Source organism: Cajanus cajan, chromosome 5, assembly GCF_000230855.2.
Source record: "Cajanus cajan strain Asha chromosome 5, NIPB_CcT2T_4, whole genome shotgun sequence".
Taxonomy (NCBI): domain Eukaryota; kingdom Viridiplantae; phylum Streptophyta; class Magnoliopsida; order Fabales; family Fabaceae; genus Cajanus; species Cajanus cajan.
The window spans coordinates 56,926,730-56,998,818 of record NC_138521.1 but is presented as its reverse complement, the minus strand read 5'-3'; the positions used below and the strand labels follow the sequence as shown (position 1 = coordinate 56,998,818).

General features: G+C 29.8%; 5 protein-coding genes across 8 annotated transcripts in view; 3 read left to right on the top strand and 2 right to left on the bottom strand.

Annotated features, from left to right (window-relative positions):
* The first annotated feature begins 4,195 nt into the window (after positions 1-4,195).
* LOC109801466 (Transducin/WD40 repeat-like superfamily protein) lies at positions 4,196-6,868 on the top strand. Its single transcript, XM_020362540.3, has 5 exons — positions 4,196-4,290; positions 4,426-4,611; positions 4,839-5,020; positions 5,122-5,317; positions 5,626-6,868. Exons 2-5 carry the CDS (start codon positions 4,468-4,470, stop codon positions 6,646-6,648), a joined length of 1,545 nt encoding a protein of 514 aa, XP_020218129.1. The 5' UTR covers positions 4,196-4,290; positions 4,426-4,467; the 3' UTR covers positions 6,649-6,868.
* Positions 6,869-14,760: 7,892 nt separating this feature from the next.
* On the top strand, positions 14,761-16,994 carry LOC109800287 (vignain). The gene is made up of 4 exons (XM_020361071.3): positions 14,761-15,258; positions 15,687-15,919; positions 16,011-16,151; positions 16,568-16,994. The coding sequence occupies exons 1-4, from the start codon at positions 14,811-14,813 to the stop codon at positions 16,829-16,831; spliced, it is 1,086 nt and encodes a 361-aa protein (XP_020216660.1). The 5' UTR covers positions 14,761-14,810; the 3' UTR covers positions 16,832-16,994.
* A 5,676-nt stretch (positions 16,995-22,670) lies between these two features.
* On the bottom strand, positions 22,671-25,878 carry LOC109801622 (BTB/POZ and TAZ domain-containing protein 1). Its single transcript, XM_020362734.3, has 4 exons — positions 25,675-25,878; positions 25,168-25,605; positions 24,758-25,068; positions 22,671-23,180 (listed from the first exon to the last, which is right to left on the bottom strand). The coding sequence occupies exons 1-4, from the start codon at positions 25,795-25,797 to the stop codon at positions 23,000-23,002; spliced, it is 1,053 nt and encodes a 350-aa protein (XP_020218323.1). The 5' UTR covers positions 25,798-25,878; the 3' UTR covers positions 22,671-22,999.
* Positions 25,879-44,736: 18,858 nt separating this feature from the next.
* Positions 44,737-46,732, bottom strand: LOC109801445 (putative pectate lyase 18). The gene is made up of 4 exons (XM_020362519.3): positions 46,582-46,732; positions 45,669-46,415; positions 45,446-45,584; positions 44,737-45,363 (listed from the first exon to the last, which is right to left on the bottom strand). The coding sequence occupies exons 1-4, from the start codon at positions 46,692-46,694 to the stop codon at positions 45,142-45,144; spliced, it is 1,221 nt and encodes a 406-aa protein (XP_020218108.1). The 5' UTR covers positions 46,695-46,732; the 3' UTR covers positions 44,737-45,141.
* A 23,207-nt stretch (positions 46,733-69,939) lies between these two features.
* The window catches only part of LOC109799968 (protein STICHEL-like 2), a 6,138-nt gene continuing 3,988 nt past the window's right edge, over positions 69,940-72,089 (top strand). For 2 of the 4 annotated variants that reach the window (XR_002239917.3, XM_020360637.3), the window contains exons 1-2: positions 69,943-70,360; positions 70,929-72,089. The exon at positions 70,929-72,089 is cut by the window's right edge and continues 466 nt beyond it. Coding sequence is in view for 3 of the 4 variants with exons in the window: in XM_020360637.3 (XP_020216226.1) it covers positions 70,251-70,360; positions 70,929-72,089 (1,271 nt within the window). In the remaining variant the exon portion in view is untranslated. Of the gene's footprint in view, positions 70,361-70,386; positions 70,627-70,928 lie in introns of those variants that run through there. The other 2 variants (XM_029271572.2, XM_020360638.3) reach the window with 2 other exon arrangements.

The window sequence follows — 72,089 nt, the reverse complement described above, 5'->3', positions numbered from 1 at the left end:
TACAATATAATTCAATAAAAGAGTAATAATATACCATAAATTAAATTCCTTACTTATAAGAATCAATTAAGAGTACTAATAAAATTGAGTAAAACAGATAATTCGAACACATAAGAGACACAAATTAAGATTTTTAATGTAAAAAACTCCGCAATGTAAAAGTACAAATTGTAAGTCATCTAGACCAAAGAAAAATTTCAATATGATCAACAAAGGGTATAAGAAAGTCTCTAATGAACACACCAAGCAATACTTACAATTAGTTAAAGCAAATCAAACACAATTGCTTATAAATGAGAAATAAGATGAGAACCTCCAAAAATTGAATTGTTATTATGCGACGTGTTTCTCCCACTCTAGACTTTCTTTGAAGGTCCAACCATCGAAAACTAAGCACCATATATACGAACTTGTTATCTGAAAATCAGACTCGTACTAGTACAAAAGAGACATTTTACATTTGTTATTTTGGACTTTTTACGTCGAAAAAAATTTCAACGTCAATGTGGGAGATGTAAATTTACGTCGGGTGTTTTAGCCGACGTAAAATTACGTCGGACATCCTCCACGTCCGACGTAAAATGGTTGACAAATAAACAAAAAAAAATAACCTCAATCCGTGAACGAAAAAGGCCCAAAGGTCTCGCACCACTGTCGCCGGAAATCGTTGGAGAGGAAAACAGTGTCAAAACACTTGCGTGCAGGAATAACATAACATTTTTACATAGAAAGATCAATACACGCATGAAAGCACTAACCTCAATCCATGAAAACGCCTAAATGCTTCAACCCAATCAGAGAGATAGATTCAGAATCAAAAATGGGTTTTGTCGCCATTGTCGTTGCCGCTCACCGTGACCAAAAAACACCCAAAGGTCTCATACCATCGTTGCCGAAAATCGCTAGAGGAAAACCCTAGAGGAAAACAATGGAAAAACACTTGTGCGCACGAAAAAGACGAAAGTACTGGGGAATAAAATAACCTTTTTACGTCAGGCCAAAAGGGGTCTGACGAAAAAATTGAAATCTACATCGAACTGTACTCTATATCTGACGTAGATTTTAGTTTTTACGTTGGACCCCCTTTGGTCCGACGTAAAAAAAGTTTAGATTAATTTCAAAAATATCACTGCGTATTTTTTATGTTGGATATTTGTATACCGACGAGAAAACGCTGACGTAAAAGACCGATTTTTCACTAGTGTCGTCCAATGATGAACAAATCTCCATATGCAAACCAAAAACTAGTGTCCAGTGGATATGAGAACTCAACCACGGAACTTTCTCTCTAATCTTCTCTCTATTTTTTGCTATTGTTTTCTCTCAAAATGAGTCACTCTATCTACCCTAACTTGATCCCTCTCTACTTAGTTAAGTGAGACATAATGGGCTTATATTTTGGGTTTATTCTCCACATAAGAAGGGAGCCTAGAATCCAACAAATCTTTCCCTCATAACTATATGGAGGGATAACCACCAAACCGAAAATCTTACAACAAACTTCAAACTTCCCTTTTGATAATGTCTTAGTCATCATATCAATATCATTATCATCAGTATAAATTCTTACTAGTTCTAATAACTTAGCATCCAAAGCACTATGTATCCAATGTTACCTCACTTTAATGTGCATAGACTTTGAATGAAAAGTTAAATTCTTAACAAGATGAATAACATTGTGACTATCCACAAATAATAAATGTTTATCCTAAATAAAACCAAGCTCTTGCAAGAATTTCTTCACTCATAACAACTCCTTGCATGCTTCAGTAATTTCAATAAATTCTGCCTCTATAATAGACAAAGCTACACACCTTTATAGTCTTAGATTACCAAGTCACAACCCCCTGCAGATTTAATCAAATAGTCTGAAGTGAACTTCTTGGAATTAATGTCTCTAACCATATCAGAGTCTAAGAACCCCACCAAAGTAGGCTTAATCACTAAAACAAAGCCTCATATTTTCAATACTATGAAAATACCTCAAAATCCATTCATACCATTCAAATGCTCTCTAATTAGGTTTGACAGAAATCTACTAATTGTACCAACAACATGTGTTATATCTTATCTTTCGGACACCATTGCATACATCAAAGTACCCATGAATTTATTTAGTAGCTCACATGTCTTTCATGGCAAATGACTTGCCCAATTGCTTCTTCAACTTAACAATTTTGGAAACATATATTTTCTCCAACAATAAGTATGTCATCGACATATAATAATAAGATAATGAAGTTACTATCAAAAAAATTTCTAATAAAAACACCATGGTCAGAAGTAATCTTCTTGTAGCCATGCTCACACATAACGAACTCAAACTTCTTATACCATTGTCTCAAAACCTACTTCAGACTATATAGGTTCTTTCTCAACCCACACACATAGTCTTTCTTTTCTTCAACAAGAAAACCATCAAGTTGCTTCATATAGATATCTTCCTCCAAATCAACATGAAAGAAAACAGTTTTCACATCCATTTGCTCTACTTCTAAATCAAGAGTAGCATTCAAACACAACACAATTCTAATAAATGTCATTTATTATAGGTGAGAAAATCTCATTAAAATCAACACATTTTCTTTGACTAAAGTCTTTCACCACTAATTCGACTTTATACCTCAAACGTAGAGTTACTCTCATATTTCACTTTATAGATCCACTTATTATCCAAAACACTATTACACAACTTCACCAAATCAAAAGTGTGATTATCACTTTTATTTGTCATAATAAATGTGATAACAAAAATATTTTTCTCTTGACACATTATTATTTACACTAACTTTAATTGGAGCTACGTTTTAATTGCATGCCCAATAATCATGTTAGTTTTAAACTATACATTTACGATGTTCCCAAATATTTTTATTTGGATTGTTCTTACAAGAAATCTGAGGAGTCTCTTATCTATCTCTCGGTCTATCCCTAATAGTATAGTAAGCATCGCATGATTTTTTACTTTCAATAGAATAAATATTTCTTAGCAAATGATGAAGATGAAAATAATGACAAAAAAAATAACAAAATTAAATCATTCCTGTCTAATGCAGGAGCTGCTTGCTAACATCTAAGAAGAAGAAAAACATGGCTAAACCAAAAAAGTCAAGAAATCTTACAAAAGATTCGAAAAAGCTAGCTTCCTAGCGCTACTGCTGAAAACTTAGCACCCATATAAAAGAGGACCAACGAGCAAGATATGATGCCACAACAACAAATAGTTTTTCCTTTTTTTTTTTTTTTTCTTTTATGAAGAAAACAATATGTAATGTTACTCAAAATCAAGGTCGGATTATAAAAATTTGGAAATAATTACGTGTTGCTTTATTTTCAACTTAAAAAAATTGAGTGCATGTTTTGTATTTTTAAGCTAATATTTTTAAATTCACATTAACTTGATTAACTCGATTTTAGGTAAATTTTCACATGCTTAATTCTACATTGAGCAAATAATTCTATGTCTAGAATTGGTTACGATTTGAAACAATTTTAGGTCTCTTGAGTTTGAAGAAAAACTTATACTAAAATTTTATTTCTAACTTGTTTTTTTTTATAATATAAATGTTTAAATTTTAAACACAAATCATATTACTTTAAAATTATTTTAAACTAACATTAATGAGAGAAGATCCTCTCTCTTTTTTTTTTTTTTTCCCTTTCTATTTCTTTTATAGTTTTATTACTAAGGTTTTGGAAAAGTAAATGACATTATTTTTTATTTGATAAAAATGACACTCTCTATTATATGTGAGTTATATCCATTTCATATATTTTTCTAAACTCATCAACGAGAAGGATCTTGACCCTGAATTAATTTTGGCAAAAATAAAAGCAAAATTTGACATGCTAAAAATGGAAGTTCGAATATGGGCTTAAATGGAATAAAAAGGACGTGCCTGATCTGCCCAAGGGCTGAGAGTAAAAAGTCCAGTTCGGATAATTGCTCTGACTGTTATAAATATAGAAAAACTATACTCTATTTATTATTATTGTTATTGTCCTATTTTAAAATTATTTATACATTAAATTTAATTAGGATTACAAACAATGTAAAAGTTGATGTTTACACGTGTCTGTTAAAAATTCAGTCAACAATTAAAAATATAAAAAGAAAATGAAAGAAAAAGGGAAGTTACTTTAATGAATCAAGGTATCAAATTATTGGTTAATTATTTTCAAATGTTTGCTTAAACTTATGACCCTGGGCCCATTTCCCAAGCTCGAGGCCCTGTTCATGCATTGTGGGCCTGGAGCCCCAAGATTAGGGAAAACGCCCCTGCCTTCTTGGTATCGTATTTTCAATTTTTCAATCCATCTGAAACAAGGAACGCTATTCCATTCGATCTTCTCTTTCTTTGCGGATCCTGAATTGTAATTTTTTTTTTTTTTTTGTAAATTTTCTCTTAATTTTTATAATTCCAGAAAACCGCAAGTTTGTTGATAGGATTGTGCGTTTTGGGAGTAATGGCGAAAGCTTCGAAGACGCAAGAGGAGATTGCGAATGAAGCTATCAAACACGCTTTGAAGGCTCTGCGGAAGCGCCATTTGCTCGAAGAAGCCGCTCATGCTCCCGCTGTTCTAGCTCTTTCCAAACCCATCGCTTCTCAGGTCCTCTCTCTCTATAATTACTATTAATATTTATATTATTCGTGCGTTTTAGGGATTACTCAATTTGTGGAACAATTACCTAATTTGTTTAATCATTGCTTCCAATAGAATAGTGCGTGCCAACAATTTTACTAATATCCGATTCTGCATATTGTTGCTTGGATGATGTCTAGCAATTGGAATGTTTTTTGTCGAGTTTAATTTTGTGTATGTGTATGTCTTTGAAGAGCTCTGAGTGGAAAGAGAAAGCAGAAAATCTTCAAGTGGAGCTTCAGCAATGCTACAAAGCTCAATCTCGCTTGTCTGAGCAGCTTGTTGTGGAAGTAGCTGAGTCCAGGGCTTCGAAAGCGTTGGTTCAAGAGAAGGAAAACGCAGTGGCTGATCTGCAAAAGGAGTTGACCGAATTGAGGTTGTGAAATGTTTTTTATGTGTTGTAATGGTCTTCACTCTTCAACACTTCGTGATTTTTATGTTTGTGACAAATGGTTGTCACTTGAATTAATGTTGCAGGGACGAGTGCTCTCAATTGAAGGCTGACTTGGAAGAGAAGATTAAATCCCTAGAACTGGTTGTCAGTGAAAATTCTGAACTCAAAGCACATCTGGAGGAGATGACTGCTAAGGCCAATAAAGCTGAATCTGAAAATAAGATGTTGATTGACCGATGGATGTTGGAAAAGATGAAAGATGCTGAACGCCTAAATGAGGTATACTATCTTCTGATTTTCCATTTGAACTTTCGGGATGAGATATTTGTATGTATTCTCTGTATTATTAGAACCAAGTTCTGCTGAACTGTTTCTTACCTACTTGCTGCTTCAGATGCTACCTAGCTAACTTTGTGATAAATGTCATTTTACCTGATTTGGCAATGTTACTGCCACTGTCGCATATACTTCTTAACTTACTTTGTGATAGTTTGAAATCTGAACCTTGTTTGTTAGTGGTAGTGATTTATCTATTTAAAAGTCAGTACTTGATAAAATCAAGTCACTGATAGTTCCTATCACTTTAGGCCAATGCACTGTATGAAGACATGGTCCAGAAACTAAAGGCCAGTGGTTTAGAACAACTTGCAAGGCAGCAGGTGGATGGTATAGTTCGCCGAAGTGAAGAAGGTGCTGAGTTTTTTTTAGAGTCAAACATCCCTTCCACATGCAAATACAGGCTACGTGCACACGAAGGTGGTTGTGCTGCTATGTTGTTTGAATACAATTCCGGTAAATTGATTACTGGGGGACAGGATCGGTCAGTTAAAATGTGGGATACAAATACAGGATCCTTAAGCTCTACTCTTCATGGCTGCCTTGGCTCAGTATTGGATCTCTCAATCACCCATGATAATAGATCTGTCATTGCTGCAAGCAGCTCAAACAACTTGTTTGTATGGGATGTCAGCTCAGGCCGGGTCCGTCACACCCTTACAGGCCACACAGATAAAGTTTGTGCTGTTGATGTCAGCAAGGTTTCAAGTCGTCATGTTGTCAGTGCTGCTTATGATCGTACCATAAAAGTTTGGGATTTGATGAAAGGTTACTGCACAAACACAATCATTTTTCACAGTAACTGCAATGCTCTTTCCTTTAGCATGGATGGTCAGACCATATTTTCAGGACATGTTGATGGTAATCTTCGGCTATGGGACATTCAGAGTGGAAAGTTACTCAGTGAGGTTGCTGCACATTCACTTGCGGTCACATCAATATCTCTCTCTCGAAATGGAAATGTTGTAGTGACCAGTGGAAGGGACAATTTGCACAATTTGTTTGATGTGCGATCTCTGGAAGTTTGCGGCACGTTAAGAGCCTCGGGAAACAGAGTGGCTTCCAATTGGAGTCGCTCCTGTATTAGCCCAGATGACAATCACGTTGCTGCTGGGTCTGCTGATGGATCTGTCTATATTTGGTCAATATCTAAAGGTGATATAGTCAGTACTTTGAAGGAACATAGTTCTTCTGTTCTGTGTTGTAGGTGGAGCGGGATTGGAAAACCCCTAGCTTCAGCTGACAAGAATGGGATTGTTTGCGTTTGGACATAATGGGCTTTCATTTCTTTGAATACACTCAGAGGTTTGACCCCTCTAAAATAGAAGAAGGTTTGCATATATACAAGGGGGTGTGGTACAGCTCAATTGTACAGTTTTCAGATTTGGCTAAATTTTTTATTAAACTGTTTTATGTCCATACAAGGTATGAAGTACCACTCAAATCAGGAATGATGTATATATTGTTTTTTTACGAAGTTTCATTTACACACTAGTCTCGTTTTCAACTTTCAAGTGAAATATCAGTACACTAATATGTGATGAAAGCATGAAGCTCTTCTGCTAGATACTACTAATGTTGAATTGGCAAAATTTTGAGACATGTCATCCGCAGGCTGTCATTAAGGTAAAGGTAGCGGCCACTTAAACGAGTAATAACTAACAGGTAAGTTGTCATATAACCTGCGATCGCAAGTTGCCATATTTTTAACGAGTAATGTTTCCTACATGGCTACATATACACTCCAGTACTGTTATAGTGTTATTATTGGAACTTTATGGCATTATGTGAAGAAAAGTTATAATCATGTATTTACTTTCTTTTCCATCTTACTCCTATGCTGTATATCTCTTTCTTTCTACCTATCTCCTTTATACACCCCAAAACGGGGTGGACATTAATCAGGACTCCTATGTGAAAGTGTAAACTTTTCTTTTGCACGCTCTGCAAATGTCCATACAGAACTAAAACATAGCTATCATGGAAAGTGTCATTAATTGGGAGAAGTGCAAAAACAGGTGAAGACGCATTTTTTGGGCCGGGGTTGTGTGCAATTACTATGCATGGAAAATCTGGAAGTGAAATTGGAGTCCTGGCCCGTCAAAAGAGATAGCGAGGGATGAATGGAAAAGAAGGAGAATTGTTGAAGGCTGCCCCTTGCAGAATGGAACAGTAGTTTCCATTTCCTAGACTGACCCACTTCCGTTGAGCTATAAGGTGCTTGGTTGCTCTATTGTCTCCCTGTACTCGATCCAACACGAATGAAGTAAACATAATAATTTATAAAAATAACATACGATTTGATCTTGTTTTGATTTATTTAGATATATAATCTAAACTGCACTTAATTATAGATTACTTTCTATTAATTTTTGAAGTATCTTTAAGTTTATTAATTTACTATTTATTAAAAAAAAACTTGTTCTAGAAGATAATGATAAATTAGAGCATGAGAATAGATACCTTTCAATAAGAAATTTAGGCAAATATAGTTTTTAGAAAAATTATAATTTATTATATGCTTTTATATTTAAAATTAAAATTTTAATTATTATTCACACAATTAGTATAAAAAAAATTATACACACATAATATCAAATTATTTGTAAATTTTAAATGTCAAGCTCATTAGGTTTTTAAATATTATTTACGACTTTCTTATAATGTTTTTAAGTTCAACTCATTTAATTTTTTTTTACTGAAACTCATTTAAACTTATTACAAGAAAAGTTTGATTAAATATGTAACAAGCTAAGTTTGAAAATTTCACAAATAGCTCAAATATAACTAGGCATGGCACCCACCCCCGCCCTCGCAAATTTAAACCGCTCGCGCTCCTGCCCTCGATACCCGTCAGGGATAAAATTTGGGTCCTCATTCCCGCCCCCAGCGGGGTTCGGGTTTCCTCGCCCTGCCCCCGCCCCCGCCCTTATTTTTTTTTCTTTTTTTCTTTTAAATAAATATGAATAATTTAAAAATAAAAAATAAAAAAAAGAAATAATATAAATTTTTACATATAAATATTTATAATTTTGGTTTATATATATATACAAATAATTTTTTAATTATATTATTAAGCGAGGCGGGGGACGGGGGCGGGTATGGAGGTGGGGGCGGGGTGAGTATTAACATCCCCGTCCCGCCCACACCCACGCCCCTAATTTTATCAATCGAGAAAAACCTGAACCCAATAAACACAAGTTTTTCCCATTCAAATTGTGATGGGTTCGAGCAAGTACCCACGAGGGCGGGTTAGATTGGCTGCCTAAATATAACACCCCACACAATTCAAATTTGGTCTTTCTACAAAACTTATAGTAATTTATAAACAGAATGTGGTTATAATATACAAATAACATGTCTAATCAGTAATATTTATTTAGAAATATACGCTTTCATGTCTTACGAGGCATGCGTGTATATATGCGGCTGTTAAAACATGACAAATGGCCTTAATTATGCACAATTTGCATATGATTTAGGCATCTCGGATGGTTGAACATACTTATGGATTTTAATCTATTTTGTTTTTTTGGGTCTATCAACATCATTTAGGATTTAACAACTGTTTCTATTTTTGTTCCAATAAAAAAAAACAATTTAATTTTTTAGTAAGTTGATGGATTTCCCTTTTAAATCATTTAAGTGAAAATAATACAAATATTTTTTTATTGATAAGTAACTATTCTTGAAAATTTTTATATAAAAACGATTTTTACAAATATAATTCACGTCAAAATATTCTAATAATAAAAGTTTTAAGAATTCATATAAGAACTTGGATTTAGCCTTACGAAAGAGAAATTCGAATATTATCCGAGAAGAGAGAGAAAAACACATGAAATAAATGGATGACACATGTAAGAGTGAGTGGCAGGAGAAAAATATGAGAAGAAAGAAAAATTATTTCAGGGCAATTAAGGCACGCAACTGATCTCTTGCCATTTCATAAAATGGAGGATCACAGAGTTGACCAACTTGGACCACAAGGCAATAAAATTGTTCATTAGGAAATTATTATATTTTGATTTTTGAAGTGATTTTGTAGAACCCAATGGATTACGTTAATCTAACTCTTTGCTACAAGCAATTATCAAGCGCGTCAGATTGGAGTCAAATGATGATCACTTGAAACTACAAAATTCTTTTTGTAGTTGCTGTATGGGGAATGGGACATTTTCAACTATATTATTATTATTATTATTATTATTATTATTATTATTATTATTATTATTATTATTATTATTATTATTATTATTATTATTATTATTATTATTATTATTATTATTATTATTATTATTATTATTATTATTATTATTATTATTATTATTATTATTATTATTATTATTATTATTATTATTATTATTATTATTATTATTATTATTATTATTATTATTATTATTATTATTATTATTATTATTATTATTATTATTATTATTATTATTATTATTATTATTATTATTATTATTATTATTATTATTATTATTATTATTATTATTATTATTATTATTATTATTATTATTATTATTATTATTATTATTATTATTATTATTATTATTATTATTATTATTATTATTATTATTATTATTATTATTATTATTATTATTATTATTATTATTATTATTATTATTATTATTATTATTATTATTATTATTATTATTATTATTATTATTATTATTATTATTATTATTATTATTATTATTATTATTATTATTATTATTATTATTATTATTATTATTATTATTATTATTATTATTATTATTATTATTATTATTATTATTATTATTATTATTATTATTATTATTATTATTATTATTATTATTATTATTATTATTATTATTATTATTATTATTATTATTATTATTATTATTATTATTATTATTATTATTATTATTATTATTATTATTATTATTATTATTATTATTATTATTATTATTATTATTATTATTATTATTATTATTATTATTATTATTATTATTATTATTATTATTATTATTATTATTATTATTATTATTATTATTATTATTATTATTATTATTATTATTATTATTATTATTATTATTATTATTATTATTATTATTATTATTATTATTATTATTATTATTATTATTATTATTATTATTATTATTATTATTATTATTATTATTATTATTATTATTATTATTATTATTATTATTATTATTATTATTATTATTATTATTATTATTATTATTATTATTATTATTATTATTATTATTATTATTATTATTATTATTATTATTATTATTATTATTATTATTATTATTATTATTATTATTATTATTATTATTATTATTATTATTATTATTATTATTATTATTATTATTATTATTATTATTATTATTATTATTATTATTATTATTATTATTATTATTATTATTATTATTATTATTATTATTATTATTATTATTATTATTATTATTATTATTATTATTATTATTATTATTATTATTATTATTATTATTATTATTATTATTATTATTATTATTATTATTATTATTATTATTATTATTATTATTATTATTATTATTATTATTATTATTATTATTATTATTATTATTATTATTATTATTATTATTATTATTATTATTATTATTATTATTATTATTATTATTATTATTATTATTATTATTATTATTATTATTATTATTATTATTATTATTATTATTATTATTATTATTATTATTATTATTATTATTATTATTATTATTATTATTATTATTATTATTATTATTATTATTATTATTATTATTATTATTATTATTATTATTATTATTATTATTATTATTATTATTATTATTATTATTATTATTATTATTATTATTATTATTATTATTATTATTATTATTATTATTATTATTATTATTATTATTATTATTATTATTATTATTATTATTATTATTATTATTATTATTATTATTATTATTATTATTATTATTATTATTATTATTATTATTATTATTATTATTATTATTATTATTATTATTATTATTATTATTATTATTATTATTATTATTATTATTATTATTATTATTATTATTATTATTATTATTATTATTATTATTATTATTATTATTATTATTATTATTATTATTATTATTATTATTATTATTATTATTATTATTATTATTATTATTATTATTATTATTATTATTATTATTGTTATTATTATTATTATTATTATTATTATTATTATTATTATTATTATTATTATTATTATTATTATTATTATTATTATTGTTATTATTATTATTATTATTGTTATTATTATTATTATTATTATTATTATTATTATTATTATTATTATTATTATTATTATTATTATTATTATTATTATTATTATTATTATTATTATTATTATTATTATTATTATTATTATTATTATTATTATTATTATTATTATTATTATTATTATTATTATTATTATTATTATTATTATTATTATTATTATTATTATTATTATTATTATTATTATTATTATTATTATTATTGTTATTATTATTATTATTATTATTATTATTATTATTATTATTATTATTATTATTATTATTATTATTATTATTATTATTATTATTATTATTATTATTATTATTATTATTATTATTATTATTATTATTATTATTATTATTATTATTATTATTATTATTATTATTATTATTATTATTATTATTATTATTATTATTATTATTATTATTATTATTATTATTATTATTATTATTATTATTATTATTATTATTATTATTATTATTATTATTATTATTATTATTATTATTATTATTATTATTATTATTATTATTATTATTATTATTATTATTATTATTATTATTATTATTATTATTATTATTATTATTATTATTATTATTATTATTATTATTATTATTATTATTATTATTATTATTATTATTATTATTATTATTATTATTATTATTATTATTATTATTATTATTATTATTATTATTATTATTATTATTATTATTATTATTATTATTATTATTATTATTATTATTATTATTATTATTATTATTATTATTATTATTATTATTATTATTATTATTATTATTATTATTATTATTATTATTATTATTATTATTATTATTATTATTATTATTATTATTATTATTATTATTATTATTATTATTATTATTATTATTATTATTATTATTATTATTATTATTATTATTATTATTATTATTATTATTATTATTATTATTATTATTATTATTATTATTATTATTATTATTATTATTATTATTATATAGTTTAAATATGTTTTAATTATCTACAAAAATTAATCACTATATAGTTTTAGTCGTTCCATTTTTTTTTGTTACTTTTAGATTTCTAACAATTTTTTAATGTTCAATTTCAGTCTTTTCTGTTAATCCTAATCAATTTAGTATTAACTGACCAACAAAATAAATAATATGAACCTAAGATAATTAAGATAATAAAATAATTTAAATTAGAAAAAAAAAAGAGATTATTTTTGGTAGATATTCAACTAAAAATGTATTTATTATTTTATATAAATAAAACAATTACATATAATTTAATTTTATAATATTATTTTAATTTGAATATCTTATGATGAACAAATATTTTTATTACTTTTAATATTGTTCTTACTTTTTAATTCAATAACTTAGTCTTAACATTTTACTTTTTTAAAAATGTACAATTATTACGTAGATGCTTATAATTTACTTTTAATATATTATTTTTTCTTTTAGAGATTAAATCATTATATTTGATATATTAAGAAAATTATAATACAATTGGTCAAAACCAATGAATTAAATATAAAAAAATAAAAGTAACATATTAAAATTTTTATAAGTGTCTAAATAAATTATAATATTTAAAAAAGTACAATGTTAAAAATAAATTAACAAACTAAAAAGTAAAAATAATACTAATAACAATAAACTAATTAGAGTTAATAATAAGAACTAAAAAGTAATATTAAGAAAATGCTTAGAATCTAAAAGATAACAATCTTTTTTTTACAATAACTAAATAAGGCAGAACGATATTTATATGAATTTAAAACATATTTAAACATATTTTTTCTTCATATTTATCCATGTGGAAAATACTATTCAAAAGAGACAATAAAAGTTGTCCTAATTTAAATTGTGCTCAAAAACATTTTCTTTTACCTAAAAAAATATCTAGAAAGCCTTTGGCAAATTAGCTAACCAACTCGTGACCAAGTAACCTCCAAATATTAAATAACGGTTAACTAGAATAGAAGCTGAAAATTTAAAGTTCTAGACTTACCTACCAATTAATTACAATATATTCTCATAAGAACAGAATTTTAGCACATCTTAAAAGCAGCAACGAAGCTCCTCCAACTCAATCTTGTGTTTATTATCATCTTTTAACAAACCACCTATAGAAGTTATCACGATGGTAGTACTGCTATAATTGTACAGAAACTGTACGTGTATGAAAAGCTGATGATGAGCAAATTTCAAATATCATTTGGTATTGAGAAAACAAGCAAGGAAAAGGAAATGATACAAGCTAGTGCGCTAGGTGAGATTGTGAGAGATTTTTATTTTACTTTTAATTCTATTAAAATAATCAGAAGAATTTAATATCTATACACTTTTAATGTGATTTTTACACTTAGAAATCATACTATATATGACTTTTATAAGATAGTTAACGTAAAAATCTATACACTCATTGACTCACACATAAACTACTTTAATCAAAATTTAAAATCTCTTTATTATCTTTCCTATGCAATGTCAATGTTACCAAATCGCAAGTCATGATAATCACTTTCTAGTTTTACCATGTTCTCCACATACGCTGTAAATATCCGTTATTCATGCAGTTAGGAAGTATTATTGATTGCACTTCTGTTGTTTAATTTTGTACATGGAACTATACTACTTTCACAAGCGATCATGTAGGCTACGGATAAAAACGGTTATCATAACGTTGCACTCCACTTGTTGTTACTCTCATAGTGGCTCAAAACCAGAAGCAACCATGCTCCTCACCCTTCTTCAACCATCACTCTCCATCGTTATAAGGCAATAGCGTGATCTGCATGCAACCCAAAAATGATCCTTCAAACTCACGTACAAACATATAGCATGCATGTTTACACAAAGTTTTAAATTAGGAACCAATCTGCCAAATTATATTTCCACAATAAGAAAAATCTTGAGTTTGCTTCTAGTATCTGAAATCTCCAAAACAATGATTAAATTAATGTATAGCCTTGCATCAGTTGCATGTTCATCATTATTGATTGTTGATGCCCATAAGTTACATTTAACTTCATTTATTTTCTAATTTTTTCTTTGAGCCTAATTGGTTTTCATTTCTCTATATAAAGCATCTCCATGCTCTCTCTATTCCCATCTTACATTGAACTGATATTAAGCAAAGCAACAACATGGAAGTAAAGAAAGTTCTATGGGTTGCTCTATCGTTTGCTTTGGTTCTTGGAGTGGCCAAGAGCCTTGATTTCAGTGAAAATGAGTTAGAATCCGAGGAAGGGTTGTGGGATTTGTACGAGAGATGGAGGAGCCACCACACGGTTTCTCGAAGTCTCAGTGAGAAGAAAAACCGGTTCAACGTGTTCAAAGCCAACGTGATGCATGTCCACAATACCAATAAAATGGACAAGCCTTACAAGCTGAAGTTGAACAGGTTTGCTGACATGACCAACCATGAATTCAGGAGCATCTATGCTGGCTCCAGGGTTGATCATCACAGAAGGTTCCGAGGCACGCCACGTGAGAATGGTACTTTCATGTATCACAACTTTGATAGGGTTCCTTCTTCTGTGGATTGGAGGAAGAAAGGTGCTGTCACTAGTGTAAAGGATCAAGGCCAATGTGGTAATAAGCAAAAAATATTAACATTTTTTTCTGCCTAGTCACTAGGATTATATTTAACTTATGAGGATATGTAAAGTTAGAAAGTACATGTGAAGAGTCAAATTCTAGTCACTTTTTATCTGTTAAGTGGTCATTATCTTTTTAACTCACTTTTTATATTGTTGTGCATATTTCTTTAATATGACATAGTTCCCATGATATTCCTAACATTATTCTTGTTTGTTTACCAACATATTTCTTGATCATGCATGTCTATAAAAAAGGTTTTGTTTTGGAAGAGGTATAATGTTTATTTCAATGATATTACTCCTCAATATATATAAAGAGATTAATTTCTCTAACTATTAGCTTCTGCATGTCCTTTATACACACCATACATTTTATTTGTTTTGATCAACGTTTCCTTGTTTTCTAATGTCATGTTATAGGTAGTTGTTGGGCGTTTTCAACTATTGTAGCTGTTGAAGGTATTAACCAAATCAAGACACATAAGCTAGTGTCCTTGTCTGAGCAAGAACTTGTAGATTGTGACACTACAGGGAATCAAGGATGCAACGGTGGGTTAATGGAATATGCGTTCGATTTTATCAAGCAAAATGGTATAACAACGGAAAACAATTACCCTTATGAAGCAAAAGATGGTATTTGTGATTTATCAAAGGTGCACACTCATCTTTATCGAGCTTAATAGTAATCAAATTTAGTTGATTGATTATGAATTTTAAGATGCAAAGAGACCATTCATATTGCAGGAGAGTGAACCTAAAGTGTCAATTGATGGCCATGAGACTGTGCCCGTGAACAACGAGGCTGCATTGCTCAAAGCTGTTGCAAATCAACCTGTATCGGTAGCCATTGAAGCTGCGGGATATAACTTTCAGTTCTACTCAGAGGTGAAATTTTAGTTCTAATTAATCTCTCTTTCACAGGATTTTTTTGTGAATACTTTTTAAAATCAAAGTGTAATAACACCAATAAACATTCGTCTTTTCTAGTTTTCTAAACAAAATAGTTTGCTAGAGATCTTAACTTGGTTTGTTTTGAGGAAATTATATAGACACTCGAGATTTTGTGAAGTTACATGCACACACTTTACTCTGTTTATTCTTGCACTAACTCTTTAATTATTTGATAAACATTTCACTGACACTCTTTAACCATTATATTAATCTTCCTTAATTGTTTAAAAAAATTATACTAAAACTTCTTATGAAGAAATTTGTTGTAAGTGTTAAAAAGACAGAAAAGTTTTGTGCAATTTCATGAAATATGAGTGTAATAGTTTAATTTACTTAATAATTAATTACAGGGAGTATTTACGGGAGAGTGTGGCACTAATCTGGATCATGGAGTAGCAATTGTGGGGTATGGAACAACTAAAGATGGAACCAAATATTGGATTGTGAAAAACTCATGGGGATCTGAGTGGGGAGAAAAGGGCTACATTAGAATGCAAAGAAGCATATCTGATAAGAAAGGTCTATGTGGCATAGCAATGGAGGCTTCTTATCCAATCAAAAAGTCCTCTAGCAATCCAAGGGACCATTCATCATTTCCTAAAGATGAACTTTAAATATTTCCCATGAAGATTCACCCAACTTTGGTTGTTGTTTAATTTGTTTGTGCGCAAGGGATTTCCTCGTAGCAAAAATAATATTTGTGTGCCTAATTATCCTTTCAAATTGTTAGGTTTGTGTCACAAAAATAAATAAATCTGTTTAATTTGATTGCTCGCATTCTACTGTAACCTATTTGCTTCCAGGACTCTTCACTTTCCCTTTTGAACCAGCGTTAGCGTAGCATCCATTGTTTCAGCTTTCATCATCAACACCAACAATATATTTTCATGGTTGAATAAAAAAGAAAATCATCATCTTTCCTTTTATTTTTGAAATGGAAATTACTCCTTTTGGGCCAGCTATAGTCAACATCCCTTTAATCATGTGGTTTAACTTAGTTAATTAATTAGTTGAATAGAATACATAAATTATTATAAATCTCTTCTTACAAAGATCAATTTTATAGATTATAAAAAATCTCTTGGACTTACAAACCGCATACGGTATTTCTATATTAAGCATATAACATTTGTTTAATTATCATGATATATCTTCATATTCTAAATTTTTCGTTCAATAATTCAATCACTATCCACTGAAATCAATTTAGTAACCAAAGACTAACCATCTAGTATTTTTTTTTTTGTAAAATTATTCATAAAATCTAAAACAAAACTCGATAGCACGATCTATATTTCACAATTGTTTATCTTTTAAATTTATTGTTATTAATAGCTTTAACAAATTAAGAAAAAATTGAAAATACAACCGAAAATACTACTTTATTTTTATGATGAATCAATTTAGTGGGCGAGTCATATCTTACACCACACGTGTGTGTCATTTAATTTTATTTTAAAAATATTAGTTCATAAAATTATTTTAAAATAAATATAATTGATATATATATCCAGATGCATATATTAAAAAAGTGATAAAAAAATAGACTTATTGTTTGTATATTCAATATATATATATATATATATATATATATATTAATTTATACCCTTTAATTGTTATTTTAAATAAAATTTATGAATTTTTCTACTTCTTGCTTATAAAAAAAGATCGGGAGAAACACCATAAAAGGAGAAAATTTAGCCATATTGCTTGATATTCATTCATATTTTATTCAATTTAGGTAATTATTAATATATATATATATATATATATATATATATATATATATTTAAATTTGTTGTTTTCTACAAAATATTTAGTCAAAAGTTAATTTCAATTTTAGTTTAATTTTGTGAATATTAGGTATTTTTTTATATTTTTCTTTGTTGAAATGGAACACGATAAAATAATTAGGAAATCTACAAAGCTTCAAAGGAAAATTAAGCATCATTCTAGACTGTACATAATCGTTGCTTCAAGCTATGAAAATTCGCTCAGAATTATCACAAATTCACTTTGAATAAGCCAAGACAGAGAACAACACTGAAAGACTACATTAGCTCGTTTAAAGCGAATAACATGGACGTTCTAAGTGACCCCAATTTTCTCAAAGTTACCATAAATTTGCTTTGAGCAAGTCAAGACAAAAAGTAACACTGAAAAACAACATTTGGTTGCTAAAAGCGCTCACCCTAAGTGCTTAAGCGAGTAAAATTCGCTCAGAGCTTCCATAAATTCGCTTTAAGCGAGTCAAGGTAGAAGACACCTCTAGACATATTTACTTGGTCACTCAGAATGAGTAACATAGATGCTCTAAGCAATTAGACTCAACCCGAAAGCCCATTAGAAATTATTATAAAATTAGGGTTTCAAAAATTTGTTTAGATTGTAAAACATTCTTTTTAGTACAATTTTAGAGGATTAAAGAGAGTTTTGTGAGATCAACACCGTAATCATCGATCATTCAAAGATTCATCTAGAGTTGTAATTCTTAATCATGAGTGGTTAAGTTTTCCATTGTTGAAGATTGAAGTAGCTAATGGAACTATGTAAATTCTTCTTCTATTTTTTCATTCAATAAAAGTATTATTCAGTTAATTGTTTTTCTTTTATTCTTAATTTTTATTTTGGTTTGATCACCCAATGCATGATTTTTATTAGAATTAATTAAGGTTGGAAAATCTTTTTGAAACCATGATCAGGAGAAAACACTGATGACATTTATATTACCAAGGAATTGGGATAAATCTCAGCCATCAACATTTAGTCATCCCTGACCTTAATGAAGGATTGTTTAACAAAACTTAGTAAGAAATTAAAGTTTTCCTTAAACAACTTAAAATGTTTCACCTAAGAAATTTGAGTTTAAATACAAGTGTACGTTGTTAAATTAAATATTTAATTACAAATTAAATGAAAAATTTATACAATTTTACATAGAAAAATTTAGTGAATCAATCTTTCAATACTTTTATATATATTAATTTCACCCAAATTATTGTTTTTTTTTTAATTTTGTAATTAAATATTTCTTTACGTAATTTAATTTAATCACCTTTTAATTTACCTATTTAATTTCATAATTATATTAAATAATTATAAACATAAATCTATATAGATAGATAACTTGAATTTTTTTTATTACGTCAGTTGATATACTTATAAAATGTAAATCACCATGCCAAATGATCTTGACAAATTGTTGTACTATAATTATTTTTTTTATATTTTGTTTCTGTTGTGTTGTAAATTAAAATAAATGGGAAGATTCAAATACAATTTGAAGTTGATATTTCAGGAGATATTTAGAATTATTGATTGATACCAACCTCACTAAGAAAAAGTGATTAACCAAGCAAATTGTCAATCATATACATCAAATCGTCAGCATTTTGGCCACACAAAGATATTATCGTGGTCCTCAGACTTGAAAAGCTTCGTTATTGCAGTTTAACTGGCACTAGGAATTGCTTCTTCTTCTTCTTTTTTTCAAAGATATCACTGTTAAACAATCTTGTTTTGAAATCTCTTAATAAGATATAAAGCTTTACTTTTACTAAACCTTAATTAATTCCTTTCATTACATTTAAAGCTTAATTAATATATATCCCATTCCAACTTAATATTAATTTGATTCACATTTTTCATTTTGCCGCAAATATGATTATTATTAGACTATGCTGGTATTGGTTAGGAAATTAATATATATAATGATTTTATTATTGATAAAAGATACGTTGAAAATATAATACAAAAAAAAGGTATATTAATAATATTTTCTAATATTTTTTTTTTAATTTCATAAAAACACCACACTTGTTAGCATTTACCATATTTACATTTTGATTATATTAAATCAAAGGTGACCCATGTCATGACGTAAACAGTAGCGAGAACGAAATCGACTATGTTCACCCTATTATTATTGTATTTTGATAATATTGAATCAATGGTGACCCATGCCATGATGTAAGCAGTAGAGAGAATGGAATTGACTTGCAATAATACATCCATTATATATTTTGTAAAATGAAAATAAATGGGCTGCTTCCCCTTCTTGTGAGAAAAATAGAAGAAAAAATGAAATTTAAATTTGAAAATATTAAAATCAAAGAAAAACTTAAATTTTATTGTTAGAAAATACGTTTACCTTTTTCCTTATTTCTTTCCTTTCATTATGACAATATTTGTTAAATTTCCAACTATCATAAAATAGAGATTAAATTACTTATATAATTAATTGATTTATATACACATATTTTTATAATATTTATTTTTATATCTTTAAATCAAGGTAATTATTTTAAACAATTTTGTGTCATTCTCTGGGTAGCATGTAATGTAAAAAAAATTACAAAAATTAAAATGATTAATTTTTTAAGAGAAAATCCACTTATTTCAAGAATAACTTTTAGTAATATTATTATATTTAATAAATCATAATTTATATTAAATTTTAATGATATTTTAATTAATAAATTAAAGTTATGAATTATTATAAAATTTGAATATTATATGATACTTTGTCATATATATTCAAATTAATGTATAATATGTTTTAATATATGTTAACTTGACTTAATTTAATAAAATATTAAATAATTTTTAAATTAAACTTTTTAAAATTTATAAATTTAATTAATTTATTAAAAAATTAATTTAATGGCTGGACTATTAAAATTTAATGTAAAATGAGTAGAATAATTTTATACCAAAAGTTACTAAATGAATCTCTTCCACCATATATATATATATATATATATATATATATATATATATATATATATATATATATATATATATATATATATATATAATATGAAATTAATTTCATGTTCTGAATCAGTAAAGAAATTCATAATTATCTCAAAATGGACAACAATGATGTTTTACAAAATTAATATTAATACAAATTTAAAGTTTCTTTTTACGGTAATTGAAACCTAAAAGTCCAAATAATTTAAAATAAAATAAAATAAAAGGACGAAAGTGAATGCATGAATACTTCCGGAGTTTGTGCTCGCGTGATCTGCATCTGAGTGAAATTTCCTACAAAAGTAACATGAAACAACTAATAATTATTTGGAGAGACACAAGTTACACATAGCTGCCGCGTATTCAAACTTGGGTAAATGAAAGTTCAGAACGCATCACTGAAATTTTATGTTTACATGTTCTTACTAGTTAGTAATAATTCCGGTTCATCCAAGTGTGACAATTGGACTTTAATGTAGTTGCTTTTCAAAGCAAGTAGTAAAGCGTAAAAGTGATATGACGTATTTAATATGAGAATATCACAATCTGTTTGAACAAATAATATCTCTGCAATGATGAAGCTAGTGGAAGCCAACAGCCAAGGCTAATGCTTTGCTTCATATTGACCACATTACCACAACGATGGAGTTCCAAATAGTCAAATGGTGTTGCAATGTTCTTTCGGCGGTGCCTCTCAATTTAAATTTATGCACTTAACTTTGTCTAGGACTACACAGCCAGTGGTAGTTTTGCTTTGGTTAATGGGTTGCTATAGGACATCAATAACGCCTCAATGCCTTTGCTTTGGTTATTTCATAGGACCAATGTCTGTCACTCTGTGCCATTGTGGGACTAACGTGTAGGCCATTTCCTATTGTTTTGACTTCAAAATTAGGGACTGTAATCATCATTCACTCTATTCTCTTCTCTTCTCTTCTCTTCTCTTCTCTTCTCTTCTCTTACACCAATGATAATGTCCCAACATTTATCTATATCTATGTTGCCCCGAGACTTGTCATAGTTAATCATGTCGAAATCTTTAACGTCTCTAGCTTCTAATTTTAACAAATATCAATCCAGGGAAGACATGAGATGACATAATAAAACTAAGGTTCAAATTCACTTTTGTTCCGTGCAATGTCGCGAATATTTAATTTTGATCTTTCCAATTTTTTATTGAAAACTTATTTCTTTTAATTTTTAAAATCAAATAATGTTAATTTATTCAAAATTAAACAACAAAAAAAAAATATATTGACTTAGTTTTTAAAATTAAATAATTTTTTAATCAACCACTAATATATTATTCAAAATTAAACAAAAAAATATCAAACAAAAAAATATCAATAAATATCTATGAGTGGTACTATTTACTGTTATTAGTAATGTAGGAAAATAATAATATTAAAAATTAAAATACTTACTAAATTATAAACTTTAGTTAAAAAAAAAAAAAGAAACATGATATATAACTATAATAAAAATAATATTATTCTTTACATAAAAACTAACGTGACTAAATAATTATATAAAAAAAATATTCACAAATATGTCAATATATTTTATTAATTTTATAAATTTAAAAAGAACAAATTTGTAATAAAAAAAAATTGGCACCAAAATTGCAAGTTCACAAAATTATAGACAAAAAGTTGATTTAACCTTAAAACTTTATAATGACTCACCGTTGCTATGCAATTCAAAATATAAATTAATAAAAAAAAACATTTTAAACGAATATTTGAATATTCTACACATAATTTATCAAATTGAACACTAGCTTACAATGTTCTCAAAATCTCATGACAACACATAATGAGGTTCAATTTGTTCATATCTACAACAAACAAAATTTACAGTTATAAGCTAATACTCGATTTGTCATTTCCTCTGGTAAAGAGCCAGTACAAGAAGTTCACACTATTCAAAAACCTGCTTTCACACAGAACTAAAAGCAGAATATTCTCTCCAAGGAAACTGCCCTATCAACAAGAAGCACACTGTCCTCCTGTACATCATTACAATATTCATAGTAATTTATAGCTTCTAATCCCGGGATTGTTTATTGTCACTCTCATTTCCTCATCTCGCTTCCTCTTTGGCAAAGACAAGGAAGACATGACTTTGGCTGAGGCCAACTTCCTCGCTAGTAGTTTCCACCTAGAATCATCTTTCCTTTTATTTTGCTGCATTTTCAATTGAAATTGCCTGTCACATTCACCAAAACAGCGTATGTTAGGTGTTAGCTGCGACTGACATGCTGAGCAATTTTAAAATACACCGACAGCTAATAGGTAAGACAATACAATCATCACAATATTAGAAGGAAGCAAGGACAGCTACATGGATTTTGGGCGCACCACCAACTGAAATTGGACGTTATATTAGGCCAATTGGTAATTTAAGTGCAATACCATTTGGCTAAAAATGTTTTTACACATAAAAAAAATGATTTTTTTAGATAAGTACGAGAATATTAATATTATTTGTTGATGTTTTGATTTGCAGAGGAAGTAGGGATCGTTTGCCTTTAGTTAAAGGTACAATTAATTAGATGTGTGATTGATAGAAAACCCAGGCCCAATTATGTCACTAGCTTAGTACGCTTTTTTCCTTCTTTTTTTTCATAAAAAGCAAAGTAGATGTATATCACCAACCATGGATATTTTATTTTGTAGGGGGTCCCATCATTAATTCATTTTTGGACCCTTGCTCTATCTAATAAGTATACACCACGTTGGTTCTATGAAATGTAAAAAAAAAGCCTGACTAGGACATGACTAAGCACTAGTTATGGTGGTGATGAAGATAAGTAGGGTGATAATTGATAAGTTGATAACAACTACGAGACCAACTGCATAAGGATGCCAGCCGGCCAACTGCATATGGCCCTGAAAAATATCTGGAACGAGCTAGAAAACGCGAAAAGTAATCCATCGATGAACATACAAATCATGATGGGACCCCTAATCTAACAATGAAGAAACCGGACATAGGAATCAGATTTAATATCACAAACAGGTTAAATTATTTCTCAAATGAAAACGATTGATGATTGATTCCCTTTGCTAAACAATCAAAATCCGTGAAACAGCAATTTGCTAACTCATCATGGACTAATTCCTTATCAAAATAATAAGTGAACTTTCTGCGATGGCGAAGCTCAAAACACAAATTCATCGCAAAAATAAAAAATAAAAAAAAGCGCTAATTCACAAGTTCTGGTTGATCTCTTGCTCCTTCTATATTAGTCTCAGCCCCTATTCTCTTCTCTGGTCTATTAATCAAATAAAACTAATCCTGCAAATCTACTTTTGTGTGCATGGAACTGGTTTAACTTTTACCAAAATGAAAGATGGGAAGTGGGAAGTTTTTACTGTGAGCACAACTGAGAAGATGAATTAATTAAGGAAAAAAATAACTCTCAACCATCCGTCTCAATCGTAGGTTCTAATCTCTAATTTTAAAAAATAAAACAATACTGGTCTATTAATTTATTTGCAAGAAACTGCTTTTCTACCCTTTTAATTTTAAAGTTAAAAAACATGGAAAAAGGCAAAGAAAAGTCATGACCAATACTTTTTCCTTAATATAGTCTAGCCGTCAATGATATATATATATTTGACAGATCTGAAGATTCTAAAGTGATAAAGACCAGAATTAGTCATAATAATATAGCACCTCACGGCAATTTTCATTTTAAAAATTTATTAATACTATACTCGAAGGAAAAAAAAAAAAAAAGGTTGGACCGAGTAGGATTTGAATTTAGAATTCGAAAATACCTGCAAAAAGGAACCCTGCAGGAATCGGTGTGGTGACAAACATAGGAATGAAGCCGAAAGAGTTGCCACATTCGCTTGCAGCGCACGCAGCCACCGTTCACCCTCTTCTGGCACGTGGCAAAGTGGCGGATGAGAACCTGAAGACCTTGGCACGTGGCGAATCTGGCGCACGGTGTCCTCTCTCTCTCCGCGTCGTAGGGTCCAACGTCGGTGCACCCCTCCGTGCATATGTGCTCCAAACACTCCATCGCCTCGCTCAGCTGCGCGTACAGCCCCTGCTCCTCCCTGTGCCTCCTCGACTTCTTCTTCCTCTGTAAACAATAAATAATCAATCACAACTAATTCGACAATTTCAATTCGAATTGAAAAAAAAAATGATAAATGAGTTAGTTAGTTAGTTAGTTAGTTACGATTTCGTGTTCGTCGATGAAACGGAGAATGTGGAGCTCGAGCCAGGGATCGTGGTTGACGAGGAACTTCCATCCCTCGGTGGCCTCGACGGCCTTGAAGTTATTGGCGAGGAGCTTCATGCAGCGGAGGTGGAGATCCGGTGCGTCGCAGAGGCGCGCCAGTTGCAGGACGTCCACGACGTTCTCCGTGGTCAAGCGCTGCGTTAAACCCTTGATGCACCTCTGCTTCAGCTGCGGCACCATGTACACGTGCGACAATGCCAGAAGGTGCATCCCGAACCTCTCCATCTCGTCCTCGCTGCACGTGGAGGAGTAGAGGAAGCCGACGAAGGCGGTGACGGCGGCGCCGGGGACCCCCTGGATTTGGATTATTGTCTCGGAGCTCCGATGCTTACGTGGGCGGTCTATCAAGTTCTCCAAAACCGGCGACACCGAAGCCTTTTGGATGGGAAAAATAATTAATTAATTTGAAGAAAAAAATGCTCCGAAAGTAAGTAAGTAACTAACCAGAAGTGCAGAGTGTGCTGGAATGCGTGTTCCGTGTGAGGAGTGAATGAAAACATCAGGTTCGGGTAAGAGGCGGTGGGTGTGGTAAGCAATGGATATGGTTTGGGTTTGGGTTTGGGCCATTGAGTGATGAGAGTTGAAAGAAGTAAAGAGGGGTTTGGGGGGATGAATGAAGTTGGGTGTAAAAGCAAAGACGGTGGAGGCATGTCTAGTATATATAGTTGGAAAGGAGGGTTAGGTTGGGGTGACACGGAAACTTCTTATGCTTTGGGAATAATCAACGTGGCGCATTGCTCTCTCGTTTTGCTTCACACGCGCTATTATTGCCCACCGCCTACTGCCTACTCTTCCCATTACTCAATAAAGTTACCTTTCTTATTGTCTCTCTCTCATTCACTGTCCAAACAACACCACTCAGGTTTTTTACTTTTTTACCCAACTTCACTCCCTCAAAACAAAAACAACAACCATTATGAAGAAATTTAAAAGAAATTTTAGAAAATAACTTGAATAATTTACAAATTTGAAAATCATAAAATGTGTAAATTAATTGAAAGAGTTTATATACATTATGTAGATATTACATCCAGTAAAGTAAAGTTATAGATCAATACTGTGAAGAAGATATTTAGCAAAATCAAATCCCATCAGTTACTATCGATCCAATTCATGATAGGTTTTTTATTCAAAGGCGAAAAGATTCAACTTAAATCCCATATCGGACAATCTTGAGTGATTTGTCACTGTTGTTTTGCAAATATCTTCCTCTTTGATGTTATATATAAAAGCAAAAAAGTAATACTAATAATTATCTCATGTCTTCTCGTTGCTTTTTTAGAAAATTATTTTTAATTTCAATTTTTCTCAGTAAAATACAATTTTTATTTAGTTCACATGATATTAAAAATATTAAAAATACTATCCGTTTAATTATTCAATTACAATTATAAATTCATTTTATTTTTTAAATGAAAAATAAAATCTTTTTTTTTTTTTAGTTTTTCATCATATTTTAGTATTTCATACAAGAGACAAATGAAGTAAATTTCATATTTTAGATTTTCAATTTTAAAAACAAAAATAAAGTATAAATAAATAAATAAGTTTCGCTTGCATACAGATAAAAGTGGAAAGTTAACTAAAAAAATGAGAAGAGTATAAAAAGATATATCAGAATATCAATAGTCCCATCCCATATTATTTAGCTTTAAAAAATTATTACAATAACATTTATATATACAATAACTTTTTTATGAGAAATTTTACCATTTGTTTTTTTTTCCTATTGCACTATTTATTTTCTAATATACAGTGTTAAAAATTTTGTCACAAATAAATAGCTAATACGATGGAATCTGCCATGATATAGTTAATAATAAAAATAATTGAAGCAAATTACCTCACTATTTATATTATTTATTATCTTCTTCTAGTAATAAATATCGTTCTAAATTATTTTATATAAATAAAATTGAATAATCTCTTTTTTTAGAAATGATATGATGAAAAAATAATTTTATATAATATTATCAAAATAAAAATAAAATAATATTATATTAAAAAATTAATATAACACTTATTTTAAGACTTTTTTAATAGGATAGTTATTATGAAAATAGAAAATACTATTTTTTTAGTGTTTGAAAAAAAAAACATCTCAAATATCACTTGTATGGTGAAATAGAGCAGAAAAAAATAGTAGTATTTTGAAGCTTCTCTCTCCTTACAATTCACATTGTAAGACTCGCAAGCCTTCTCCCTCTCTTTTCCTCATTTCCTTCTCTCAAAGCTCATTCACTATCTTGTTGATTCTCAAGGTTGTTGAGCCATTGGTGTGCAAGGAAAGCTTTGAAGTTATTGTAGTCGGAGTTTCATTCTTGTTTCTTCTCTTCTTCTTCCTCGGATAGCCAGATTCGGTGTTCTTCCTTTCCAAGGTAAGGGAAGCTGGAGACTTTGGTTTTTGTTGAATTGGTTGGGTGTTGAACGAATTTAGGACTTAAAGTCAGTAGGATTTTTTAAATTTTCAGTTTTAGAGGATGGATTGGAATTGCTTGCATGTGTGTACTGAGTTTTGAGGTTCTTATTACATGTGTGGTGAATTGATGATCTTGGGGAAAATGTATGGTTGCATGTTGTTTCTGTGACTTGAATTGAGTTGTTCTTGGTGCATGGGTGTTATTTCTTCCATTACATGTTGAATTTTTTTGAGTTTCAGGCATAGAGGTCCAAAAATGGTGAAGAACATGATGCCCTCTATCATCAAATGGCTAAGTCATTTTAAAGGGTTGAGCCCTTTAAGGGCCGCGTGACAGAGGGGGATCTTTGGAACCAAAGGGCTGAGCCATTTAAAAGGGCTGAGCGTTTTTGAAAGGGTTGAGCCATTTGAAAGGGCTAAGCTCTTTGGGGGCCGCGTGACAGGGAGGATCCCTGGAGGCAAAGCACTAAGCGCTTTGGGAGGCACTGAGCGCGTTGGTGCTTTCTGAATTAGACTTTGTTGTCTTTATAAAAGTTGTAGCATTGGATATCAGCTTTCCAATGGTGTTGGAATCACTCAAATAGGAGATCTAGAACTCCAATTATGACCTTTTTAGTGAGAAAACGTCAAGCTATCAAGATTTAGGCTAGTTGTTGCGATTTTTACATTTTTTAACAAGGTAGATGATGGGAATTAGGATTTGATGTCTTCATGAGAGTTGTAGTAAATCTTTTTATCTTTCATATGAGATAGGGATAAACATGATAGGTGTAGTATAACTTCATATGTGCTATTTTAGGTGAAGGTCGTCATTTCACAATAAGTGATTTGGTTAAGTTGAAAGTTGTTTTGGGTGCTTAAGTTAACTCATATTGTTTATGTTGTGTAAGTTGGCATGATAGATGAGTTGTAAACATGATGGGTGAGTTGTATTATGTGTTGAATATTTTGTATGTTGTTGAAGTTGTTTACGAGTTGTGTGTTGATCAATTATATGTTGAAAAGATAATATGGTTGAAACATGTTGAAATTAAGTTGTTATTGTTGTGTGTTGACTATTTATATGTCGTGAAATATGATGAGTGTTGTATGTTGTTATAAAGTTGTATGTTGTACTATGTGTTGAAAACATGTTACTTTGTGATAGTTGAACTGTAAGTTGTGACTTGAGCTGTTGAGTTGACTGTATTGTTTAAAGTTGAAACAAGTTGATAGTTGAGTTGATGAGATGATAATTGTGTTGTTATGCTGTGATGAGGAGTTGTTAATCACTAGGACTATAGGAGATGTTTTCAAAGTTGTTCATCCTCATTGTGTGGATTGAGATAGTTGTGATGCTCTAAGAACCCAATTTGCTGAAAAACCTTCCTTGGAAAATTGTCCCTTAGAGTGGATGATGTGTTGTTCTCCTCTAGGACTTAGTTGATCCCGTGTGTGGACAATGTCGAGGCACACGTGCATGTGAAGCGACCACGATATAGGGGTTAGGTCGAGCTATACCGATTATAAGCGGTCAATTCGAGTAAAGTACGAAGTCAGGAATCTGGTTCCTAACCGAGTATCGAAGGGTTGTAATATTTGAAGGATAGTCAGTAGGTTAATCACATAGGTGGCTTAGTTAAGCTAGCTAATGTCATGGTAGGCCTAAACCCAGCTGTCATATCCTGACATAGTACTATACATCCTTGTTTAAGTGGAAAACTTTAAGAAACCATTATCGTGTTGTAAATTTTTATCCAAATTTGTTGTTTACCTAGAAAGCCCAAAAAAGTTTTGTGTTGTCGGTTCAATAGGACCTAGTCACTTAGACTGCTCACCTTGTGTTGTAGGAGATCTCCGAGTTGAAATGCATAACGATGCATGTGTGTTGATGTGTTGATATGTGTTGTATTGTTGAAGTGTTGTTAAGATGTGTAGTATATATGTTGTTTGTTGCTTGTGTTGGATGTGAAGATGAATTTATAGTTGATGTGTTGCAAATTTAATTATGAATTGCTTATTTTATCTAACTTACCCTTACATGTTTCCATGTGATTTGGATTGTGATAATCATACGTTGTATGAGAGCAGGGCAGGGATAGACTAGAGAGATGCGTATGGAGGCTATTCTTTGGTAGAGTAACTGGTTTTATTTTGTTGACTACCCTAGTGGTGGATTATTTTGTAGTTCGTTGTATATGTTTATTGTTGCTTGCTTAGTAACTTGAGTTGTATATATATCTTATACTTATTTCAGTATATGTATATGCGTGGTTTAGTTATGTGTTGCACAATGTAACGGTCATGGTGGGTCGTTATATACACATAAAAGAATAAACTTCATAATTTAGAATATATATATATATATATATATGTATGTGTGTGTGTGTTTTATATGTAAAAAAATGTTAAATTAATTCTAATATATGTAAATGTTACATATATGTTTTTTCTCATTATATTTATAACAGTTTTTATTGAATTGTTAACTATGATTTTTTTAAAAAAAATTAATAAATAATAATAGACTATTGTTAATATGTTATGCAAGTAAAATTATATATTACATGAACACAACATGTGACTGTCATGTCTTTAAATACGATACTCTTTTAGAGTGCACATGTTATGGACGCATCTCAGACGTTTCAACAAATCACATTCACATAAATTGAACACGTCTCCATTGTGGGCACCTACAAAATTAATGTATCTCCATTGCGGACACTTGTAAATGAACATGTCTCCATATTGACGCGCGTGACTCAATTGTCCAATATGCAAATTAGAATTTTTTTTTAAAACATACAATGTCTGGATAAAAATAGAAATAAAGAAATGAGGATTTGAGTTTTTTTTTTTTAAGAATAAATCTTGATAAAAATAAAAATAAGGAAGAATTTGAGATTTTATTTGAAAAATAATAAATCTCAATAAAAATAGACATAGAGAAGGGAGGATTGAATTTTATTTAAAAATAAATAATCTTAATAAAAACATAAATAAAGAAGATAATCATTCTCGTCTCTCCTCCCTTAACTTTTATGTAATGAAAAAGAAAAAAAAAAACTTAATAAAAATATTAACAAGAAAGGGAGATTCAAGATTTTAAAAAAAAATGTTTTGAACTATGATGTTTCTTATTAATTTATTTTTTAGATTTAGTAAGTTATTGTCAAATTAATATATAATTTTTTATCATATTATTTATATTATATATTATATATTATTTGTTTTAATTTTCAAAAAATAGTATTCACCTTTAATGTACTTTTTATTTTTACAAATAAATAATTTATACTTTAATTTTATCTTAATCAATCTTTAAATTTTATCTAATTTATAAATAAATGTCAAAATTTTAATTTTATTCTAATTCAATCTTTAATTTTTACTTCTTTTGTAAATAAACACTTGTATTTTTATGAGGTCTACTTACTAATGGAATAAAGTTCAAAAATAAATTGAGATGAAATTAATATTTACAATATTCATTTGGAAAATATATAAAGTTTAAGAGATCGAATAATTTTTTCTTTTTCTTCAAAAATATGATATAATATTTTTGTCTAATTGAGTCGTGTTTAAAGAGTTAGCATTTTCTTTTTTAAAAGCAAGGCTAACATTGTTACTCTATTGGATTTTGGATATAAAATCTCAAATTTTGATTATTTTATAAAATTAAAAAGATTAAATTAATATTTATAATAATAGAAAGTCTAAACTGAAAAATTAATAAAATTTTAAAGAAAACAATCTTATTTTTAAGTAACACTTGTCAACTGATTAAAAAGAAAATCCAACACTTGTCACATGGTATTATTTTAAAAATATAAGAGCAACTCTAATGGAAGTTGTTTGTCCCATGAAGCAACTCAAGTCTCGGTTTCTTGTCATTGGAGGATTCTAACGTGGCAACATGAGTTGCTTGAAGAAGAGAGAGAGTTACTTCCTCAAGCAATCGTTCCTTACCAGATTTCAAGCAGATCTTATTGAACATATTTGGGAATGTTTCGAAAATAATAATGATGAAAATTAATTTCGTATAATGTTTATGTATTTACTATTGCTTTATTTTATTTTTAATATCTGCTTAGTGTATATTTTTTCTCGTAATTTATTTTTTTTTATCGTAGTGCAATTATCTTTTTTAATAAAAATTTAAATTTGGTTCATAAATGATTAGAAAAAAAATTTTAAAAGTTGAATTTCTTAAAATTTCTTACTATTTGAGTAAATTTGTGGTTGAATTGCTTAATACTGTTATGACACATTAAAAATCACTTTTTTTATTTTTTAATACATGAAATAACTCAAATGAGTTGCTTGCATTGGAGATGTCCTAAATAGAAGAAAAAAAATTGAAAAGTGTATCTGTTTCCGCTTTGGACACACACATAGCTTGCGGCATCAAAAAAGGGAATTACATGGATTGTTTTGTCATTATCTGACGTGGAATGGATAAACCACCTCATTCCTTATAAACAACCCTTCAAGTACGGAAACGTTAATAAACTCAATCCTTTCCAAATCAAACCGATAATATGGTATGCTACGAATAAGGTGAATAAAATCATAAGAAAAAAATAATTTAGAAATGAAAGATTTTTTTTTTAAGTATATGTAACCTCTTGATTAAGTATTCCATACGTTATTATTGACTTAATTTCATCAAATCATATTTTTCTTTTATAAAAAATTATTTTGAACAAGATACGATTTCGTGGATGATTAGAACTTACTATCATCTACTTCTTATATTTGAAATTTTATAATTGAAATATAACTTGTCTACTCCATATCTATTTTCCAATACAATCTCATTAAATCTGCATGAATCTATTCTTATTTAGATAATAACTAGTAATTTAACTAGTGTAATGTATAAATATATTTATTATATATAATTAAAATTTATAATAAATTATATATATAAATAAATATTATGTTGGAATATATAAATTATATTTAAAATTAATATACATAAAGATTTTACAAGCAGATAAATTATATTTTAGATTTATAATAAATAATTTGTATTGTAACCAAAAAAAATTATTTATTGATAATTTATTTTAAATTATTAAAATATTTAATTAATAAATAATTATAATAAATAAATAATTGAATTAGATAAGAAGATAAAAAAAAATATTTACAAACCTTCTTATTTAATTTATAAAAAGTTGATGAAATAAGTTGAGTTACAACATAATTAATTTATCTCTTAATCTAGAAATTTTTTTTTCAAACAATCCATCGCTCTTAAACATAAAAAAATTTCCCTACACAGAATACATAATCACAGTAAAAAAAAAAGAAAAAAAAAGGACAAACATATTTTTAGAGCATTGTTTCAGGTAATGTCAAACGCTTTTTTAATCACATGAATTTCATTTAAAAAAATTAATTTTTAATTAAATTGAACAAGTACTTACATATCATAGAAACTATTTATTTAACATAAAATTTGTGTTTAATTTTTTTTATCTAATATAATACCATAAGTAAAATTAGTCTCTTATCTAATCTTATCTAATGAATTAGATATGATCATATCAAGAAAAAAATATTATATATATATATATAAATATTCTAATTATTTTAAGGATTTACTTTACTTGATAATTATTTTTTTATGTTAAATTTTAATGATTTAATTATTAAATTAAAAATTTAATAATTTAAAAATTATTTAATGAGTTTATTTGGAATTTTTGTTTTATGTGTTTGGCTTGGTTGAATGAAGGTGAAAGGCAGTCTGATCGATTCCAATTCCAAGTCATCTGAAAAGAACAACACCCCACGTGGCACCTTTTTATTCGTCGCGTGCGTTTGGGATAGAGTTCGCCTCCAAAAATAAAAAATAAAAAATAAAAAATAGTAATTTGTTTATTTGCGTCGGAGCCGACCCTGCCAGGAATTTGTGAACGTAATCAGCCCGACGGCGGTGCGCCACTGCCTCTGCCACTGCCACATTATGTTCCACACCTTTCCTTTTTATATTTTAGGCCTTCTCTTCTCTCTGCATATTATTATTTTATATGTACCTTTGTTTGATAGAAGACCTCAAAAAACAATGCTTCAATTTAATTCATTTATTATTCCCTTCAGAATTTATGACAAAGTATATATATATGCAGTATCAAACTAGTTTTCTTAGTTTACCATCATTTTTGTACCGGAAGGACCCTATCGGCCACGTGGATCGGCCACATGGACCGGCACGTCATGTCCTATCAGATATTGACGCAGTTCAGGTAACATCTCGGCTCGGCCACGTGGATCGGCCACGTGGACCGGCATGCCATATACTATCAGATGATACTGCTCGAATACCACTTTGGTCCAACAGGGAACTAAGAACTGTGCTCTTCCCCTATCGGTTCGGCCAGAAGTCGAGAGAGGACGTTTCGGCCGTGTTGTCTCGGCTCGGCCAAAAGTCAGCATCGAATAATTAGAACGACGATTATGATTAGTAAAGATAAGTACATGATTAAGACATAATCAGCCGATTAACATCGTATTACCTAATTTGGTAAATGTCAGAGAAGGCCCACCATGCTCAGGCCCATGTCAGGTATTATAAATAGGTCACACGTAACGAGGTATGTCACTGTTCATTTATTACCCTAAAAAACCGTGCATATCCTGACTTGAGCGTTGGAGTGCCTTTTGCAGGTACCTCCCCCCTCCGAAGAATCCACCTAAAGCTCTCGTTCGGCCCTCCTACACCCCTGAAGACTACGAGTGTACCCTCAAGCAGGTACAATTTTAATGATTGTATATAAAGTTAATGAATATCTAAGCTCTTCTCATTGGGGCCTTTTATAGATTAACTAAATTTCCTGTAAATGTTCTTTTATATTTATTCATTTTATGTTTCCTTTTTGCGCTTAACCATTTTTGTGAAATTATCAAGAGAAAGAGCAAAACATTGTGACAATGGCATTTCATACCTCAACAACAAAAGGCCATCTTCAACACGTTCTCCATATATGTGGATTAGGATTTGGTCTATTTGAGAATAAATTGTTGACACAATTGCATTGAAAGCTATTTGATGGTTTTGATGTATATGTGAGGTCAATACCCAAGCATACCCCAAGACATGTCTAGGCTATAGGAGTACTTAGATCCAGTTTTGATTGAAGTAACCATTAATTTGATTCACACCAGGTTTTGTTAATGACGATGTAGTACTAACATTTTTTACATTAGACATCGAAGTCACTGGGGTTTTCGGAATTACCCTAATTTCATATTCAAACCAACTTTCTAAATTAATATGGCAGTATGTCCCACCAATTTCATGGTGGTTGAAATTATTTTGATGTTTGTTGTATTTTGACTTGAAATATAAAACATAATATTTGAATATTTTTCCACAATTCGATCTTAAAGAATAAAGTATATTTGGGACTTCACAATCAATGAAATCAATTACGTCTTCTTTTTGTCAAACAAAATTCTATCTTTCAATTTAATAGCACGCAAATCAAGATCTTGATATAATAATTTTATTATTGAGATTTTGATGTGCAAACAAATGACAAACCGTACACACACATATGAGCATAACATTTTTTTTTTTGAGAAATAAGAACTATAAATATGGATCATACTTCCATACATGAAACTTAGTTCAAATATCTTAAACAACATCTTGCATTTTACTAAAAAAAATATTTTTTTAACAATATAAAAAACAAGATCTCATATTCAAATATTATAAATGAAAAAAAGGGATAATTTTATTTACTAAAAGTAATCAATCAGTTTCTCTAATAAAAATCAATTATCAATAAAGTAGGTACATTTTTTACACCCACAACTTGATAATAAAAAAACATATAAATGTTAGAATGTTGGACTTAAATAAGAGAATAAATTATTGCTTGTTACCTCAAATAAAAAATGAGAGTTCATTTAGGTCTCGTAACCAAGTTATGCAAAAATTATCTAATTGGAAAACGATAATATAACTTTTCAACGAGAACAAAAGCTCTGTGTGGATATCAAGTGAAAATTTAACTTATCATAAACTAAGTCACATCATAAGCCCAAATTAAAATATCACAAATTTTATTTTCATAATTGATATTAATAATTTAAAAATTATTCCAATAATTATTCAATGCTAATTTACAAATTTCCAACATGAAAGACTAACTAAAAATTCTTGTGTATGTCTATTTGCACAAGTTATGCAAATTAAATAAGGAATAATTGAGACATCACAATAGGGTAGGCTATGCAAGACAATACTTTGGGCCTTTTTTTGAAGTCTCTTTTCTTATGCAGATGATAAACACACCTTCACTCTCGTATAAACACACCCCTTTTTTTAAAAAAATATATAAAATGTCTAAATTACTCTTTTTTTAAAAAATGAAATTCCTAAATTTACAGCTCCCTTCCCCGCACCCCCCTTCTCCGCACCTACACTCCACACCTCTCTTCTTCCCAAAATCTCTTTCCGCTCAATGTCATTAAGAATATACTTTTACAGTCATTCTGAATAGAAAAAAAGGACTAGCCCCACCATAACCAGCATAAGAAAGACTCTTTGCCGGTGAAGGATTTGACTCTGGTAAGTATCCTTTACACTAAAGCTTCTTTACAATGATTTTCTTTTATATAAGTGCTCGAGTTAGGATTGTTGACTCAGAATTTGAAGTATACAATCCATTCCTGGCTGATTTCTTTCTCAATATCGGGACATCACATGCGTACATAAGGTTCAACCATTGCGTAAAAAAAACATGCATGGAACATTATCTTGTATCTGCATGTAAACTTTAGTCTGGAACGGCACCAGAACGGGCCGTTCTGCAAGAAAAACGGCCCCTTCTACTTGCAGAACGGCCTGTTCTGCTTGCAGAACGGCCTGTTCTGCTTGCAGAACGGCCTGTTCTGCTTGCAGAACGGCCTGTTTTGCAAGTAGTAGGGCCCGTTTTGCAAGCAGTACATGTCGCTCTGCAAGCAGTACAGGTCGTTCTACAAGCAGTACAGGCCGTTCTGAAAGCATATAGGCCGTTTTGCTTGCAGAACGGGCCGTTCTGTTGCAGTACAGGCCATCGCGTCACTTTTAAAATGGCTACCTTATGACTAATTTTAAAACCCCGATTTTAAAAGTCATTTTTTACTAGTGTTTCTTTCCATAGAACAAGTAAGAGTCTTTCTCTTACAAGACCACCTGCTGACATTGCGCACCCCTCTTTTTTTTCTTTATGGCACTCCTCTTCTTCTTCTTTTTTCCCGCACCTCGCCCCTCTTCTTTCTCTTTCTAGCACTCCTCTTCTTCTTCTTCTTATTGTTACGGAAAGTTCTTTCCGAAATTATATAAAAATGTTCCGGAAAATACTTTCCATAATATTAAATTCTTATTCCGGAAAGTATTTTCCGGAAATGTTTTGTTACATAATTCCGGAAAGTACTTTCCATAATATTAAAGTTACTATTACGGAAAGTTCTTTCTGGAATTATATGAACAATAATTTTACTATTCTGGAAAGTACTTTCCGGAATGTTAATGACTGTAAAAGTACTTTCCAGAGTGCTAATGATTGTAAAAGAGCTTTTCTTATGCTGGTTATGGTGGGGCTAGTCCTTTTTTTCTATTCAGAATGACTGTAAAAAGTATATTGCTTAATGACATTGAGCAGAAAGAGGCTTTGGGAAGAAGAGGGGTGTGGAGTGTGGGGTGCGGGGAAGGGAGGTGCGGGGAAGGGAAGTGTAAATTTAAGAATTTCATTTTTTTTAAAGGGTAATTTAGACATTTTATATATTTTTTTAAAAAAAAATGGAGTGTATTTATACAAGAGTGGAGGTGTGTTTATCATCGGCCCTCTTCTTAACTCTTATAGGCTTTTAGTTTTGTTACCTAAGCCCATAACCATATGTACGGATGAAGGGGGATTCTAGTCCAGGGTCAACCCAATTGCATCCAAAGCTCGTAAACGGAAGCCCAACTAAATGAAGAGCACTAATATAACCCATAATCATTTGTTAACGGTTATCCACTACTTAAACATGAGAATCACCAGCTGTTATAGAAATCAAATTGTTTCCTACAGAAAAAAAATAATTGTCATTACTTATTAGAAAAAAGGGACACTTTGTAGTCTTATATATTTATTTTAAAAGATAAAATTAAATAACAATAAATGATTTATAATTCAAGAATATAAATATTTGAGAGTACTTACATGAATACAGTACAATTAAAAAAATTGTGTATACCAAAACTTTCTGATGTAGGGTTGGAGTATAGAATGGAAACTAGTATATGTTGTATTAAATACAGAAAAGAAACTAATTTCCTTTAAATATGCAAATTAGCATTAAAAAAATATTTCATATTTTAATGTATATTATGTAAAAATAAAATAATAAAAATAATTAATGTTAAATAAGTGTAAAACAATCAATAAAATATATATTAAAAAAATTATCATTTTTATTAATAATATAAATGTACAATGAAAACTAGTTCTTATATAGAAATCAGTTTCAGTTGAATATTTCATAGAACATATACAGCAAAATTTAATTTCCATAAAGGCTTTTTAAAAAAAGGGTTAAAATATATTTTTGGTCTTCCAAAAATTGATTCTATTTAATTGTAATCCCTCAAAAAATTTCTTTGATCTTAATCCCTCAAATTTGCATAATACCTATTTTTAATCTTATTTTAAGTATAGTTAACTTTTGCTATTAAAATAAACCACCTCAATAGTCAAATCACAATTAGTTTTAATGACATAATTTTTTTAATTTAAAATAATAATTATTTTAGGGTTAAGTTAAGTTTTAAGATAAAAAAATAATTTTTACACTTCAAATTGTTTACTATTCACTCTCAAACACAAGTATGGAGGTTTCAATAATTCCTATTTTACTTGAATAAAGAGTCTCCCACCAGCCTTTAATAAAATCTTCTCAAAAACTCAAAGTAAGGTTTTTTTTTTCTCCACCATCATCACCATTTCCATAAAATTCAATTTCACACTTTCGCCAACAACTCTTTAAGCTTTAAATTCTCAATTTTCGATGACACCTTTTTACCCTCAATGACTCTCAAAGTCCTCAACATGCAAATTACTTTAAACAATGCTCATTTATCTCCTTTCTCAAGTTTCAAGGCACCATCTTTCATAAATAGAAGGTCTTTGGGTTCCTTCGTTAAGGATGAAAGTAAAATAGAAAAACAAAAGGCAAATAAAACACTTTCGAAGCCTCCATGCCTAGGTTCAAAAATGAATAGTAAAAAGTTTTAAGTGTATTCTAAAACATAACTTAATCATAAAATAATTAATATTTTAAATCAAAAGTTTTATATCGATAAAACTAATGCTGAGGTGACTTATTTTAACAACAAAAGTTAACAGTGTTTAAAAAATGATTAAAACTATGTATTATATAAATTTAGAGAATTAAAATCAAGAATTTTTTTTCAAAGACTACAATCAAATAGGATCAATTTTTTGAGGAGCAAACACATATTTATTTATTTATTTAAAAAATATGTAATTTTTTTTTGGTAGTGCAAAGAGCAAAAATGACGTTTTGTCAATAACAAACCCTAAATAATAATCAGGCAAGTGAAGCTAATGATTGACCCAAACTTGGAATTGGACCAAGGTCATCGGTGTTAATTCCTTGGTTGATGATATATACACCTCTTTTTTATATATATAATTACACCTTATTTAAAAAATAATAATTAAATTCCTAAAATATCTTTTAATTTTTAATTTTTAATTTTACACTCCTAACATTCCATTTAACACTTTTTTTCTTCTTTCTTATACATCTCATTCCCTCCATTTTTCAATTTTCACCTACACCACCTTACCTTTCTCTCATTTATTTTAGTAGGTAATTTTAATTTTTTTAGTTTTACATTACTCTCTTCTCCCCTCCTCTTTTGATTTCCACACTATTATCCTTGCCTACCTTTCTTTTAGTTTTTACACACATTTTGAGACATATAACTAATTTTCAACAGCATTATAGGCGCATATGACTTCCTCAACAATATCAAAAGTGCCAAGCAAAATGTGCTTTTTTTAGCACTTTCCCATTTACATGTCTAGAAAAGACAACATTAAATAACTTTAGTGTTTTATAAAATATTTTTTGCTATAGTAAAATTAGTGTCACCGAAAGCATGTGTTGAAATTTTGTTTTTAATATACTTTCAAAAAGTACTTTTTGGAACAATAAATTTAGTGTTATAAAAACTACTTCCAAAATTATATAAATTAAACAACACACTTTCAGAAAGTACTTTCCAGAGTATTAATTTTACTATTTTAAAAAGTATTTTCTGAAAGTATGTTATTTGATATAATTTTGAAAAGTTCTTTCTAAAACAATAATTTTAGTGTTTTAGAAAGTACTTTTTGAAAGTGTATTATTTTATATATTTTTATAAAGTACTTTCCGAAACACTAAATTTACTACTCCAAAAAGTAATTTCTGGAAGTATATAAAAAAAAATAATTTCAAAAAATATTTTTTGGAATACTAATTTCACTATCCCAAAAAGTATTATAGAATAGTGAAATTAGTATTCTTGAATGTCTTTTCCATAACACTAAATTTAATGTTAAGTTTTTTGAGGGTGTGAAAGGGGAAGAAGTGTTGGAACAAAAAAATGTACATTTAGCTTGATAAAAACTATTGAAGAAGTTGCACATACCTATAATGTCGTCTCATGCCAATTTTACAATCCGGGGGCATTTGAAAAAGTGAAAAAAGTGAGGAAAGAAGAGAATAATACAAAAACAAAGAGAACTAAAATTATCTACTGAAAGAAGTGTGAAATTGAGGGAAGACAAATGAGTGCATATAAAAACTAAAAAAAGAAGAAAGGAAGTGTGTGAAAAAAGGAAGAAGAAAATAGTAATTTGAAAGTTGAAGGTGCAAAATTAATAAATTAAAAAAAATTAAATATATTTTTAAATTTCTTTTAAAAAATAAAAGAGGTGTATTTATTAAAAAAAAAAAAGTGTATATATCATAAGCGTAGTTCCTTTGCCTCTCATATGGAATTGGGGGCTGTGGAGCTTCTAAGATCAAAACCCAACTCATGGCCCAATTTCACATGGCTCGATTCCAATGTGAACACTTATTCTTGTATTATTGGAATCACGGGTACATGGAAGCGCCAATTCCTAACGCATACCTGAATTAGGGATCCCCCGATCATAAATACACACCAGTGCTAGATAACTCACAACTCAACTTTTGGGTTAGGAATTGTAGAACTTTAAAATCAATCTCATGTGGTTTGGCTTTAACTAGAACAACTAGATAAAAAAGTAGTTTATCATTACCATGTCACTCTTATTAATCGAATTTAAATAGCACAACTTAAAAAAAAAAAACCATCAAATTAACGTGTCCAACAAATGTCAAGTAATATATTCAAAAGAATGTTTTGTTTTTTTAGTTTTTATACTATTATCCTTGCCCTTCCTTCTTTTAATTTTTACACGCATATGGGACATAGAACTAGTTTTTAACAACATTTTAGGCATATGTGACTTCCTCGACAATATGGAAAGTGCTAAGCAAAATGTGCATTTTTTTTTCGAATACTTCTCTCATTTACATGTCTATAAAACACAACATCAAATAACCTTACTGTTTTAGAAAATATTTTTTGGAATAGTAAAATTAGTGTTATCGAAAGCATTTGTTGAAATTGTGTTTTTAACATACTCCCAAAAAGTACTTTTTGGAACAGTAAATTTAGTATTCTAAAAAGTACTTTTTGAAATTATATAGAACATCATACTTTATGAAAGTACTTTTTGGAACAATTTTACTATTTTGAAAAATAATTTTCTGGAAGTGTGTTATTTTATATAATTCTGAAAAATTCTTTATAGAATAATAAATTTAGTATTTCGGAAAGTACTTTTTGAAAGTGTGTTATTTTACATACTTCTAGAAAGTACTTTCCGAAACACTAAATTTATTAGGGGTGAGCAACATTCTGATACCGACCCGAAATCAAAAAAATTGAAAGAAAAAATGATAAATGGGTGGGTTCAAACGGATTATCGATTTAAATGGGTTAAAATGGGTAATTTTGGTCGAGCTCGGTTTGGGTTTTTTTGACCCATAAAAAATGAAACCTGACCATACAAACAAAAAAGGCCAATGGAATTTCAAGCCCAAAATAATAATGAATTGTGAGTTTATTTTGGTCCACATGTAATGTAACCTGGCCCTAGCCGCCCAGCCCAACTTAGTAACTTACTAACCCAATAACCTTTCCTTAATTCATTTGTTTTGAAATTCTAGCGTCGCACCGCTTCCCTTCTATTCCGAGAGCTCGAGAGTTTTGCCCGTTAATGAAATCCCATTGCTACTCTACATCGTTTCACAAATTATTGTCATCCTTCAATGGCTCAGTGAGTCCATGAGATTTTAGATTGCTTCACCGATAATATGTAGCAACTCATGACTCCGTCTTAGTATCTCACTCAAAAACGAAAAGGTATTTTTTGTTAAGCAAGAACATGTTTGATTGTTTGTTTATAACTTTCTATCTTTAAATAATTTCATTTTTTTATGTTGAATCATGTTTCTAGTTTATTTACTTTGAATGTTATTAGGTCAGGTTTTGGTGGTTGAAATCTATTGCACATGAGAGTAGAGTCATACATTTTGAGAAAAGCACTAATACACTATATTTTGCTTGCATTAGCAAGCTAGCACGGTAAGTCCATTACACCTCTTGCCCGTAGAAAACCACCCGTTTAAACCGAAACCCGCTCAAATTGAAATTCGTCTAACCCGATAAATAATGTGCTTGGGTTCGAGTTTAAATAATGTAACTTGTAGGTTATATCGGTTTAGATTATATTAGACCAATACCGACCGTACTCAACCGTTAATCACCCCTAAAATTTATTGTTCCAGAAAGTACTTTCTAGAAGTATGTAAAAAAATAATTTAAAAAATATTTTTTTGAACACTAATTTCACTATCTCAAAAAGCATTATAGAATAGTGAAATTAGTGTTTCGGAATGTTTTTTTTTCACAAGACTACATTTATTGTTAAGTTTTTTGAAAGTGTGAAAGTGAAAGAAGTGTTGGAAGAAAAAAAAAATGTGCATTTAACTTGCCAGAAATTATCGAAGAAACTGCACTAACCTACAATGTTGTCATGTACCAATTTTACGGTCCGGGTGCATGTGAAAAAGTGAAAGAGATGAGAAGAGAAGAGAATAATGCAAAAACTAAGAGAACTAAAATTATCTATTGAAATAAGTGAGAAATTAAGAGAAGATAAATGAGTGCATATAAAAATTGAAAGAGAGAAGAAAGGAAGTGTGTGAAAAAAAAAAAAAAAATTAAAAGTTAGAGGTGTAAAATTAAAAGATTAAAAATATTTTTGAATTTCTTTTAAAAAATAAAAGAGATATATTTATTTTTCAAAAAAAAGTATATATATCATGAGCATAAATCCTTTGCCTCTCATATGGAATTGGGGGCTGTGGAGCTTCTAAGATCAAAACCCAACTCATGGCCCAATTTCACATTGCTAGACTCTAATGTGAACACTTGTTCTTGTATTCTTGGAATCACGGGTACATGGAATGGAAGCCCCAATTCCTAACACATGCCTGAATTAGGGATCCCCCAATCATAAATACACACATCAGTGCTAGATAACTCAAAACTCAACTTTTGGGTTAGGAATTGTAGAACTTCAAAATCAATCTCATGTGGTTTGGCTTTAACTAGAACAACTAGAAAAAACAGTAGTTTATTATTACTATGCCACTCTTATTAATCTAATTTAAATAGCACAACTTTATAAAAATTAAAATAAAAAACCATCAAACGTGTCCAACAAATGTCAAGTAATATATTCAAAAGAATGTTTTGTTTTCTAAAATTAATAAATAATTTTAAACCCTAAACCCCTAATTAATTTAAATTTTCACCCACAATCACGGGTACATGAAATACGTCCATGAAAAGAAGTTCCACTACCCATGTGCAATTTTATCTTTTTCTTCCACACCCACCTGCTCTCACCTCAGTGGCTGGTTTATCCTTCTACGCTATTCCCCCAAACTCATGGAAGGTAATTGTAATTGTCGAGGATTCTGTCGGAACACTTTTTTATTTATTTTAAATTTTTAATTATTAGCAATCAATGTCCTATACTCACGCCTCACCCTGTTGCTAGTTGAAAAGAGAAATTTTTATCTTGGTCAAAAAATTATTTAAAGTATATAAAGTGTTCAGTGTCCTCATGTAAATCACCTACTAAGGTTTAATGTATCGATTGTATACAATCTATAGCTTTTAACTATCGGGTTGGAGGTAGAACCATTCAAACATATGCGTTACGTGGCATTTTACATCATACACTTTTAATTTCTATTTGAACACTACATAATGCGAAAAAACGAAATTGAAATTAAAAACATGTTTTTAATTAATTGAAATGATACATAAACAAGGCAATTTATTTTTCTTCCCATTTTCACCTTAGACTACGTATTTGGTTTCATGTCCAACTTCGGGAGTGTATCTAGAAGCTATTCATATAAATTTCTACTCATACCTTAATTGTGAAAATGATGCAATTTCGAAACGAATTTGAAGATCGAAAGCTTTCCAAAATGACGTAATTTGGAAAGGATCCAAACACATTTTTACTTCTCATTTTCATCTCAGAATCTTTTTCCCATGAAAATCTTAAAATTTTCTTTTGAAGCCTTTTTTTGTTTTCGTTTTCAATTAGTTCTAAATGAAGCCTTGTTTTATAATAAAAATAAGTATTCTCGGCAAGACTGAAACATACGACTGCTAAGTATCATTATTCATTACTGAACCTAACCAATAACTATTTGTAGTTGTACCTTCTTTTGTCGATTAGTTAACAGTTATTTCGGTCGTTGAACTTTTTGGATTTCTCTGATACACACACCTACCCATTTAGCATGATTGGTGGGATTAGAATATTTTCTTTTTAATGCACTCGCCTTCACTTTTTATTTCCCGGTCATAGTCAACACTATGCACTTGTGTGTTTGCGCATGTGTCGGTGATACACAGAGAAAGAGAGTTAAACATAGAAATATGTAATCATATATATCAACTCTTCCTGCACTTGCTTTCTCACAGGCCAGATTCTCAAATTTGGCTCTGAGGTTTACAGGCGGAGGTTGTAATCATACAAAAGTAAACCAAATCGAAGACCCAAAAGTAAAATAAAAAAAAAAGAGGACAAATAGTGGAAAACAATTTTTAAAAAAAGCTAAAAGAGAAAAAGAAAAGAATGGAGGGAGGAAGGAAGGAAAACATAGGAAAAATATATATATATCCTAGCTTTAAGAAATGAGCATAGTTAATGATAGTGTGATTGTTTTTCCCCTTCCCCCTCTTGATTTTTTGGTTTGATTCCTTTTTTGGGAATTAATAGACCGGCCTGCAGAGACAGTTGCTCGAGGGGTCATGGTCATAATCAGAATCAGCAATGGGAACCCTTCCTACAGTTGAGTGCACCCGCAGTTGTTGTGATGGACCCCACCAGTGAAGATGGCCTTGCACTCAGGCTAGAAGCTCTTGCATAGCTAGAGGAGGCTCCAGCCCCCGATGCTGTGAAAAACGCACCGTTTACCAATAAGTCCCCTTCTGACCTCCAATTCCAACCCTTCCACTCACTCTCTGGTGCATCCTCATGCTTTGTCACCTGCACATAATATTTTCATTAAATAAATGTTTATATTAAAATAATTTGTTAGACTTTAGACTTAGTAGTATTAGTGAAGTACCTCTTTGCTGAATCTATCATCAGGTGCAACAAACCTGTTGCCTTGACTATTGATGGTTGGGTTAGCACTTCCCCCAATAGCATACATTTCCCAGTGGGTGTAGTCATTGTTGACCACATGAAAGTATCCATGCCTACACCTAAGCACATACATGAGGCCCACATAGTATTAGTAATAGTCCACTTGTAACATTATGATTTGAGTAGAAATAAGTTTACTGTACCTAGGCATCCTCTGAACAAGGCCTTCACCAAAGTGGTTGAAAGCAATAGTGACCTGCATGTTCTTGTCTTGAGTGTAGGAGTCACTGTGGCCCAAAAGCATGACTTTATCATGGTGAGTCATGTAATTGTTGGAGATGGTGATGGCAGTGGAGCCATGGATGGCGTCGATTAAGCCATCCTTGCAGTTAGACAAAGAGCAATGGTCAACCCAAATGTGGCTTCCTCCGAAGATGGAAACGCCGTCGCCGTCCGAGACGGTTCTCCAGCCGTAGTGGCGTGGGGAGTCGCGCACCATAGCGTTGCCGCCTTGCTTACAATCATGAATGTGAATCCCGTGGATTATAACGTTCGTCACGTACTGTATAGTAATGCATGGACCCCCCGCAATGTGGACGCTAGCGCCTCTTCCGTCGATGGTCTTGAAGGAGTTCATGATCAGCTCCTCCTTCAGCTGAATCACCATGTCTCTCGCGAATGTGATCCACAATGGCTCATCCTGAATCACCGCGTAACGGAGTGTCCCCGGCTTCGGTGTCACGGGGTCGTCGTCGCCCGAATCCGTCACCACGTATACTTTCCCGTTCTTTCCTCCTATTGCGTTTTTCCCGAACCCAATTGCACAATCCGCTAGCCTCTGCCTGTTCTTCTCCCAGTTCGGGTCACACCTCCAACAATCATCAATGGGGTTACCTGTCCCACAAGACAGGTACCCTAAATTCCTCCTTGCTAAAGAGCCATTGATTTTCCTGTACATCACTCACAGTCATTAGTCTCAAATAAAAAATACTATTTTGTACTAATAATAGAATTAGTGACATTTCTGTAAACTTTAGTCTATGATAAAGAATGTATTTAAAAAATGTGTTACGGTAGTATAGTGAGTAGGACATTGCATTAAGATGTGTGGCTTACCTGTTTACTTCATGGGCCACCCACTGGGGGTTCTGGACAGGGGAAGAGGAAATGAGGAGTGGGGTGAGGAGAGAGAAGAGGAGGGTGAGGAGAGAGAGGGAAGGGGTGGCCATGTTGATTGGGTGGTGTGTGAAGAAAGTACGTAGTTGGGGGGTGTATATAAAGGAATTAAAGCCGGGCTAAATGGCGTGATTAAACTCAACATGTAGGACCCACGTGCTTCGTGATTTCTGGTTTTACGGGATACCAGTTGGGTAGTTTTGTCCGTTAAGCAAGCCCCAAATGATGGGGGAACCTCCCAACACTCTTCTAAAACAAATCTGCTCACTCATGGACAATCCAATGTTGTTATGTTTATGTTACCTTCTTTTACTACTCTCACTCAATCAATGTCCTTCTAAATTCCCTTCTCGTTTTCCCTACACTCTCTTGGTTTTACCTTTAAACATTGGCTTATGGCGTTAGAGCGAGTTGAGTGGGTACAAACTTTTCTTTAATAGAGAGGGATCCCATTATGGACATGTTTCAAAAAAAAAGTTTCTTACTTCACTTGCCACGTTAATTTTCATAGCCAAATTTAGAAGGCATCGCGCCACGAGTAATGGGCACTTTGATAGATTTATCGAGTTATTCAACGAGCCTGGTTAAAGTAAAAGCCTCCTCAAAAGCAGGGAACATGTGATGTTATGAAGTAGTACTGGCCAATTCAGCTAACTATGTTCATATTGGATGTGAAAAACAGACTCCCCATTCTAGTTTTTGTACACTAGGCTATAGGCAGCAAAATCTTCATATTTTGACTTTGTTTCATATAAACGAGTGACATCGTGAAAATTTAAAACGTTACCTGGTGGGAGATATTGACTTACTTGCTCCTATGGGTCCATCTTTTACTTTAATTTAAGAGGCATCTTGGAAAATCTTGAGCGTAATTGATATCCATATCCTGCGTTCTTAATTGCAATTGGGATATTGGAGAACCTCATTCATAAACAATAGTTACAAAATAGGAGACGAGAAGGAGAACCACAAAAGCCGGGGGGTAAAATAATAATACAAATTACTGTTTATTTTTATCATACAAGGGATTCTAATTTATCTTTCTTTGTTTTGTTCTTTTCTATGCCAATACTAATATATATCACACAACATGGTTATTAATTAATTGATATGTGTATGGAAGAACAACAGTGGATTGATATACGCTTGAAGAGGAAATGTAGGCAGGTAAAATGATACGATGAAAACATACACCGACACCGAAGGAGCTTTGATCTTGGCGTGGATAACAACTCATAGTTTTTTTTGTTTGTTATTGAACTTTTCATCTAATCATTTTTCCCATACATGCTTGCTGTTAAGCATAATATAGGTATATAGAGAGGTTCCCATAGAAGAAAAACAATACTAATTAAGGTGCTTTCGACTTGAGAAGTTGTAAGAATCTATTCTGATAAAAAGATAGGGACGCCTGAAACGACATGAGAGAAATTTTTTACTCTAGCTGGCTTATAATTGCTTGCTCAATCATATAGTGGATTTTATGGGGTCCCAAACTCTTGCTTTGCTTGCGTGACAAGGGAAAACAATTGCGTTTAATTGTGTTCGTAAAAATAAAAAAGAAAGTTAAACTAGCTTTTATTTTGCTACAGAAAAAGTTAAAACTGGGTGGTGGGTGTTTAAATTGGATTAGTTTTAGAGATTACTTTAATGATTGATTGCATATGATTGCGTGAAATAAGTTTTATGCTTACACATGCTATTAAATGTTTAATTTTTATATATTGGATTCATATGTTGCAACTTCTTTTTTCATACAAGAAGTATTTCTCTTTAAAAGAATAAATATATTTTTTAAAAATTTTCATGCTTGTTTCAACTTTTTCAAATAATAATTTTTTTTGAAAAGAATCAAAATTTTGATTAAAATCGTAAACTAGTTTACCTGGTTTCTTATAAAAATTAGTTGTTTGTTTTAAGAAAAGTTGTTTTTATGGTGTTAAACAAACAAAATAAAGCTACTACTTTTTTTTTTAAAATCTCCAAAATAAATAATTAATAGATTATTTTACATTAAAATAATTTTTTTAAATTTCTAAACAAACTGGCCCATTATGTGCTAAAAACTCACTTTATCCAATTATTATGATGTGATATTAATCAACTTGATAACTCAAACACGAAGTATTAAAAAGTTACCTTCGTTCATATCGTAGATATATACTTCATAGAAGTATATTATACGATAAATTAAATTAATCTAATAAAATTATAAGTTTTATATGTCTATTAAAATTTTTTAATTTGAGAGTTGAATTATTAAAATTTAATATCTTATTAAATGGAATAATTATATTAAGAATTATTTTTGAAATAAGTGAATTTTTTTCTGATATATGTTAATGTATTAATTATTGATATATGTTAATATATTAATTATTTAGATAATTTTTTAGATTTTATTTTATCTTGATCATGATTTGATTTTTAAATTTTTAAATGAGAAAATGTCTTATTAACGTTTATATATGTAGACTGTCAAACTCAATAAATGAAATAACGACATATTATTAGATATAAGTGTATTTTTTTTTCTTATATTTATGCCAAAATCAGATTCAAAGATTTTTTTTAATATTTTATTTAAAAGTACACTATGTTTGTTTTGATATATATCATTAGAATATTAAATATTTTTAGTTTAATATAAATTTTATAAGTCTAGTTTTAAGGAGTTTCAATCTATAAGTAAATTTTAAAATAAAGTTATCCGGTGAAAAAATATTAACAATATATTTTCTTATATAACTTATAATGCTATGAAAATCAAGCAGTTGAGTTAATGTGAACAAATCTAAATTTTAGTTTCATTAATGCTAATCAGTACAAAATATATTCCACAAAAATGAAGTACAAACTCAACAGCTTGATTTTCAATAAATCCCACGGTTTTCTTACGGAAACATTGTGTACTATTTAGTGGTGTGTTTTTTCAACTTTCAATACATGTCAATACATGTGCCAAAATATTCAGAGAGTACGTTCCCAATTTAGAGTGTGTTTATTTTAACATTGAGAAATTTCAAACATCTATTAAACTCAAAACTATAAAACCTATGAATTGGATTGAACCGACAATGAAAAATATGTTAACATTAAAACAAATACACTTAGAAGCCTACCCTATCCTCTAAACATAGTATATAACATTCTTCCCATGACAAAAATATGAAGCATTAATGGGTAGGATTTTTTTTTCATTTTTTTCTTTCTTTATTTAAGAGGAGTGGAACTGAAAATATGCATAGTTATTTGGCATCGGGGCTTATGACACATGTTTCTATGTTGATGAGATATTGTCCATTTTGGAACCGATTCTTACGGTTTTGCTTTTGGATACCACTTAAAAAACCTCTATACCAATAGAGATAATTGTGTGTATATAAATTCATGTTGATCTTCTTATTTGAATGATGTGAAACTTTGTTTGCATTCCAAACAATAGTTTCATTTTTGAAGCTCAATCTTTTTTAGTGTTGTTATTTTGTGAATAGGTGTGAGTGATTAAACATGATCTAAAATTACATCGTTGGTGAGCGAAGCACATGGTTTGCACTCAAAAATCAAAGTGGCGAGGGTTTTTGTAGGTCCAAACGTATCCCCTTCTTCCCCCTTTTCTTTTATGCTTTGATTCTGTTCCCGTAATTTAAATTTTCCTAACCGCAAACTTCGCCGAAATTTCACACTTGTAACCAATAATCTCTTATACGACGCTGACATGGCGCAACGAGAACCTCTTACGACGACACACGGGACCGCTGGTTGTCGTTTTGGAAAAAGAAAACGCAAGGGACACGTGGCCCTACCAGATTGGTCCTCCGTGATGACTCTCGCTGTTCATAATTTTGTGGATTTTGTTCTTTCACGAGTGATACGGTTGTCGTTTTGAGTGATCGTAGCCGTTCCTCGTGGGTTTGAAAAGCAACTAGAAGTCGTTGATTCAAAAGAATGAGAATCCAATCCAACTTTATTGAAAAGTGATTATTAAGAGACAGAACCAACGTGAGGGTCTTTGTTAAGCAGTTAAGGTAGGGTTTGATTAAAAGCACAGCCATGTTAGTTGGCATGGGATGAAGACTCAAGAGTGAAAGAATGGTGGTTTGAAGAGGGTACTTGTGACAATTACATACCAACCTCTATTTATACACTCCATCACCTGCTGCTTATTGCTCCATGCCATGTGGCAGTCCCTCTCATATCAACAATTATTTCTCCCTTCCGCACATGCTATTTCACATCAACACCATCCCTTTTCCCTTTCTTTCTTAATTCATAAAATTATTCCTTCATTCATGGATTACGACACAATCCCCTCTCCCTTCCTCTATTACACACGTATGTGCCTAAATTAACTTACCTCTTCTAAAGTCAATCATTTTTTTTGGATGCCCCCCATAAATTTGGTCAAATAATAACATTTAACACACAATTGGGTCTCTTTAATATGTTAATAGCAATTTGACTATATGATCATATACTTAATTTGAAACTAATTTTAATGACTTCTATGAAAGAAATTACTATTCGACAAACAATTGATTAAGAAATAGTTGGTGATTGACGTTTTATTTGTTTTGAAGAGAAATTGCATTTTTTAAGTCGGTTCCAAGGACAGTAATTAATATACCAATACATGTCGATGGAAGGACATGGGCCCCTTAAATGCACAGCCAGAAGAGGAATTACGTACTCCACTGAGTGAGGAAAGAGAGGATAAGGATCCAAACGTGGTTAATACCATCATCATCATTTATAAGAAAAGGCCCAATTAGTATTAGGTTTAACAAACATGACGAATAATTAGAATGGAAAGGTGTATGAGTGGAGGTAATGGTAAACATAAAGTGCCGCAACCGACGATTCTGAGCCATATTTTGTGTAGGGAAGGGGCCAAATGAGGCCCTCATGTATACTGGTTCAGTAGCAATTAGCAAAGAGCTTCCAAAGAAACGTTTCATGCATCGTAAGGGCACCATTCTGTCCTACACCAAATTGGATAAGGGATATATATGCCAACCAAGTTGTCAAAACACTAATCACTCATGCCCTGAAAGTTGAAACTCTATAGCTTTATTAATTATTGGACATTGTACTCGCATCCCCTTCTTCCACTTACTGCCTAGCAGCACATGCCTCATGTTCACACATGCACTAGCTACTATATACTACAACTCACTCGCACCATTCATGCTAATATAATATATTAAAACACAGAATTTCATGGGACGTACTATTCCTTTCACAAATGCTGAAATACTATAGCTAATGTCATTGATGTTTATAAAGTTTAAGATAAGACTAAATTCTTTTCCCAAAGATTGATTAAGTTCCCTTTTCGTCTTTCTCTATTGATACCTTTTTCGTTCATGTTTGTTGTCTTCTTTATTCAAATCCATCCCCATCAACCCAACTTCAATTATTTTTTCTGTTGAAACGTAACGGTTATCTGTTAAGTATTATCATAATATCATCCCACCACTAATACCAAGCATCAATTATTTATTTGCTTTGCCTGGCTGTTCTCAATTAAGCTATGCTCATTGCTCAGATATGTCAAAGATAAGGCTTGGTTTGATATATAGTATATCCTAACATGAAGGTTAAATAATTAAACTAGAGAGGGTTCACTTGTGGGCGTGACAACGTGTTCCTTTTTAAGCAGAACCGGTGCAACGCACTTGTGAGCAACATGTCATAGAATGCAACATATGCAATTTCGAATCAAATTCATATGTGATGTTTCACCCTTCTAAGACCTTGTTATTTTCAGAACATGCATGTTGATCAATATCAATGTTGGTTTTCTTCGGATTATTTGATTTGCCGTGTGCAGGAATGGCTCACTGTTCATTGATGTGAAGTTGTGAAAAAAGAAAACAGAATTAAGGTGTTAATTGATGTTTAATTTGAAATATGTTTCTAGAAAAGAGCGATGAGGAGGATGACACGTAGTTGCGCAATCATTTGAAGTCATGTGCTATGGTTATTATATCAAACACGTTTAACTCCATTTGGCTAATTTAAGTAATCCTAATTATATGCAGTAATCAATGTGTTTCTGCTTCATCAATCATGTGCTGGCATGACTTGTTGTTTACAAGTTAAAAACCCTCCGTAATTACATGCAATCTTTCTTTTCGTAGTGGATATATAGACACGTACCCTGTTTCTTTCTGTTCACTTCTTCTCTGTTTTAATTATCGCAATTTTGTTTAGTTGTCATTCATTTTCCTTTCATATATTCCTTTTCTTTATTCCAGGCATGATACGCAACAAGGATTACCATACCCCTCCCTTCGCAAACTTTGATGAATAATTTTTATAAAAAAATATTATCATAAGATTCAACATGATTCGGTTTAATATGTCTGTATTTACCGTTAGTGATGAAAAGATATGATCACTATAAACAATATTTAATACAACTTAAAGAAAAAAGGTATGCAAACATTCTTTTATCACTATCCTTGTTTTTATCATTTTATGGATAGAATTGCAGATCCTTTTCTGAATGCAACGTTTTATAAACAATCAAAACAAGGTCCTAATTGTCCTTAAAAAATTCAAAGAGGTACATAGTCTTCCAAATGTTTATTTGGTATTACGTTTGTGATTCACATTTTCTAATATTTTTACGTTATAATACATTAAAAATAACTAATAATTACTTTTCTAAATCACGTCCAAACTAACAGAGAATGAAAGCAACACACACCAACATTAATTTTTTGGGACATGTGTTTCTTAACTGAATTTTCAGTTTAAATTTTGATATTAGACATGAAATAGATAATATTGGATTATAAAATAATAAAAAACAAATCAAAGAGAAACAAACCTTTTGTCATAGCAATTTGTTTTTCTTTCATTGCAAGCCAAACAATTATTTTAATGTAACTATTTATAACGGAACAATTTGCTTGCGTCTTGACAAGCAAGCAACCACGCCAACATTCTTGTTCTTAAATAAAGACTTTCTCATTTAAAAATAAATGCTTCACACGGTTTATAAAGCATTTACTAATGCATGTGCTTAAGATAGCGAGTAAGAAAATAAAAATAGAAAAATGTTAACATGTCCTAAGTTTTTATTGGAAAAAAATGTTTATTGCACCTTTTCAGTCGAATAATGCTTTCTTTATCAATAAAAAATATGACTTATTTATTATTTATACTTGTTCCGTCTCTTTCTTTTATCTATCACTGAATATTACTATATGTTAACAAAAAAAACTGATTTCCTTTTTTTATTATTTTTTTAATCTTCTATTATGTGATTTATCTCTCTCATTTATTACGGTGCCATTTTGTATGATATTGCTTTTTCTCTCTTTTTCTTATAAGGTATAATTGAGAAAATAATTATTTGTATAATTTTAAAACTTTAAAATATATTATTCCCGATCCTAATGTTCATACAAAAAATAATAACTAATTCATCAGAATTACTCTCTCGATTTTATATTGATCGATGTTAAAGATTTTTATGCACATATTAAGAAAAATAACTATTTCAAAATAATAATATTGGTTAACAATTAATTTTATTAAAATATTTATACTCTTTTCCTTAATTACTAAAAGTTCTCAATGATTTGACAATAAAAATCATACTCTGTTAGCAGATTAATTCTTGATTGTTAACTTTGAAATATTGTATGAATCAAAAATTATTGTAAGTCATTATAGTGAGAAAAAAATAATTAAAACATCAATTTAAATTGAATGGAGAGAGTGATGAAAGTAGTTAAATTAGTTTACTTTTTATATTGATAAAAAAATTTATTTTAATTAAGAATATTATAAATTTAAATTATATTTCATAATACATAAAATTAAATTGTTAATGACCGCATTTAATAACACTATGTAATCTAATGATGAAATTTTTTTAAGCAATGAGTATGAATAATTATTTCATTAATAGAAACTAAGGGTATAAGATAAGACTAAGAATAAGTCTTGATAAACTTACTCCACTCAATATATAAATTATTTTTATTATTATCTATCAATTTTAATTAATGAAACAAAGTATTGAATGATTTTTAAATTTTTTAAAAATGTGTAGACTAAATCTATATATTAAAAATTTAATCTAATAATTAAATTACTAAATTTAATATAAAATATAAATTACTAAGTAGAGTAAATTTATAAACTTAATCTTAAAATAAGTGAATTCATGTTTTTCCTACATATATATGTATATGTGAGAAAGTGAGACTGTGTTTATTATAATTAGAACAAAAAAAAAAATCATTCATTTGTTTCTTATATAAAGAATCAAAAGAGAGTAGATCATTAGAAACAATTTTATTCTTAAAAATGATAAATTAAAAATCAAAAGTAATATTCAATATATTAAAATTATAAAAATATGTAATACTTATTTTACTAAAAAATATTAAATGGAGATATAAAATGTTCGGTAGTGGATTCCCTTCATATGGAAGGTCATTGAGTCTGATTACGGTATCAAAAGAAAAAACAATTAGAAGCAAACATTGCAGCCATTGAGCTAAAAGAAGAGAAAAAATCATTCTCGCAGTTTCGCAAGTTAATCACTATAAAATCACATTTGCGATCTTGTTAAAAAAAAGTTCAAACCTTGTAAATTCTAATTTGGTCGAAAATCCGTCTGCAACAAATAATCTTCAATTAGGATTAGTTAATTCAAACACAGTTTTTATAATATGAAAACAGATCAATTTTATTATTCTAGTGATACTAAAATCTTTCCTGATACTTTTAAATTTGATTTTTATATTAAAATAATATTTGATTAGTAAAAATTACATTCTACAAACATAGATTAATATTTAATTGTTAACTTTGAGATACTATCTCATTAAAAAAAATAAAATAAAATAACATTCACAACAACTATTTTTGATGATAAACTTCAGTCATCTTGTTTAACTCGTGTGAAGATTTGGGTTTTCTTTATGGGTGTAGTAAATGGCGAAGTGAGCCCACAAACTATTTCAATAAACTAATTGGGCACTTATTTGGGCCAAGAAACCAATTGGGTTTTGGAAACTCCATTTTTAACTTTTGTTCTTCTTGTCAGGTTTTTTTATTATATAAGTAAAAATAAAATAAAATTAGAGAATATAAGAGATATCCAAACCTATTATAAAATACAAAATCACTTAAACAAAATTCAACAAAATACATAAAAAAATAATCACTAAATTGTAATGTCTATCATCATTACAAAGTCAAGACTGTAAATTGCTAATTATCTTTGTCATTGTTTTGTGTGTTATTAATTAATTAGTTTGAATTAATTTTTAGTAGACTATTTAATCATGGTTATTTTAATAAAAAAATTATCTCTTTCATTATTGTATTGATTTACTTCCCAATAATCTTTATCCTTCCACTAAAAATCAATAACTAATTTGCAAAAAAATTGTATATGATTCTGTTTATTCTATCATTCTCATGTTACAATTGAATTGTGCTCAAATATTTTACTTATTTGTTTTCCAAATGAAACTATAGTAATTATCAACTACAATAAATTTAAAATATTTACTAAAATAAAACTTTAAGGAGCCATTATAGTAGACTTTATTAAAAGGGGAAAAAAGGAACATTTTGTTATAAAAGAAAGTAAAATAGAGAGAATAAAGAAGTCAATATGAGATAGAGAATATAATCTGATTTGTGTCTTATCTTTAGAAGAAGACTAACTTATTTATAAGTACATGTGATAACTGAACAATTACACAATAAAGAGAATAATACATAACGAAAATATAAATGATAATGATTGATAATGAATATTTATATCACTAATTAAATCACTAATTATTATTCATAACACATTTAACATTTATTGTAGGAAAATTTTCGGGACAAAAGTACAGGCTTAAAAATATGAAGATTAAATAGTCATTAATTTTAAGTAGAGAGAGATAATTATGTGTAGTATGGTTAGATTGACCTATTTAAGTATCTAACCAACCTAACCAGATTAAACATCATTGAGCTAGATTTTTTTTTTTCGGTGATCGAACTCAATCCAATTTAGATTAATCGATTAAAATATTCCTATGTTCTAATTTTTTAAATAATAAGAGAAAAAATATATAAGTAATTCAAATTTTAATACATACCTTAAACAAATATAATAAGTAATAATTACAAAAGACAAGTCACATGATATATGTCTCATTCGACAGTAACCAAAAAATATATAATATCTCTAACAAACAACATTAAGTCACTAACAATCAATTGAATTACGTATAAAAATCAACAAACTAAAATTGAAGAAATAATTATAAAATAAACTTATTATTTTTTATTATTAAATTATTAACTTAAGTCTCGATTGATGTAACATGAATATCTCTTAATTTTATGTGTTATGTCTTGTATATATTAGATAATTAATATTTTTATTAATAAATTTAGGTTGAGTTGGGTTGAATTAATAAAATTACAAGTATTATATTCGAACAAGTACTTAATCGAATTATAATTAGGTAAACAAAAAAGGGCAAATGATAAATACTCTTCTCATTTTTAATAGGCTAAATTATATTTTTAGCCTTTTTATTTAATTTTAGGATTTAATTTAGTTCTTTTAATTTTTAAAAATATTTAATATTGTATTTTCATATAAGTTGACACTAACAACGTGAATGACATTCTTAAAAAAAAGATGAAATGATAATATTAAGCATTTTTTGAAAATTAAAGGAACAAATTGAACATTTTAAAAATAGTGAGACCAAATTGAATAAAAGTTTATCTAACATTTTTTTGTCCAATTACATTTAATTTTTTTTTATTTACTTTAATAAGATCATGAATGACAACAAATCGAATACTTAAAATTTGAAAATAATGATTACAAAATGAAGGAATCATATAATAAAAAAGATTATTTAAAAGGTAAAAGAAAAATCAATTTTAATTTTACCTAGACAAAGAAATATTCAATATAATCAAATTATTTTTAAATAATTTAATATAATCCACTAATTTTTAAACAATATTCAATGTTGTCCTTTTTATTTAATTTCATTAACATTATTAATGTTAATTTAAACAAGAGAATATTTTTAAAAAATAAAATGATCAAATTGAACTATTTAAAAATAACAAAATTAAATTTATTATAAAAAAAGAGACCAAATTATAATTTAGTCTTTTTAATAAATATGCCTTCCTCTTTATTTTTCAAACAAATTATCTAAATAATTTTTTTAATTTATTCCTTGTATGAAATAAATTATATTTTTAAAAATCATATTTTTCATTCATCCTCTCTACTCTAGTTCATTTTCTTCCATTATTCTATTCTTCTTTGACTATTCCTCATTGATTCTTCCTTATTTATTTATCTTTCTCGATTTTATATCTCTAACAATCAAGATAACTATTGTTCATTTTTATTAATTTAAAATTATATTTTTGTTCACTTTTACCTTCGTCAATTTTCAAATCCTAATTTTTTTCTCAACTTTAATATTTCTTATATTAGATGTAAGTAGAGATGACAATAGGACGGGTCGAGTATGAGTTTCATGATACCCGTCCCCGTCCCCGCAAGTCAAACTCATCCCCTTTCCTGTATTCATACCCGTTGGGTATATGATTTTTATTCTCATCCCCGTTCCCGTCGAGTATCGGGTATACTCGTACCCGTTAATTTTTTTTATTTATTTATAAAAAAGTATGATATTTTTAAATTATTTTTTATTATATTATAATTATAATTAAGTTATTTCTCTATCTCATAAAATAATAAATAATCACTCATAAAAAATATTAAATTTTTTTAATATAATTAAATTGAAAGTGAATATTAAATTGAAAATTGGAACGGGGACGGGTACGAGTACGGGGCGGGTAAGTACATACTCGTACCCGTACCCGGCTTAATATATAGGGTTTTACCCGTACCCGTACCCGGTCAAACCGAATATTCCCAATCAAAATTAGGATGTGTTAAAGTATTATCCGCGAGTACGAGTATATTTGTCATCCTTAAATATAAGGTGGAGTTCTTTTCAAAATATTTCGTAAAATATGATTCACTAAATTTACGATGAATGTTCGATTAAAAATAATATATTTTTTATTTAGTATCATAAACTAATTTTATATTATGTCTTGTGATTCTTTATATATTTATGGAAGAGTAAAACATATTTTAAAAAAACATTTTTAAAATAATATATTTACTTTTTCATAAAATATTTTTAAAAAATATATTCTTATTCTTCTGAAAAAGTACATTTCAAAAGTATACTTTTATCCTTCTAGAAAATATTTTTCAGAAGAAAAAAAATCATGGAACTCCCGTTGAATTAAAAGCAAGAGAATCTGTTATTTTTCTTTAATGTTAATTTAGATAATTAAGTTTAATTCATCTTAATTTTCTGACAACAATTCAAACACACGTTGAGTTATAAAACATTTGAATTATTTTTTTAAAATTAGTCAAAATTTACAAAAAGACAAAGTGTTTTATAGCTTTTTTCATCACATTGATTATTATATATATATGTTTTAAAAAAATTTGCATACTCATTTATATATACATCTTTTATTTATTGAAATCCAAATTTAAAAACGTTAGCCTTCGCTATTTTTGCAAATAAAGGGAGGGAACAGTGGCTTTCTGTGTATAGAATGATAAATGATTGAGTGATGCAAGTGTTTGTGCAGAGTAGAATACATTACAGATGCATGAAAACATGTGGGGGGGCAGAGAAGAGCATTCATGACATTGATGACAATAATGGCACAACTGTAGTCTGTGTTCTGTGGGACTGTCTGTGGTCTCAAATAACTTTCCAAGTTGTAATTGCACAATGCAGTATGCACAGTCACAGTGCCTATCCAATTCCTTATTCACTCTGCACTCTACAAATCATAATAACAATGCAGTAAATGGAAATGACACTATATATTACTTGATATAGTCCTGCCTTTCACCCTCTCTGACCATGACTATGACAACTCTTTCAACGTCAAAATTCCACATCTTATCCACAAACCCTCATTTTTCAAATATCCAACTAATATCCAATTAGCCATAATAAGTTTCAATTTAATCTATTAAATTGGTAATCAAGTCCTAATTAAATAAAAATTGGTCCATTAATAACCCAATAAGAAACATACTTCCTCTAAAAACTTTCGATTTGTTCCTCCAATTTTTTTTATTAATTTGTTATTGTAAAAATAAATAAATTAAATTTGATTATTAAATTTCATGAAAAATTGGATAGTAAATATAATTAGATTACTTTAATGCTTCATAAAAAAATAAGATTTCCATCCACACTAGACATAAAAAAAATATTGGGTTAGTAGACATAATAAAAAATATGTTTCATTAATAGATGATTTTTTATCATGATAATAACTTGTAAATATACAACTACTTTCATAATAAGGAAAATAAAAATGATCTAATTATATCTACTATTCACCCTATATAAGATGAAATTAACATCTTTCATGAATTAGATTGAATTTGTTTTAATTTTACCAAGACTAATTTAATACAACAAAAATTTGAAGGATTAATAGATAATTTAAAATATTATAGAGGGACTATTTTTTTTTCTTCGTTTGTCTCGTGCATTTTAGCTTGTCATGTCAGATACTATCGTTAATGGAATTATAAAAAAAATATTCGTCTTAACATGTTATAATTTTAGAGATACTAATTTAATGCAAAATATTTTAAAGAATCAAAGGCAAATTTAAATTTCTTTAGAGGAACTAAAAATAATTCTTACCCTTCTTATTATTCTGGATAAACATAAAGTATTATCATCCTCAAACTAAGAAATAATTATTGAGGCATTAAGCTTTTTTTAAGAATTAAATTCTTTAAATAATTATTCCTTTTATATACTTCTCTCCTTCCACAATAATTGTTGTTTAAGATTTGTATGCATAGATTAAGAAAAATAATAAATGTATCACTTATTAATATAATTTTATTAAAATAATTTCACTTTTTAAATAAATGCGTTACTTTTAATTATGATGATTAAATAATTAAAAATAACTAAAAATAATTAAAATAATAATAACTAAAATTGTATTAAAAAGTAAGAATATTAATAGTTTTGTGATATTTTTTAAATACTAAAACTGAAATTAATAATTTATGAATTCATTTTTTGGGTCCTTTAATGCCACTAAAGATTTAAGATCTTTTTATATTTTTACTCAAAGAAACTTAACTTAAATTTTTAATTCACTTCATTGACGATCCAACTTTTTTATTTTTATTTAAGGGAGAATAATAATAATAAATTTATCGATGAGAATTGATTATTATTAAAAAAATTATATAAAAATAGTTATTCCATCTGCCATACATGTCAATATTCTCTAATAATAAAATTCACAGAAATCAATTTTTATATTTAAGAATGTGATTAAATTTTTTATATATAAAAATGGCCTAATCTCATACTTAAGCAACAATATTATTGATCTAGGTGTGATGCTATGTTAGATCATCTCCATTGCGGGATGCTTATGTTGTATCTTATTATTAAGAATCGATGCTTACAAGTAAATTGATTACATGGTACAAAAAGGAGAATTTTTTTTAACTCTATTCCTTACTGAAGCAATAGAACTTGGGTGTATGGATCATTGACACGAAGTGTTGCGATTGGTTGGAGAAATATCTTCCCTCCATGCTAGAAAGACAAGAAAAAACCAAAGAAAAAATAGGAGCAAGCTTTCCAGGCAGTCACCACCTTCGCAGCCTGAATCCGACCTCTCCGCCACCCACGACCACCGCCGATAGCCACTCCCACCACCGACAACCACACCCACCATTGACAGCCACATCCACAACCACATCAACCACCCACACCCACGAGAAAAAGAGAGAACTAGAGGGAACGAGAGAGAAAGAGAAAGAGAGAAGGTTAAATACATTGAGAGAGAAAAAAAATAAAAGAAAATTGAAAGTTGGAAGAAAAAAAAGGTCTTTGAAGAAAAAAGTGTAGTATAAATTGTTAAAAAATATATTATAAATTATCAAAGGCTGAAAGTATTTATAAGTAATTTTTATTAAAATAAAAATTATAAAAATATAATATAAATTATTTATAAATAACATGATATAATGAGATCTATTTAAAGTAGATAAGAATTATTTATAAATAATTTCTATCGTGCTCTTAATAAATAGTTAGAAAATTGAGAAATTAGGGCTATAAATTCCATGTAAAATGTGAACAATTAATGTGTGCGAATTTTTTACACAAATATTATTTTTTTTAAAAAAAATTACTGAATTAACCACTGTGCAGCTTTATTTACAGGGATAGAACCATTTACTGTTTAAGCTCAGAATTCGGTTCCCGGGGAATCGAATTCTGAGCACCAAAATGTATTTTTTTTTTGTTTTTTCAACTCAGAATTCGGTTCCCGGGGAACCGAATTTTGAGTTGCTTTTATATATATATTTTTTTTTCGTGTTTGCAGGGGAGACGTGGGCTAACGTTGGAAGCGGAACGGCCCGTTCCGAAATCAGAACGGACCGTTCTGCTTAAAGAAACAGAGTGGAATTTGTTAAAGTGAAACGGGTCAAGAACGGGCCGTTCCAACGTTAAGAATTAAGGTTGAATTAGATGTTGGAAGCGGCCCGTTGTAAACAAATTTTTTGGTTGTTTTTTTTTTACGTGGAACGGGCCGTTCTTCTTTTAGAACAGCCCGTTCCAAAATAGAAATTTACACATTTTTTTACTCCTGGAACGGCCCGTTCCAGGAGCTGTTTTAACAAAGGGTTTGTGATTTGGAACGGGCCGTTCTGGTTTTGGAACGGCCCGTTGTGGGTAAACAGTAAAAGTTGCGTTTTTCTATAAATAGTCCCCCTCCCCTTCATTTTTTGATGCGATTTCAGCTGAATTTGTCTCATTTACTCCTTTCCTGTACTGCTTCTGATTCACCTTGATAGTAAGAAATTTTTTTTTCTTCAATTTTTATTAACTATATCAAAAATGTTGTTGTGGAAGCAAAATGAGCATAGGTCTGCTTTCATTGGTAGAACTGTAAGTTTAGCACTTTCGTTATTTACTTTAAATTTCAATTAACTTGTAACAAATTAGTACTAATTTTTGGTAATTATTATTGCAAGAGACTGAGAATATTATTTGTTCTTACTGTCATTCAATGCCAGAACCTCACCCTCTAATTGTTCCTATACTAGAGGAAGTGGATTTTTCTGGGGTTGCAAAGCTCAGACATCTAAAAGTGGATCACGCATTAATCGCAGCTTTGGTTGAAAGATGGAGACCTGAGACTCATACATTCCATTTTCCAACTGGAGAGTGCACCATAACACTGGAGGATGTTGCACTTCAACTTGGCTTAAGAGTTGATGGTTTACCAGTCATTGGCCCAACATTATATGACTGGGAGGAAATGTGCTCCACCTATCTCGGAATCATGCCAGTTAAAGGTGAGTCACTAATTGGCTCTATGATTAAGTTAAAGTGGTTAAGAGATAATATGTTAGAATTACCAGAGGAGCCATCTCAAGAACAACTTGATGCACATTGTAGATCATATATATTAGGTTTAATAGGAGGTGTTTTGATGCCTGACGAAACAGGCAATAAGGTACATCTTATGTATTTATCTTTATTAATAAATCTTAGAAGAACAAGACGATATAGTTGGGGGTCGGCTTGTTTAGCTATGTTATATAGGGAAATGTGTAGAGCTACAAATGTTAGTAGCAAAACAATGGGTGGTTGTGCATCTCTGTTACAATCTTGGGCATGGCATCGCATGCCATATATTGCGCCTATTTCCAGGTTACCAGCATCATTCCCTCTAGTCTGTAAATGGAGCGGGGGCAGAGTTTTAAACTTTCAAAATGTACCTCATAATGATGTTGTTGGATATAGATAAAGGTTTGATCACATTCAGAATGATCAGGTAACTCTTTAAAATCAAAGTTTTATTTTTTTTTTATTTTCTTTTGTTTAGCATAATATGTTAACTAAAGAAGTTTAATTTTTTTTATAGTTTTTATGGGCGCCATATGGAGTATTGCAAACAACAATATCGATGCAAGCATATAGAGATGCTCTGCTATGGACATCATGCACATCCATTATTTGTTTTGAATTGTTGAATGGCACCAATCTGATAGAGTGAAATTGCAATTTCGTCTCTTCCAAGATGTCCCTTCTCCACCGAATAATTTGGATAACCTGCACAACATTGACATGAGGGGAAGACAAGATGAAAATTGGGTTACAAGACATGCTCAGTGGATCGACATATGGAACAATAGACGTGAGCACACATTGATGGGTCATCCAATGCAAGGCCCACTGTTTCACACACGAGAATACATGGAATGGTACATGGCCAATTCCATCTATTTTTTTATCTGTGCCACGATTACTACAAGATCCAAGGACCCATCAACAACGAAGGACTTCCACAACATTTGAGACTGGTCGAACTTCCATGCGATCGCATGAAGAGACTGGTCAACATGTATCAAATCCTCAGTACGTCACTCCTGAACAAAACATAATTGACAGACGACATTCATTTGCAACAACTTCAGAGGATTTTTTTACAAATTTATTTGGAGTAGATTTTAGAACTCCATCTTCAGCACAATCATACATGCAATCTCTTTACCGTCCATTTCAACATCCGGTGGTTGATGATGAAGCAAATCCTTCTGACCAACAACCTCCACGGCGTAATCCAGGCCGTAATAGACGTCGCCCTCGTTGTGGAACTGGACACCATTACGGAGATTGAAAAATGTATATAAATCACTCTATGTTAATGTTATTGTTTTTTTTATTCTAATGTACTATGTGTCTTTATCAATGTAATATGAATTTTAATATTATGCATTTTTACATGCGATCTAGACTAAGAAGGTTATAAACTATTATAATTATAAGTATTGTAGCGAACATAATATACGATTTCAACACAATATACGATTTCAACACAATATACGATTTTAACACAAACACAACGTACTATCCGATACTAACACAAAGTAATTAACTTTAATATTACATAACTAAATAAATTTATTACAACTGATTACAACAATAATGATCATTGGTGGCGGGAACTACATCCATGACTAATATTCGGACATGTCTTCCTAGTGTGACCAGGAGTGTGACAATAAGAACAATTTTTGACATGAGTATGTTGTTCTCTAATATCCATCTCTGTTCTAATCCTGGTAGACTTTGGTCGACCCTTTGAAGTTCTCTTCAGTTCTGGATTTGGCCACAAAGTTGGACCAGTGTAAGTAGGCCAATAATCTTCATGTCGAAGCTCTCCAAACTGTCCTTCGTATACCTTTGCAATTTGTTGTAAGGTATATATGGGAGATATGTACCTTTCATAGTCATGATGTGCATGTAAGCATGAAGCAAGCACATGTGAGCAAGGGATATGAACTTTTTGGAACTTGCCACAATCACACCACAATTCATCAAGCCTTACCGCAAATCTCCCAGCTGGTCGAACTTCTCTCGAATGTTGCGTTTCTTCCACTAGAAATCTACTGCTTGATCTGTCAAAGCTGATAACTCTATGAGTATTTGCCTTAGACTGTGCATCTTGAATAGTTTTATTTGCAATTTTCGAGTAGACATGTCCTGCATTAATCATTGCGCTCACTTCTGTACCTCTTTGAACGAAAAACTTGTTGCAACGAGTGTATGTGGCCATTACCATGGAACAAATTGGCAAATTTCGTGTTTTCTTCAATACGAAATTAATTGACTCAGCTAGGTTTGTTGTCATGTGTCCCCAACGTCGTCCATTGTCCCATGCTAGTGTCCATTTTTCCCTAGGAATGTTGTCTAACCATTGAGCTGCTTCAACATTTGTATCTCTTACTATGTTGTAATAGTAAAAGAATCTAGGTTCAGTCATCCCGTAGTCTGCAAAATAATAAAATTATTAAATAATTAAAAGTAATAATCAAATGCTTTAAAAAAAGTAATGATAAACTTACCCATATTGACGACATCCTTCTTTAGTGCTGCATTTTTGAACCGTCGCATGAAATTTTGTGCAATATGTCGAATACAATAGACATGAACAGAATTGTTTTCCGTCCAGCCACTTCCATTTCTTGAGTATGCACTTCGAATAGCTTCATGACGATCAGAAATAAGGCACAACCCATCTTGCGGTGTTACATACCGCCTCAAGTTCTTCAGAAAAAAAAACCATGCATCGCTAGTTTCACCTTCAACAACAGCAAATGCAATAGGAATTATGTTGTTGCGACCATCTTGCGCAACTGCGACCAATAGTGTACCTTTATATCTCCCATATAAAAATATACCATCCACTTGTACAATTGGTTTGCAGAAGGCAAAACCATCAATGCATGGTTTAAAGATCCAAAATAACCTTTTGAAGATAACACTCCCCTCGTCCAATAATTCACCTTGGTAAGCCGGTTGCGTATTTAATTTCCAAATAAAACCTGGAACATACATTTGCATTGCTTGCAACATACCTGGTAATTTGTTGTACGACTCCTCCCAGTTTCCAAAGATATTCTCAATGGCATGTTGCTTGGCCAACCATCCCTTTCTGTAACTAATTGTATAACCCATGGTGGACTTGATGTGGGCTACGATGGTTGAAATGGATGCCGATGGATCAACCTCAATAATTTCACCAATGCTTTGAGCAATCATTTGTGATCCCAATTTATTATGATCTTGGGAGATAAGTGGGGAAACACATGTGTGGGGGCCCTCAAGGATCATGATTTCCCAATGTTGTTCCCTGGTTCGCAATATACCACGACATCTCCAGGCACAGTCGTGGTGAACGCATTCCATAACAAGCCTACTACTGCTTGAGTTTTTAACCTTGTAAGTGCAATGGTTGACAATGTGAAGTCTATTTATGGCATCCTGCATTTGTTCTTTTGTTTGGAAGCGTTGGCCAACAAATAGTGTTCCAGGTGGATACACAACCATATCACGCTCCAACAAATGGCTATACTCACTGTCTTGTTGGATTTCATTGGGAAACTCTAAAAAGTGTGGAGGTGGGTTGTATATGGCTACTGGTTGTGGTTGTAGTGGTGGATTATTTGGAATTGGGAGGGTTTCTTCATCATCATGTTCATGTGCAGAGAGAATTTCGTCTTCGTCCTCGCTAAAAGGATCAAAGACATTTTCTGTTGGGAGACCAACAACAACATCATCTTCAATGTTGGTTTCAACATTGGGTTGAGAAGCAGAAGGTCTAGGTTGCTCAAATGGCTGAGAAGGTATTTGATTAAGGTCCATGATTGGACCACTTAAAAGCTGTGTGTATGACTCAATGTTGTAGTTGGAGGGGATATCATAAGAAGGGCCAGATGGGTTAGTGTACTGGTAACTTTGATAAACTTCGTAAGGTGAACGTGAAGGTGAAACTTGTGGTGCATGTGATTCAACTGTAGTAAATGTAGCATATAATTCAATACCTGATTGAAGTTGATTAGAATCGTGAACATTGAAAACTGCCTCAACGTCTTCATCATCCGTCAACTCAACACAGGTATAGTTACTAACCCTTGGGCCAAGTCTAATAGGGTACCAAAAATGTATGCTAGCCACCCTCTCAGAATCTTGTCGATGTAGCTTTATGTGGATGACTCTTTGAAGCCTTTCTAGAGTAATTCCTCTGTTGATACGAACTAATTTTGCAGATGGAGAAGAGAAGGTGATTCCTTCATTCGGACATTGGTTAATGGAACCATCAGAATGAACAATAACGTAGATTGAAGAAGCCATTTTATGAAAGGTTTAAAGGAAATTAACGTGATTCTAAGAAACTGATTCAAAAGGGGTACACGGAAGGAATAAAGGAGATAAGCTAATCTGAAATCGTGTGAAAAAAATGAAGGGGAGAGGGTCTATTTATAGAAAAACGCAAGTTTTTACTGTTTACCTAGAACGGGCCGTTCCAAAACCAGATCGGCCCGTTCCAAATCAAAAAAACTTTGTAAAAACAGCTCCTGGAACGGCCCGTTCCAGGAGAAAAAAAAAATGTGTAAATTTCTATTTTGGAACGGGCAGTTCTAAAACAAAAACGGCCCGTTCCACGTTAAAAAAATTACCACAACAATTTGTTTAAAACGGGCTGCTTCCAACATCTATTTCAACGTTAATTCTTAACGTCGGAAAGGTCCGTTCTTGGCCCGTTTCACGTTAACAAATGCCACTCTATTTCTTTAAGCAGAACGGCCCGTTTTGATTTCGGAACGGGCCGTTCCGCTTCCAACGTCAGCCCACATCTCCCCTGCAAACACAAAAAAAAAAAATATAAAAGCAACTCAGAATTCAGTTCCCCGGAAACCGAATTCTGAGTTGAAAAAAAAAAAAAATACATATTGATGCTCAGAATTCGGTTCCCCGGGAACCAAATTCTGAGCTTAAACAGTAAATGGTTCTATCCATGTAAATAAAGCTGCACAGTGATTAATTAAGTAATTTTTTTAAAAAAAATAATATTTCTGTAAAAAATTCAATGTGTGCAGGTAGCACTGTAGCAGACGCGAGGAGACAGATTTTTACTGTAAGAAGAGGTGCCGAGGACTGCTATCCGTGATTTGCCCTCAAATACTCTTCACGAGACATGTAACCAAAAGTGTGGTCATAAGAACAATTACCGACGTTTGTGACTTTAACTCATTCTTCTTTCAAAATTTAAACTCTCAATTTCGAGTCTGAATTTAATAAAAAGAATATTAAGATGGATAATTTTAATATAGTTTAGATTTTAAGAAACGCTATTTTTTATGAAATGGCGAAATTAATAAATAATTTTATTAATATCATGGTAAAATAAAATTAAAACAATTTGATCTTTCTATTATCAAGTTTACTTTTGGTGTGAAGGTAAAATCAATGCAATACTTATACACTAACCAATGAATTAAAACTATTTAATAATATTAACTAATTTAATATACTTACTTATTTAATAATGATAATAAAAAATGTAAATGTAATGATTTTTAAATTAAAAAGAGTAATGGAAGACTTAAGGAAATTATCGAAGATAAAAAAATTTAACAACTTATAAAGTATAAATTTCTCTGAATAACTTATGAAAATAAATAATGAGTTTTTAAAATGATTTTTCGTACCAAATAAATTATTTTAGTTAAATTATTTTATAAATGAATGAAAAGAATTTAGTGAAACACATCTTTTATCTTTCAAACTGAGATTAAATTTCTTCATAACTTGTTCAGAGTCATAAATTTGTTAGGGCATCAAGAGTAATTAAAACATATCCTTGAGTTTCACAATTGAAACCCTTATATAACTTTTCTATAATTTCAAAGCATTTTGTTAGGAGGGGTGAAATGAAGGGTTTGTATTATGACCTTATTTAAGATTTGTGAATGACTTATTTACTAAAAAGATTAAATTCAATTTTCTTAATTAATCTTTTTAAAGTTTAACTAAAAATGTAGATTTAAGACTTTTAAGTCTAATAAATAACAGTATTTTTTATGTTTAGATTTGAGTGGCATACTACGTTCTTAGATCATTGGTTCCAACTTCCATCAGATTCGGAACCCTTGAAGGAGAGCCATAATCCGAGGAAGGAGAATATCTACCTGTTGAACACAAGTGACCATGCTGATGTATCACCTCCTTCAACCATGGAACAATATCACTCATTTTAATAGAAAAATACATTAATTATTTAAAATAAAAGGTTCATAAATATATATATATATATATATATATATATATATATATATATATATATATATATATATATAAATCACGTACCTTTTACTAAAAGTTATTTTGTTCGAACATGTCCCTCCAAATCACAGTTGCTCAAACTTAACAAACTAAAAACATATTTTAAGTGGAATACTATTAGTTAAATTGTAGCGATCTCAAATTAGGATTAGTGGTAGATAGAATATGTTTACTTTTGATTAAAATATTTTTTCAATTTAAATAGTAAAAATTTTAAATGATAAAGTTCATTTCATATATCATTCCATCCTACATTCTTTTAAATCATTCAACAATAAAACTCCGTGCCACCATAAAATTCGTTTTATATATATATTTTGATAAATCCATAGATAGATATTTCGTTTCCCTTTTATTTGTGTGTCCGTATAATTTTGTCGAGAATCTACTAGCTCCATAGTTTTCGGTAAACTCTGTTTGCTAAAGCCACCTTTTTGGTACAAATAGGAACAAGATTCCTAAAAGTGAAATATCGAAAACACAGTTACAGTTTTTCTCTTTCAACTAAATTAACCGAACTGTTTCAACTTAAATTATAAAACAAAACACCCTATGCCCACGTTTTTCTGCAAAACACTGATCACTCCCCTCATTGCACTGCCACACCACCTGCCTCTGCCATAAAGGGAACAAAACAAGCTTCTGAAACCCCAAAGTTCCCTCTTTAATCCTCTCTCTGTTCACTCGTCAGAACCACACACTTGACACTTGTTCACTCATCACCATGCTCTCCCTAACACCCCCTCACATTCATTGTTTTTTACCACTTTGCCACTGTTACCCTCTACTTCTTTCTCTTCTTCAATGTTGGTTTATTATATCACCCCATCAGGGCCATTATTTCAGCAACCCCTTTTCCACGCCGCACCATTCAAGGGATTTTTCTTTGATTTTCCTTGTTTTCATTTGCTCAGGTTCCTTTTCTTTTTCTCTTTTGGTCTTCTCAGCTTTGTCGTTTCGCATTGTGTGTCTAATGTCAATCTATCGTAGTATCTTCTATAGATATTTTTTTTTTTGGTTTATTAAATATTAAAATTTGAACTGAAGATTCTCTTCTTCTTACCTGTCCTTTTTCTTTCTAATACTGACGGAATGGAAACAGTACATTTTGTTGTTGAGATAAGAACCAACCAACCTCAAAGCCTTAATGGGGTTGCTTTTGGTTCTTGTCTGATGAAAGGTATTTTTTTTTTCCTTTGCTTTTGTTCAGTTTATGATGCTCATTTCCCGCTAGAACTGTCCTGCAAAACTCAGTTGGAAACGAGTTAGCTTTTATCGACATTTAAACAACATTGGTGCTATTTATTTCGTTAAACTTTGCTTTTGGTTGAGTATGACCCCCTAGAGATTTTGTGCTTATCTTCTGGAATAATGTGGTTTATTACTTTATTGGGTTGTTTTTCATTTTATTCCTTGTTTCCTCTTTTTTGTGCCAACTGTTTTCTTTTATAATTTGTCCTTTGGCTGTTGTTTCTCTTCTAGGTTGGTTTGCACTGTTGTTTCACGTGGGTTCTGGTTATGCAAGAGTGAGGCAGTGATGGATGGTAGGAGGCATTCTGTTGACATTCCTATTTCCAAAACTCTCGTGGCACTGAGGAGACTAAGGTCATTGAGGGATCCATCAACTAATGGTATTAGCACACTCTCTCCTTTGATTGATGATGGAGATTGGGAGAATGGTTCTAGCAACGGGGTTTCTCTGAGTTTGAGGTTTCTGAATGCTTCTTGTGCTGGTGATTGTGATGATAATGGTCTTTCTTCATCAAATAGTTTAGATTTTAAGGATAAAAAAGAGCAGGACACTGCTGAGTTTGAAATGGACACGTTGAACTCTAAGATGAACTACTGTGGGATTGGGATCTCATTTCAGGAAAGTCACCAAGATGATGGATTAGTTTACGCTGATGCTAAGGAGCAAGGTAAATCACCAAAAGAAAGCTTTTGTAGCAACCATGAAGGTAGAGGATTGGATTTGGTTTCCATCATGCCTCCTTGTGATCATTTGAAGGATGGGGAGTCATGCTATTATTCAACTGCATTAAGGGTAGATCACTCTAAGTCAGCAAGAAAATCACTACGTAAGAATCAAGTGAGACCATCTGAAGTGATGGGTGATATTTTAAGCCATGTAGGAAGTCAACAATGCCTTTCTGTTCGTGATGCTTTTTCAACTCGTAGCGCCTCAGAACTTAACACTCAAGATGTTGATGTTTTAGATAATTCCCTTGGATGTGGATTAAGGAGTTGTTGGTTAAAGTCACCAAGGTTTAGAGAATCAAATCATTATTCTGAAATAGAAGACCTTCCCTTGATATTGCATCGTGTTAATGAGACAGATCTAAGTGGACATAGAAACATGAGACATATTGGCGGCGAAACTAGTCCAACTTTGGAAACTCCTAGAAGTTTATCTATGAAATTCAAGCCAAAATCTTTCAGTGATTTGGTTGGACAAAATGTGATAGGAAAGTCTCTTTTGGGTGCTATCTCTAGAGGAAGGATATCATCATTTTATCTCTTCCATGGACCACGCGGCACAGGCAAGACCTCTGCTTCTAGGATATTTGCTGCTGCACTGAATTGCCTCTCTCCTTTGGAGCAAAAGCCTTGTGATCTGTGTAGAGAATGTGTTTTGTTCTTTTC

Coding starts and splice junctions, on each gene's coding strand:
- LOC109801445 (XM_020362519.3), bottom strand. CDS start 46,694: ATGGCCACCCCTTCCCTCTCTCTCCTCACCCTCCTCTTCTCTCTCCTC. Junction 46,416..46,581: donor GTGGCCCATGAAGTAAACAG/GTAAGCCACACA, acceptor AGTGATGTACAG/GAAAATCAATGGCTCTTTAG. Junction 45,585..45,668: donor CTTGTTCAGAGGATGCCTAG/GTACAGTAAACT, acceptor GTATGTGCTTAG/GTGTAGGCATGGATACTTTC.
- LOC109801466 (XM_020362540.3), top strand. CDS start 4,468: ATGGCGAAAGCTTCGAAGACGCAAGAGGAGATTGCGAATGAAGCTATC. Junction 5,021..5,121: donor AAGGAGTTGACCGAATTGAG/GTTGTGAAATGT, acceptor TTAATGTTGCAG/GGACGAGTGCTCTCAATTGA. Junction 5,318..5,625: donor ATGCTGAACGCCTAAATGAG/GTATACTATCTT, acceptor CTATCACTTTAG/GCCAATGCACTGTATGAAGA.
- LOC109801622 (XM_020362734.3), bottom strand. CDS start 25,797: ATGGCCCAAACCCAAACCCAAACCATATCCATTGCTTACCACACCCAC. Junction 25,606..25,674: donor CAGCACACTCTGCACTTCTG/GTTAGTTACTTA, acceptor CCCATCCAAAAG/GCTTCGGTGTCGCCGGTTTT. Junction 25,069..25,167: donor TCATCGACGAACACGAAATC/GTAACTAACTAA, acceptor TATTGTTTACAG/AGGAAGAAGAAGTCGAGGAG.
- LOC109800287 (XM_020361071.3), top strand. CDS start 14,811: ATGGAAGTAAAGAAAGTTCTATGGGTTGCTCTATCGTTTGCTTTGGTT. Junction 15,259..15,686: donor AAAGGATCAAGGCCAATGTG/GTAATAAGCAAA, acceptor GTCATGTTATAG/GTAGTTGTTGGGCGTTTTCA. Junction 15,920..16,010: donor GTATTTGTGATTTATCAAAG/GTGCACACTCAT, acceptor TTCATATTGCAG/GAGAGTGAACCTAAAGTGTC.